The 60,948-nt window shown below is 39.4% G+C and overlaps 3 protein-coding genes and 3 long non-coding RNA genes across 9 annotated transcripts in view; 4 read left to right on the top strand and 2 right to left on the bottom strand.

Moving 5' to 3' along the window:
• Window positions 1-992: 992 nt before the first annotated feature.
• LOC103453463 (casein kinase 1-like protein 10) lies at window positions 993-8,053 on the bottom strand. 2 transcript variants are annotated; one of them, XM_008393008.4, is made up of 14 exons: window positions 7,155-8,053; window positions 6,966-7,006; window positions 6,014-6,083; window positions 5,761-5,909; window positions 5,583-5,678; window positions 4,726-4,796; window positions 3,721-3,782; window positions 3,574-3,637; window positions 3,390-3,474; window positions 2,641-2,767; window positions 2,433-2,506; window positions 2,255-2,315; window positions 1,889-2,019; window positions 993-1,774 (listed from the first exon to the last, which is right to left on the bottom strand). In XM_008393008.4, exons 1-14 carry the CDS (start codon window positions 7,228-7,230, stop codon window positions 1,496-1,498), a joined length of 1,386 nt encoding a protein of 461 aa, XP_008391230.3. In that variant the 5' UTR covers window positions 7,231-8,053; the 3' UTR covers window positions 993-1,495. The 2 variants fall into 2 exon arrangements, with proteins under 2 accessions (XP_008391230.3, XP_008391228.3); XM_008393006.4 differs by having other exon boundaries at window positions 1,889-2,022; window positions 7,155-7,991.
• Window positions 8,054-13,388: 5,335 nt separating this feature from the next.
• LOC139193050 (uncharacterized) lies at window positions 13,389-15,414 on the top strand. The gene is made up of 4 exons (XM_070816007.1): window positions 13,389-13,472; window positions 14,121-14,245; window positions 14,789-15,033; window positions 15,173-15,414. The coding sequence occupies exons 1-4, from the start codon at window positions 13,389-13,391 to the stop codon at window positions 15,412-15,414; spliced, it is 696 nt and encodes a 231-aa protein (XP_070672108.1).
• A 15,155-nt stretch (window positions 15,415-30,569) lies between these two features.
• Window positions 30,570-32,872, top strand: LOC139193218 (RAF-like serine/threonine-protein kinase PRAF). Its single transcript, XM_070816240.1, has one exon. It carries the CDS (start codon window positions 30,789-30,791, stop codon window positions 31,515-31,517), a length of 729 nt encoding a protein of 242 aa, XP_070672341.1. The 5' UTR covers window positions 30,570-30,788; the 3' UTR covers window positions 31,518-32,872.
• A 17,286-nt stretch (window positions 32,873-50,158) lies between these two features.
• LOC139192818 (uncharacterized) lies at window positions 50,159-50,599 on the bottom strand. Its single transcript, XR_011577240.1, has 3 exons — window positions 50,521-50,599; window positions 50,340-50,394; window positions 50,159-50,256 (listed from the first exon to the last, which is right to left on the bottom strand). It is a non-coding gene; the product is annotated as an uncharacterized lncRNA (long non-coding RNA).
• A 951-nt stretch (window positions 50,600-51,550) lies between these two features.
• Window positions 51,551-53,928, top strand: LOC114822894 (uncharacterized). The gene is made up of 4 exons (XR_011576934.1): window positions 51,551-51,852; window positions 52,029-52,166; window positions 52,786-52,843; window positions 53,734-53,928. It is a non-coding gene; the product is annotated as an uncharacterized lncRNA (long non-coding RNA).
• A 4,150-nt stretch (window positions 53,929-58,078) lies between these two features.
• The window catches only part of LOC139192677 (uncharacterized), a 24,703-nt gene continuing 21,833 nt past the window's right edge, over window positions 58,079-60,948 (top strand). Inside the window, exons 1-4 of one of the 3 annotated variants that reach the window (XR_011576935.1) lie at window positions 58,079-58,338; window positions 58,515-58,652; window positions 59,272-59,329; window positions 60,218-60,410. This is a non-coding gene — a long non-coding RNA (uncharacterized lncRNA). Of the gene's footprint in view, window positions 58,339-58,514; window positions 58,653-59,271; window positions 59,443-60,217; window positions 60,411-60,948 lie in introns of those variants that run through there. The other 2 variants (XR_011576937.1, XR_011576936.1) reach the window with 2 other exon arrangements.

Here is a 60,948-nt window from a genome sequence, read left to right as displayed (position 1 = left end):
AACCCATGGAAAACCTTTTGCCTTAGACTTACGGTAATGCATTGATTGGATTAAGGATGAGAAACTATCGAATCATACTCGAAATAGCCTCCAGATTTTAATGTTAGTCTAACATGTTTGAGTTATCTTGCTTGTTAATCCTGTTTATTCTTTCACCTTACCCCATTTTAGGTCAGAGGATTTCAATAATGCAACTTGTAACCAAGAAGGGATTTCCATTTCTTAGTCCAAATTGCTGATTCATCCCTAGTGAATCTTAAACGAAAGTTCGTTAGGGACTTGGTTGCCTGCATGTGGGTCAAAAAAACTTTCTGAATCCTTTTATTAGACCCTATGTGTTGGACTTGAGCTTTTCTGATCGAACTACACTATACTTAGCTGGCTTGGCTAAGGCACTTCCACGTATTGCTATTGGCTTGGCTAAGGCACTTCTATCAATTTTCAATATTAGATGAGAAGTTATGTCAATCTCAATTTCCATTTTAATGAAAAAGTTATTATTGAATCGGAACGCTACTATTGTGGTGAACTGATTCCATGTATATCATTCTTCATTCTTCTTTTTCCTCAACAAAATATAGATTTATACAGAGAAGCCATGAAAACAACCTGTTCTAGTACAATAAAGGAGAAAAGTATTTTTATCAACAACACTGTACTCATTATTAATTCACAGTTAGACAACTAAAGGGTTTTTAATTTTAGTGAATTTTTGCAGGAATAATCTTTCAATGATGGCCCATAAAATAATTTGTTTAGATTATGTGAAATATTGTAGAGTGAGTCTAGACAAATGGTTGGTGCCGTATTAATTTACAAACGGGTTAGCGCTTAAATGCCCCACCCCCACCCCCACCCGCAACCCTATTTTCTTAAATAACTCAAACCGTCTATATTTTAATTCATGAATCATGGATAATCATTGCAAAAAATAGACAAATCTGAAACCGTTCGCACATCAAATAGTAATGAAGATAAAAGACTAACAAAAATTTCAAGATAGACTAGAATCACTGTCATTTAACTCAATGTCATGTAACTTCCGATTTAAGTGATTTTCTGTAAATATGATATTTGAGGGACAAATCGGAAACTAAGAAAGTTGACGATACGAGTGGGAGAACAAACATAGAGCATAATGCACAATAAAGTGTCGGCAGGCGTTTTTGTTTTCTCGGGTAAGAAAGCCGACCAGTATCTCAAATATATATATACATAGACAATCTCCTGAAGTGAGATGGTGAATCTCTTTCTTGGAGAGTCTCCGATCGATGGCGTTGTAACGGCGAGAAACCATGAAGAAGGTAAAAGCGTAGGGGTAGTAGTAGTGTCTAAGGAGAAACTCCATTGAGCTTTTCAACCGTGAAATCAACCCAACAATGGATACACATACAGAGTAAACTGTTGCAAAACCATTTTAGTGCTGAGAGACATCTTTGATAGATAAAGATCACAAGGAATCTCGACACGAGCATTTTACCAGAGGGATCAGACTTCACTTCCTCTTTCCCGTGCCGATTGCAAGGAGTTCAAAGCTCCTTAGTGTATCATCACGGCCGCCTCTTGCGGCGGATGTTCGGGTGAAAGATGTTTTGGACTCGTACCCAGGTTGAACCCTTTGGGTGGTGGACAGGCGGCCACTACTTGAGACCAGCCGGCTTGACCGACTCTCGCTGGGCTCACCAGATGAGCTTGGCCTGCTGCTTGATATAACTGGCCTCTTTGAACTACTCCCATTTCTAGATGAACCCCGAGCCCTTTCAGAGTCAGCTTGCTGCATGAAACATGCAAAGAATGTGCAACTTCATTAGGCTCCATAGTAAGGAAATATTATAAGCATTCAAAATCATTTGAGACTAAATCCAACACAAATGTTAGAAAAACACACGACGTCTTTGGACGACGGGGCATCATCAGTCGCTCTATGTCTGGAGTGATCGCCATAGCCATAACCAGAACTATTCCTTCTAGAAAATGCCTCAACTGCACCCGAGTACTTTTCTCGAAAATCTTGTGCCACTGCTAAAAAATATAAAAATACGTGTTAAACATTAACATATGAAACGAGTAAAATGAACTGTCATATCTTCATTGAATGAAAATGGTTCATCCATAATGTTTGCATAAAAACAAATAAAACATGATAATGAGAACTCAAATACAAAGACAGATAAAGAAAAACTTGTAAGCATCTGTCAGAATATAAGTAGATAAAAATCGATGCATTCAAGCCTTGCCCGAGAAAATAACCAACCTGTAGGCCTTTCTGTTCTTTCTGCAGATGGTCCAGGGTTTAAAGCTGGTTTTGTACTTGGCTGCACAAAAAAAGGCAACCATATGGAGCAAGAATCATTACCCAACACATACAAAAATGAAGAATTTTCCTCTTTACATAGAAAATCCACAATAAATTTGCCTAATTAGGTACTGACTCGTGTTCTAGAACTGGAGCCAATTTGCGGATACTTCAGTATAGTCCAATCAAATACATAGTCAAATTGATACCCTGCACCAGTTACAATCAGCATCCAATAAGATTTTAATAGTTTTTAAGAGCCAATTAGTTTCATCATGATGTTTAAAGAAGAATGCCTCTGAGATATGAACAAAAATTTGGGCTTAAAGCGCCTACAAGCTAACCTTCTCGAATAAAAAGGTCCCGGAAAAGCCTCTTCAGGTATGAATAATCTGGTTTGTCCTCAAAGCGTAATGATCGACAATAATGGAAGTATGACGTGAATTCTGAAGGATATGATTTGCAGAGCACCTGTAGAGAAAAATATCAGTAATTCAAATACATTCGTTAAACAGCGTCAGAAACAGTAACTGGAAAATAGAACAAGATCACAGAAAACCATGATTTATAAACAGTGACTACACTGTTACAACTAAACACCATAACATATAAACGAGTGGAGTGGAAAAGGAAGATAAAGATTGAAAATCTCATTTTAGGTAGATGGAAAGTCACGAGATCCCACCATCTTAATGGTTCCCCCAAATTCAAAGTGTTAAAGGATACAAAGGATTGACTTCTACAAGATGTAGACTTGTAGTTTTACTGTTTTACCCTCGTTAAGCACATTTTGGTTTGACTGCTCATTAAGGTTTAAGTTTTGTAAAGAAATTATAAAAACAGACTTCATACAGTTGTAATCTTTCCATCCCTTCTACTAAGAATGCCAAGCAAGGGCAAGAGATGTCTGCCTTTCCCCTTTTGATGTATACAAAACATTATGGGGAATGCCTCTCAATCCACTCCATTTACTATGCTTCCTACATTATCTATTACTCCTATTTTTCTTCGACCAAATATGGTACAAAATGCCATTAGAGAACATACTGTCTTGTTAGTTGTTAAACACTGCACATAAAGCAAGTCTTGATACCTCAATTGGAGTTAGCATCTTCTTCTCACTGATCTTGTCATATTTTTGCTTTTTTGTACCTGCTTTCAAGCCTTGCCAGGGAAGGCTGAAACAGTAATCATACAACCAAGTTAAATATGTGAAGTTCAAGAAACAAATAAACACAGGATACTGGTGATTTAAGCTTCTCGGACAAAAATGCAACCTCCCCCTCAGAAAATACATGAGCACATAACCAAGAGATTCTAGATCATCCCTTCTGCTTTGCTCTGCAAATAAAATTAATATTACAATTAAATATTTGTAAAATTAATATTAAAATTAATATTCCAATAACTTTAAGTTGACTAACCAACACCAAGGTGAGTGTTAACACTAGCATAGCGGGCAGTTCCTGTCAGATTCTTGTTTTCCCTGTCAGAAATGCCACGATGAGAACTTTTTCTAGAATAGAAAACAAAAAGTAAAGCAGAATGAAAAGGGATAATATTTATATTCTGATAATCATAGGAGGTTACTTAAAAATTCTATCCACAATGATTTGATCAAATCCAAGAAAACACACAAAAGATAAGTTAATACATAAGAGCATTAAATTGCCCATTGTTGAAAAACCTAAGTAAGAATTTAAGGATTGTTATATAATCGTAAGCCATTTTTCTGTTCAGTAAAATTATAGATACGGTCCTTACAAGGACATAACAATTTGGATGTAAGAACATGATAAAAGAATTATCCGATTATGACTATTTTTGTCTCTAAATAATTCAAATATTCCAGCAGACAGCCCACAGGATCAAAATACATATTATTTTGACAAACTATCCTCATAAAAACCCTCCAATGATATTTTAGTTCTCTATTCTAAACATTAAATAAGCAGAAAACAAAACCACAAATGCATTTGCAAGCAGCATTTTTCCCTCCCCCCAACATGATGCAACCAAAGACGAAGAATGTCCATGTCAGTCAAATATCAATAAAATTTCAGGAGCAAAAAAATAAAATCATAAGATGAAAGTCTCAGTAAAAATTTAGCATCCATCAATTGCGGAACAATTAAACATGTGAGTTGAAAACAGTGTGCAGCTGTCACAAATGTGATATGACCTTCAAACCCATCTCTAAGCATCTCTGAGTCATATCTATGAGATGCCAGAAACTGATTCCCCTTGTTGGTCTTGGGGAAACCCAAAATGTGTTGTTCAGCATTTTAAACACTAGACACATGTGTAGCTTTTTACAAAATACAATAAATGGGGAGGGGAAATTTAAACTTCCTCCTCTTTAGACAAGATGTAGTAGAAACTAGGGATGCACGATAAACTAAAATACAAATATTTCTTATATCTGATACCTGTATGGTATGTGCTTGTGCGTTTGAAGATCTCTATACTTTTTTGCAAGGCCATAATCAATGATATATACCTGTGGCAGAAAAAATCCCAGAAAACAATTGTTCAGTGCCTGTTCTGAAGACAAAGTGAGTAGTTGATTTAGTGCTGTGCTTACTTTCATTTGAGCTAGGCAAGATGATTAATCTAGATGAAAGCAATAATAAGATTCAGGTGTTGCAATAATAAGTTTGAACCATCATGAAAAACACTACACTAAACATATAAATGTGATATAACAAAACTAAAAAGGGCAGATACTATGTAAAGGATAGCCAATGGATAAATACATGATATTTGTGTCTCTGTAAGTAAATAATATCCCCCATAATAATCAAAAGTAGTGTAAGGAAAAAAAAAAAAAGCCTTGTCAAAGATACTCCCATGACAAAGGAAAAAACAAAGGCCAGTTCTCCACCACAGAACAATAGATGGGAGGTAATAGTTCTAATTAGATGTCTGGCAACAATTTTAAAGATCAAGTAAAGTTAGAGGTTCTATATCGTTTTTGTGGTATATATTCAAGGGTGAATAGTAGCAGCAGAACTTGCAAATTTATGCATTCATGCAACAATCACCATGAGCAATACCCATGACTCTCTTACAAGGTCTACTTTCGCTTTATTAGGTATTCACATTTGTTCCCCATGAAATTCAGTCTCAAGCATCCAAAATCTCAATGGAAGTGACAAAAAACAATCTTAAGTGGAAAGGAATGATTCACAATGCATTCATATTCATAAGAAAAAATTTCCAAAACATCCATAAAAACACTAAGGATGACCACTACAGACAGAAGCACCCTAAAGACTACAAGTACCTGATTAGCTTTGCGTCCCAGGCCCATTAAAAAGTTGTCAGGCTTTATATCACGGTGAAGAAATCCCCGTGAGTGCATGTACTCAACTCTGTTTATCTACAGAAGATAATGTAGAAGCATAAACATGGCAGCCGTGTTAACAACATAAACCGTCATTCGAAATACTTTGATAACTTACTAATTGATCTGCAAGCATCAAAACTGTCTTCAAAGAGAACTTCCGATTGCAATAGTTGAAGAGGTCTTCAAGGCTGGGACCAAGCAGATCGATAACCATGACATTGTATTCACCCTCAACACCGAACCATTTAAGATGGGGTACACCAGCTAAGTAGATATAAATACAAAAGTTAAGTTAGGCTTTAAAAGTGAACATTCACATGAATGCACAACAAAAGAAAAGAAAAAAGAAACAAAATAGAGTAACCCACTTCCTCCTTGAAGAAGCATGTACAGCTTTGACTCATAATGAAGCTGGGGGTGTTTTGTCTTCACTGATTCCTAAGAGAACAAAAATAAAAAAAGGGTTTAGATGTAAGTACTCTTGTGGTACGTGAATTTTAACTACTATCAAGAACCATCAAAACAAATCTGAATCATAATAAAGGATACACGATAACAATAGAGCACCTGCTCCTTCAATTTTGCATTATGCTTCAAAATTTAATTACCATAGAACAATGTTTTCAAGCCAATCATTTAATGAGGCCCAATTCGATTCTTAACCTCAAGTAATACCACACATCTCAGTAAACTAAAACAAATTCATAAAAGCACTACAACTAGCTCTGTCTATCTTTCCACTATCTCGAACATCTGTCAACTCTGTTCACCAGCATGAATATCCTTCAGTTTTAAAATACTCAATCCCATGCTAAACTACGATCACAAAGTATGAAATGCTATAACAAACCACTCAGAATAAATAACTCTAAAGTCAATGTATAGGGTGGCTACAAGAATGACAAGTAGATGTCAATGCCGAGATTGATAATGAAAAAATTCTAACAAGAATTAGGTACTAGATTTCTAGAACTTAAAATAGCACAAAACGAATACATTTTGCTCTTACATGCATATTAACTCACACGAAATGGCGGTGAGCAAAATACTAATCCAAGTATATGAGCATGCTAACTGTATTCAGATTCTTAAAAACGCAACCAACTCCATATGATCTAACAGTCCTATACCAACTTTCTTTTATGATCAATGACTTTTAGTATATTCACAACCCCATACCAAAGTCAAATTTAACCAATTACATTATCAAAAACTGATCATGTCATTTAATGTGTAAAAGCTCAACACCATCGACGAAAACAATCAAACTTCCCACAACTTTTCATTTAAAACAAAGAACAATTAACGTCCAAGACATACCAGCTTGACAGCTACCTCCTCTCCAGTTTGTACATTAATACCTGAAACAAAGCAAAACCAAACCAATATTATTCTCAAACCAGAAAAACAAAGCCAACATTTCAAAAAAGTGAAACAATCAAGCAATGCCACTAAAACAACAATATTTATTCCCCGAACAATCGAAAATTGGTGACACAAATTGCATACCCAAATAAAGCTCTCCGAACGATCCACTACCGATCTTTCTTCCTAGCTTAAATTTCCCACCAATTACATGCTCCATGATCTGAACAGTCCCAATCAAATACTATACAAGAAAAAGCCCAAACCCCCACTTCACCCCCCCCCCCAAATTTACAACCCAGTCCAACACTAAACTACGAACCCAATCTGCTCCGAAAGCCCATCGGCAATCGGACTCAAACTCCTCCTATTCCACTCAACACTCAATTCCTCGCATGCAATCGCAGATCCATCAAATTCCAGCTCCAACAGAACCCCCAAAAGTCCTTATTCTATATCCAGAAATTCCGAAAAGAATGCTTGAACCTACAGTCCGAAATACACAAAATTGATAAAGACTTGAATATCCAAAAGAAACCCACTAATCAGTCGAGCCAAAAACTGGAGTTTTGGGCATTTTTTCCAGGGAGAAGAATTGCAGCAAGAATGTGAAGAAAGGGTTTCTTCGGCGGATAATTATATTCAATTTCTCAGATGAAATGGGAAAACATTTCAGCGTGAAAACAGAATGGAGCCTGTGAAGGAATCAATCGCCTGCGATTATTGACGGTGGGAAAAGGGAAAAATATGAATTTTTGGAAGAAAGGAAGGATCTTTGGATCTGGGTTGAGGATAAGGGGTTTTGGGTTTTCTGGGAAAGTTAAGATTTTCTCGGGAAAATTTGGACGGTGTGAGAAAAGGGGGGAATATTTGGGATTATAGAGAGGGGATAGGGGAAGGAAGACAAAAGAAAAGGAAGGAAATGGATGAGAAAGTAGATGATTGATAGAATACACATGATTTTTTTTTTTTGATAGATATACATATGATATTATTAAAACTTTTATTTAACTTGCTTACTATGGCTCCCTGCTAAACAAAAAATGAGTTTCGGTTCGATACTCCAAACTGATGGGTCTGCTTGATTATGATCACGAGTAAAGTGGAATTCCTCATAACCTTTTTGGACCTGAAATGGACAGATATTCATGACTTACCATCAATTGTCCCAAATTTTGAAATTCATTGCTTTCTTACATGTAAAGGGAACAAAAATGATAGATGTAACGTGTGTGCACTCTTTTTTCTCCTAATAAATAATGAGTAGCACTTTATGGCAAATTGTTAGCGCATGTACACCTTATCGCGTGATATGACGTATTTAACATTTTTATTTTGAAATTTTGAGAGTACCGTTGTCAATCCTAAAAACACTTCCAAATAATAGTTGACATTTCTTATTTCTTGTAAAGTTTAACTCACTCCTTGCCCTTAAATAATATCATAATATTGTTTGTTAAAAAAAATAAAAAATCATTCAGTCCTCCCTACACTTTGTACATAATTAGAGAAGAGTGATTTGTAACCCTTACAATTACATATTCAAACCTATTCACGCATAAGCATTTTCTAACATTAGAAATAACGCTTTACTATTTTTGCAAATACATTACAAGGATTTGAATCACATTATTGCCTTCGTCGAGAATCAAACGTAAGACCTCTCACTTACAAGTAAAGAGAAATATTACTAAATCATAGTATTAAATGGCTTGAAGGATTGATTGATTGATTCATCAAGAATTACGTGTAATTTGAATTTAGTAATCAAATTTTCTTGATTTGGCATGATTAAGTATTTGCCGTAGATTTGGGAACCAATCGTATCGAGACACTTACAAATCAATCACAATGGCAAAGGGTTGTCCCTTTGTCTCGCTTTACTTTGATTGTTTTTGCCTAACTTGTTGAAAAGTAGACAACTTTGTTAACAAACGTGCTAATTGCTTAAAAATAACTCATTACATGTAATAAATTAGAAAGTGAAATCTGTTGCGGTCATATTTAAAATAGGAATGTGATTATATAAATCTTAGGAATCTAAGAAAGTATCTTATATTCCTATTAAGATTAGCTAACCTATTAAATATTGTAATCCTTAAGAGAAAGGTTTTACTCTTCCTACTACTATAAATAAAGGCACAATGTGTTGAATCAAACACACCTCACAATTAAATCAATCTCTCTTCTCTCTCAATATTGCCGAACCTCTCTCTCTCTCTCTCTCTAAACCCTAGATCGTTCAATCATATAGGCCTACAACACGTTATCAGCAAGCTCTTACCAGAAGCTGAGGAATTGAAGCACTGTTGGAGGAGCCTATCATCCACCAAATTCAAAGGCTTATTCGTTTTTTGCTAATTAGGTACGCTTAAAGTAAAAGAAGATATTTGAAACGTCCACAAAGCATGAAAACATTCCCCATGATGCATGAACCCCTCTATGTTCATATTTTCCTTTCGATATATATTGTATATGTTCATATATTTGTTTCATGCATCACACAATTAATTGTTATGTGGAATTTGTGAGTCAAAATACAAAATTAAATTAGAAGCAAATATGAGTTTCCTAAACCCTAAGGGATTTGAAAAAAAAAAAAAAGTAAATTGGGTATGGTGCAGCACACCCATCGCACCACCACTATACATACTGATACCAAGCCTCGGCCTGGGGTTCAAATGGATCGGCCTGTAGCCTTTCACCCTTGCACCGTGGCCCGTAGCCACGCAACAAACCCAGGCCTGCAGCCTTCATTCAAATCCAGCCCAGTTGGCTGAGTGTTTCCCATGGCATGCACCAGCCTACAAGGCTTGGCTTGGTCCTTGCGGCTCGCTTCTGCAGCCAGCCCTTTTGCGGCTGGGCTCCTCATGACCAAACCCTCAAGGCCAGCCCTTGCTGAGCCTTGACCCATGCAACCCCCTTTGGCCCAAACTGAAACCCAGCTACGGTTGAGGCTTCTCCCTCACCCCCTGTAGCTTGCAGCCCATTCCCGAGGATTTTGGACCTTGCCCTATGCTTAAGGCACCCAAACTCGTGCCATATTACCCATGGCACTAAGCCCAAATTATTTTGGGGCTATATTTTCGATCCAATAATATTATTTAGCTTCTACAATCGACCTGGTATAGCTCGATTTATTGAATTAATTAAAAGTGACCTGCAGTCCATTAATCTAATAATGAATCCAAAATTATTGACCTGAATATCACTTTTGGACATTAACGATTCAATAATTTATTTTTATACTTTGAACCGTCACATACTTTTGTAGTAACGAAACTTTCACACTTGAGCTCCCGAAGAACCTTAAATCCACTATATCCAAATTAGTATATTGCATTATGTGTTTTTTTGCAGGAACCTCTCATTATGAACTAATTATTCATAAAACTAAATTGAACCTGTAGTTTCAAATTTAGTGGCTTTGAAACCCGAAGTTTTCATTCAAAATATACTACATGAAACCCATAGTTTTCATGCATAAATTAAACCACTACATGTATATAAAACCTATATGTTCTACGATATATGTCTATGGCTTACCATATAACAAATCACGTTTTCTCCATCCGTTTTAGGGACATGTCGAATTTGAACAAACTCGATTTCTCCACTCTAGAAGTCTTTGGAAGAAACTATCTGAAGTGGGTTCAAGACGTGAAGCTCCATCTCACTGCAATGGTATTAGAGCCACCATCGAGGCACCTATCGCCGACAAACCTTTTAATGATGCACTATAGTGAAGGCTACTGCAATGATCTTCATCCGAAGACACATTCATGATACACTACATACTGAGTATCTCATTGAGGATGACCTACGCACCATCTGGCTTGCTCTGGCTGACCATTTCGATCACTAGAAAGACATATACTTGCCTGAAGCAAGACACGACTAACAGCATCTTCACTTCTAGGACTTTAAGTCCGTGAATGAATACAACTCTGAAGTTTGTAGAATTCGTTCTCTGTTGAAATTCTATAAAGTGGAACTAATCGAATCAGATATCTTGGAGAAGACTTATTCGACCTTCTATGCCACCAGTATTGTCCTGCAGCAACAATATAGGGCACAAAAATTCACCAAGTTTTCGGATTTGATCTCTGTTTTACTTCTCGCTGAAAAATAGAACCAACTTTTGATGATGAATCATTAAGCTCAACCCACTAGCTTAAACGCCGATCCTGAAGCACATGTGACCTATTCTAGCATCCATAAATGACGAAAAAACCGTCGTGGTCGTGGCAATGGGTGGCAAGCCCAACCACGAGCCCAAGGTCAACAAAATGCCGTACCTAAGGGAAGAAATGTGACCCAGCAACATCCACCACTTGCCCCTAAGCTCCCAAACTTCAAGAACAAGGGAAAAGCTCCCGTTCAGGCTACTTCTACTAAACATGACATGTGTTATCTCTATGGATCAAGGGATCATTGGTCACGCGTATGCCGAGCTTCCCTTGAGGCTATTGCCAAATATCATTCTCGTCGTGAGTCTAACTTTGCACATGTGGATCATCCGGAAGATGCAACTACATCAATGGAGATATCGGATTTCCAGAAGGCGTCATCACCTATGGATGAATAAATTAGACATGTTTTTAGGATGTTTACCCTAGTAGCTGAACCCACTAGGAGTGGCCGGCCCTACCCCCTATTTTGCTAGGTTTATGGTTTAATTTTGAACAATTTTTCTATGTATTTGGAATAATTTGTTTGGTTTTGGTTTGTTTTGAATTATGGATTGTTATTTAAATGGATATTATTTTCTTGAATTGCTTAATTGAATGAATGGGCTTATATTTATACATGTGACCAATTCAATCAATTTATTTCTAGGTATGTCTAGTGGGGAAAGTAGTTGTCTGGCAGATAGTGCAACCATGCATACCATCTTGCGTGAATGACATTATTTTACTAACTTAATACCCAAAAAAGCTCATTTGACAACTCTCTCAAGTCCATCCAACCTGATTGAAGGATACGGAAAGGCACGTATCATGTTGTCTAATGGTACAATTCTGACCATTAAGGAGGCACTTTATTCTCCACGTTTCGAAAGAACGTTGCAGAGTTTTAGAGATATTCGAGATAATAAATATCATCTTGAAACCACTGAAGATCATGGTTCTGAATTTCTTTGTATCACTTCTTATGAATATGGCCAGAAGCATATTCAGGAGAAGTTGGAACGCTTGCCGAATGGGTTGTACATCGCAACCATTCGTGGCATAAAAGCCCATAGTGTGGCCAGCCCTATGCCTGAGTTCCCGGACACTTTGTTGCTTTGGCATGATCGTTTGGGACATCCTGGACATGACATGATGCACCGTATCCTCAAATCTTCACATAGGCATAAGTTACATCCCTATGTTGGACTCCCACCATTCAAAGCGTGTTCTTTAGGGAAGTTGAATACTCAACTCTCATATACAAAGATTATTCACGACCCACTTAAATTTCTTCAGAGGATTCAAGGGGACATTTGTGGACCAATCCAACGAACCTGCAGACCATTTAAATATTTTATGGTGTTGGTTGATGCATCGACAAGATGGTCACATGTTTGTTTGTTGTCCACATGCAACGCCACTTTTGCTAAACTCTTAGGTCAAATCATTAAGCTAAGGGCTCACCACCCTGATTATTCGATCAAGTCGATTCAACTGGATAACGTTGAAGAGTTTACGTCACAGACTTTTGACGATTATTGCATGTCAATAGGAATTAATATGGAACATCCTGTGTCCCATGTTCACACCCAAAATGGCATGACAGAAGCTTTCATAAAGTGCATTCAATTGATAGCTCGGACTTTGGTTATGAGAACCAAATTGCCGGTATTTGCTTGAGGCTATACAATATTGCGCGTAGCTATGTTGGTCCGCTTGAGGCCCATCGCTACCTAACCACATTCACAGTTTCAGTTGGTCATTGGATATAAGCCTAACATCTCACATTTATGGGTGTTTGGGTGTGCCATTTATGTGCCAATAGCGCCGCTGCTACGTACCAAAATGGGTCCTCAGAGAAAAATGGGAATTTATGTCGGTTATGATTCACCATCAATTGTTCGCTACTTAGAACCCTTGATAGGAGATCTTTTTACTGCACGTTTTACGGATTGTCACTTTGATGAGACAATCTTCCCGTCGTTAGGGGGAGATAAACATGCTAACGTTCCTGTAGAATGCCGCGAATTGTCGTGGTATGCTCCCACTATGTCTCATTTAGATCCCCACACTGCCTAGTCTGAAACTGAGGTGCGTCGAATTATAGATCTTCAGAGCATTGCTCAAAGCATGCTGGATGCTTTTAATGATCTAGCAAAGGTGACAAGATCACACATACTCATTACAAACACACCTGCAAGGATAGATGTACCCTGTGTACGTTAACAACCCGTTTGGAAAGGCTGGACCGTCCCCAAAGATGGGAAGGCCGCACCCTCCACGCGGTAAGGTACATTGGCGGCTAGCCAATCATCTGCTCCGACCCTGAAGCCCTTGGTTCAAAGGATTCACAACCCCGGAAGAGGAAAATGGCTCCAACTAATGACCCTAGTTTGAATCCAACCATCACTCACTCATTCGTTCTAACGTATGAGGTTATTCTAGATTACTGTGATGCTTCAAATGAAACATGACGGCTTCCCGATAATCGGGAGATTTCGGTCCACTACATAGATTGGATGAGGTTTGGAATAGGAATAAGATAATCATCGACGATGCATTCGCATACTCAGTAGTTACTGACATCATGCTCAGCGATGGCATTAAACCACGTTCCGTCGATGAATGCCAAGGTAGAACCGATTGGTCAAACTAGAAATAAGCAATCCAGGTCGAACTCGATTCACTTGCGAAACGTAAAGTATTTGGACCTATTGTTCTTACACTACCACGCGTGAAACCCGTTGGCTACAAGTGGGCTTTCATGAGGAAGCGTAATGAGAAGAATGAAATAGTGCGATACAAAGCACGCCTCATAGTGCAAGGTTTCTCTCAGCGCCCAGGGATTGATTACGAGGAGACATATTCCCCCGTAATGGACATTATAACGTTTTGTTACCTAATCAGTTTGGTAATTTCTGAAAAACTGAATATGCAGCTTATGGACATGGTAACCACGTATCTCTATGAGGATATAGATACGAAAATTTATATGAAAGTTCCAAAAGGACTTTCATTGACTGGTTCAAATAGTTCTAAACCACGGAACACTCTCTCAATTAGGTTGAGGATGTCATTCTACGGATTAAAACAATCCGGGTGAATGTGGTATAACCGTCTGAGTGAATATTTGACAAGTCAGGGTTATGTGAACAATGAACTATTCCCATGCGTGTTCATAAAGAAGTCACATTCCAGATTTGCAATCGTTGCAGTTTATGTCGATGACATGAACCTCATTGGGACTCCCGCAGAGCTTGAGGAAATTGCTACACACTTGAAATCGGAATTTGAGATGAAGGATATTGGGAAAACTCGATATTGTCTCGGCCTGGAGATCAAGCATTGTTCAGATGGAATCCTAGTACATCAATCAAACTACACCCAAAAGGTGTTGCAATGTTTTAATGAGGATAAAGCAAAGCCTTCGAGTACACCTATGGTCGTTCGAACTCTAGATGCTAAACAAGATCCCTCCCGTCTAAAGGAGGATGAGGAAGAGATTTTGGAACCCGAAGTTCCTTACCTAAGTGCAATTGGGGCTTTATTATACTTGGCTTAGTGCACTAGACCTGACATCTCTTTCGCTGTGAATCTATTGGCTAGATACAGTAATGCGCTCACACGTAGATACTGGAATGGTGTTAAAGACATTTTCTGCTACCTCAAAGGTACTACAGATTTGGGTTTGTTCTATACCCACGAATCTCTAAGTGTTGCCGCCCTCTATGGACCTCGATTGATTCTCGCCTTGTTGGTTATGCAGATGCTGGATATCTGTCTGATCTACATAGAGCACGTTCTCAAACGGGTTATGTCTTTACCGTTAGAGACATCGTTATATCTTGGAGGTCTACCAAGCAAACACTAGTTGCGACTTCGTCTAACCATACTGAGATTCTCGCCCTACATTAAGCATCGCGTGAGTGCTTTTGGTTGAGAGAAGTGGTCTTACATCAGTCGTTGACCTTTCTATGACGATCTTTGAAGACAATGCAGCATGTATCGAGCAACTGAAGAAGGGATACATCAAGGGAGACAACACCAATCACATAGCGCCAAAGTTCTTTTACTCACACCAACAGCAGCAGCATCAGAACATTGAAGTCAAGCAAATCCGTTCCCAGGACAACTTGGCCGATCTTTTTACCAAGTCATTGTCCAAGTCTACATTTCAGAAGCTCGTCCAAGGAATCGGTATGCGTAAATTATCTGAGTTGAATCGCTTGTAGTTCTCTTATTTAGAAGTTATGTCTAACTCAGGGGGAGTATCTAGAAGCATACTCACATGATCTTAATGTGCTCTTTTTCCTACAATTAGAAGCATTTTTTCCCATTGGGTTTTGCTACCTAAAGAGGATTTAATGGGGCACCCATCCTAGGATGATCATACTCCGTTAAGTTTACTACCTTTGTCCAGTTTGACGTCCGTTTTAGACATTATGCATACTTCTCACTTTTCTCCTTAGTCTATGGGTTTTCCCCATGCCTTGGGTTTTACCATAGCAAGGTTTTGTGAGTTTTACTACAAATACATACTTCACTTAAATTTGAGACTCATGATCACCAGTTGTGCCGATGACTTTATCAATTATTCTACCTTATCTGCTGAAGATCTGATGCGATCATTTGTTGAGTATTTACACACTCAAGGGGGAGTGTTGCAGTCATATTTAGAATATGAATCTGATTGTGTTAATCCTAGGGAATCTGGGAAAGTATCTTATATTCCTATTAGGATTAGATTACCTATTAAATATTGTAATCCTAAAGGGAAAGGTTTGACCCTTCCTACTACTATAAATAAAGGCACAATGGGGTGATCAAACACACCTCACAATTAAATCAATCTCTATTCTCTCTCAATATTGCCGAACCCCTCTCTCTCTCTCTAAACCCTAGATCATTCAATCAAATAGGCCTATAACAAAATCAATATTTACTTGAAAATTTCAGGTGAGTGAGTAATATGCATCTCACTCACTCACATAATTGTATTCAAGGGTGGCTTCCAAATTCCAATCAATATTAGACTATTAGTGTCGAGGTAATGTTATTCAAACGCTTATTTTTACTTCTCACACACCCGTATTAATTTTTTTGAAATTGATCTTTTTCAATTCATTATCCGGCGGCCAAAAACTGAAGGAAAAAAAAACGTGTGAGAAATAAAAATGGATGTGTGAGTAGCGCTACCCTTGGCATAGAAATAGATAAATAGTTGGTGACTAATTTGGCCTTAACAATTGTTTATTCAAGGGATTTGGGGACTCTGGAATTGTAGTTTTGTGGATCAATGGGAGATGGTAGCCAATACCTAAAAGCCACAACTACTTGATGTGAATATTTCAAAGACAAAGACAGTGCTCCAATAATAAAAAAATTAAAGAAAAAAACAAAAACAAAAACTTTAACTACCAAGTCAGCCTTATCGTTAGATCTGTGATTTGTTGAATTTTGGTTCGACCTAATTTGGGATGGGCAACGGTTATGGCAGGCAAGTACCTACAGTCATTTACCCATAACTATTTAAGTACATACCCTCATAATTGTTTACCCATTAGGTAATTGCATAAACGGTTATACTCATACTCATGACTATTTATAAGTGATTAACTGTACCCATTTAACCATAACCGCATACCCATTTAACCATAACCGTATACCCATTTACCCATTTATCCGTTCTTACTCATTTACCCTTTCCATCTACACGTTTTTTACCCCATTTATTGGTATATTTAACATGCATTTCTGTATTTCAATCTTTTAAGTCCCCATACCATTCTAATTGATAACAACACTATGAAAGCTTAACATAGAAGTTATGGAGTTTTAGAGAGAGAAATCGAAGAAAGAAATCAATTGTATTACTTAACTAAATTAATTAGTTACAAAGGGATAGCTCAACAATTATATATAGTTTGTAGGAAACTTAATGATTAAGCAATCTCCTAACTTACTAGACTCACAAGATCATGACACTTGTATAGTTGAGATCATGCCACATGTCTATATGACTTAATACCCCATCCCTCATTTCCTAATCTCACTACGAAACCCCAGTTTGAGATTGGAACAATGTTGTAAGAAGGAAGGACCATGAAGTTCCTTGGTCAATACATCAGCAACATGATCATGTGTCGAGATGTAGGCAACCTGTAAGTCACCCTTTTGTACTCTTTCAAGGACAAAGTGAAAGTCTGTATCCAAATGCTTGATCCTGGTATAGAATATTGGATTAGAGCATAAAGCCAAAGTGGATATATTATCACAATGGAGAACTGGAGGAAAAGGAAGTAGCACTTGTAAGTATTTCAAGATAAACCGAATCCAAGCAACATCTGCTGCAGTATTAGCCAAAGCTTTATACTCAGCTTCAGTAGAACTACGAGAAACGCTACATTTCTTATTAGACTGCCATGACATTGGATTAAATCCCAAGAAAAAAACATAGCCAATAGTGGACACTCGAGTATTAATGTCTGATGCCTAATCTGCATCACTATATGCAGTCAAATCCATAGTTCCAAAAGCTGAATAAGTCAAACCACACTCAATTGTACCTTGGAGATATCTCATTATTCTCTTTACAAGAGCAAAATGTGCATTAGTAGGATGTGTCATGAACTGGCAAGCATAATTGACAGCAAACGCGATATCAGGCCTGATGAATGTAAGGTACTACAATGCACCAACCAAGCTACGAAATTGTGTTGGATCAGATACAGGTTCTCCCCAATCTTTAAGAAGTTAAGTGCAAGGCTTACAAGGTGTTGGAAAATATTTGCATAATTCCATGGAAGCTTTCTTGATAAGATCCTTCAAATACTTAGACTATGAAAAAACAAATCCCCATTTGGTTTATAGGTAATTTGAAGCGCCAAGAAGTAAGCAAGCAACTCATATCTTTCATATCAAAGACAATGTTAAATTATCAATAACCTGTTGAACCAAATTAGAATTTGAACTGGTGATGATTATATCATCAACATAGAGTAACAGAAAACATCATGATCTTGTGTCTTCACAAATAAATTGGTATTTGATTCAGACGTTACATATCCCAAGTTAGGCAAATAAGTGGTAAACTTAAAGTTCCATGATCGAGGAGTTTGTTTAAGTCCATAGAGTGACTTAACAAGCTTACAAACATAATGGGGATTACTGGAATCTTGAAAGCCCTGAGGTTGTTTCATAAACACCTCATTTTGTAAATCATCATGTAGAAATGCATTTTTAACATCCATCTGCCTAAGTGACCACTTGTGTGCTGCAGCAAGAGCAAGAACAACTCGAACTGTGTTCTGTCTTACAACAAGACTGAAAATGTCATCATAGTCTAAATCGTGTTCTTGACTATAACCTTGAGCAACCAAACATGCTTTATATCGAGAAATCTTACCATTTTGATCATTCTTAATTTTGTAAACCCATTTGCTGCCTATAATGTTTCTATTAGTGGGTGAAGGTACCAACTCCCAAGTGCCTTGCTTTTGAAGGGCAGCAAATTCTTCACTCATAGCATCCCTCCAATGAAAATGTTGAATAGCTTGTTTAAAAAAAATTGGTTAGAAGAATCAACAATAGTAAGCATAGCAGTGTATCCCTTAAAAACAACATCATTATATAGTGAAGAATCACCAGTAATAGGAGTAGATGTAGAAACAACAAATGAACTATAATCTTTTCGAGAAATCACACCAGACTTAAGTCTAGTTTGCATGGGATGCACATAAGTAACAAACTGTGAATGATGATCACCAAAGATAGGAGAGGCATTAGAAGAGTCAAGGTTTAGAATTACCTCGGGTTGGTTTGGATTGTGGACAAGTAACAAAGAATCTGAAGAAGTGGACATAGAAGGAGTTTGTTGCTATGGGGTTTGTATTGAAGCACCAATTTCATAATCTGTATAACCTAAATGTCGTGAAGATAACTCATTATAAGTAGGATTCTGTGATGACATTAACTCACTTGATAATTGTATGTCTGAAACTTATGTATTCAAATATGTATTATTCCCACTTGGGACAACAATTACACACATGTTTTTTCACATCTAATGTATATGAAACTTTGGAATGAGACAACATACTATGTAGAATTTCATTACTAAGGTGTCCTAGTCTTTGATGCCATAGAGAAGCTTTCATAACCTTCCCCATAAAAGCTTTAGGTGAATACTCAAGTAGCTTATTGTAGTTGAAAAACAGTGACTTTGGAATGTGATACAAACCCCCCTTACTCATTCATTTCATTAAAATGGTCTTTGTTGCCTTGTCCTGCACCCAGAAACCAAACTCATCAAGGATAACAATTATTATCTCTACAGTGTATAAACAGATAATAAACTAGTAGCTAGATGTGGCACATGTAAAATAGTAAGAAGATGTAGATGTTTAGATGAAGTTTTAATAGAGGTTGAACTAGTATTTTTCACTGGAAGACATTCTCCATTCCCTACTATAATATTTTGATCTCCCTCAAATGGTGTAATCATACTCAAGTCAGCCATATCTCCAGTCATGTGATAGGTTGTCCCAGCTAGGGGTGGGCACTTGGAATCGAAAACCGAAACCGAAACACGAATCGAATCAAACCGCACCAAACAGTTTGGTTTTACGGTTTTGAAACGGTTTCGGTTTCAAAACCGAACCGCGGCACACAAAACGGTTTGGTTTCGGTTTTGGGTTTTCAAAACCGCACCGAAACCGAAACCGCACCATATAATAAATAAATGTTATATAACTTATATTTTAAACTTTTCAACTAGGTTATAACTTATAAGTTTGTATTATGGCAAACTTAACCTTTCAATTGGATTGTAAAGTATTGTGATTGGTGATCAAGTTCAATTTTAATAGATGTGATGCATAAGGATTTAAAGTTTAAATCCTTTGATGCATTGGATGTTGTCTCAATTTTAGTAGTTGTCATTTGTTGCAGTTTTGGTACAAGTTTGGTACAAGTTAGCTGCACTTTTGGTGCAGATTTTTGGTTCTGTTTTGTGCAGTTTTTTGGTGCAGTTTTGGGGCTGTTTTGGTGCAGTTTTGGTGCTGTTTTTTAATGCAGTTTTGCTGCATTATTTTTGGGTGCAGTTTTGTGCAGTTTTGGTGCAGTTTTGTGCAGTTTTTGCTGCTGTTTTTTATGCAGTTTTGCTGCAATTTTACTGCATATTCATTAATTAATATACGAGGAAAATAAGACCGTCTTATGCATAAATAGGTGTATATTTTAAATTGTACATTTTTTTCTCAAAAACCAAACCGAAACCGTTTGAAACCGCACCGCACCGAACCGAACGGTTTGGTTTTATTTTGGTTTTGGCTTCAAAACCGCACCGCAAAATGTTTCGATTTCGGTTGTGGTTTCATTCGAAACCGCACCGCGCCCACCCCTAGTCCCAGCATCCATTATCCAAGCTTGGTTTATATTGAAATCAGAAGAAAAGATGGCAATCATAGCAATGAGATATGGAGGTAGATTTGCACCTTGAAAAGCATAGTTGTTTCTGCGGACGCAATTCAATGCAGTGTGACATTTTTTACCATAGATTTGACACTCTGGAATATTAGAAGTAGATGCAGATGGTTGTTCATTTATGTAATAACAGTTTAGGGCTGTATGACATTTTTTTACCACAAATCTGGCATTCTGGTATGATGGTAGATTTTTGCCTTGAATTCCCACTCTAATTAGTTCCAAGATGAACCTCATTTGAAGTGAAAGTTTCCAGAAGAACTTGAAAAACCTCCATCGTTTATGTTTCCTCCATTAAACCTTGGTCTAGAATTGTACCTAGGACCATTGAAACTGTCATTAAAACCTCCATAATTCCTGTTAGAATTGGACTGATTTCCACCATTGCCTTGGTTAGTATTGTTCCCTCCATTGTTGCCATTGCTTTGATTGAAATTGTTGCCATTAGACCTCTGAAATTGACCTATAAATCCAGTACTACCATTGAACTGCACACCAGTTTGATTGGAAGACTCCTCATGATAAAATTGTCCATTTACTCCAATAGTCGAAGTCTCTCCTTGGTAAAATTGTCTATTGCCCCTTGCATTGGAAGATTCTCCTTAACAATACATGCCAGACATTGGAAATAGAGTAGAACTTTGAGAGTCTTCAACAGTCTTCTCAGCACTGAGCAACTGTGCACAAAATTCCTTTAGAGTGATATGAGATTCTCTTACTACAATCACTGTGTGAATCATGTTATATTCAGCAGGTAGACCAGCTAGTGCAGTAACAATGAGATCATTACTGGAGACAATTTCTCTTGCAGCAAGTAATTGATCTGTTTGTACCATACTTGACTAATCCCGAAACTACCGAGCACCAGTCAATGTCATACCTTCAATGACCCACTGAGGGGTTCATGCTGAGGCACTATTGCCAAAGCACAAGAGTTTCTCTCCAACTAGGAGGCTAATCATAACATGACACATGTCAATGTCATAATAAAGCTCATCGAGTCCTACATTGACCGCGAACAAAAGCTAAAGACTTTCCTCAACTATAAAAGGATACCATTCTCCTACAATTAATCCCTAATGTCATTATTATGCTTAAATCAGTCATTAGAACCCACTAATGATAATTATGCTTAAACCTATGTATTTGTGTAAACCCTTCACTATTAATAAGAACTCATATACTTTGTAAACGTAACCAGACTTAGGGCGAACCACGTACATCTTGTGTTTGCTTCCCTATCTCTACCTCTTTACACATTATCATCACTAGGTGACTGGAGCAACTGAGGGAAGGTCACAAACTTGACACTTTACATTGTTCCAAAGTCTTCACTGATTTTGTGCATCAACATGATCCTTTAAATGTTTGAGCTTAAGAAGATACTTCTCAATAGTGTCTGCTCCTTCTTGATTGTATACAATTCGATCTTTAGATGATTGATCCGAGCTTGAAAGACAGTTACATATCGATCACATAAATTTGTCCAAGCTTCATGAGCTATCTTACTCCCAACAATATACTCAATAAGTTCATCTCCCAAAGTAGCAATCAAGAGACTAATCAAAGCTTTATCAGTTTTGATCCATGCACGATAAGCAACAACAATTTACTTTGTAATCCTATGCTTCAAAGATAACACATAGTTAGGAGGGCACGCATTCGTACCATCAAAGTAGTCAAATAGATCATATCCTTCTAACATAGATTGGAATTGAAATGACTATTTGCCAAAATTATCATCTTGTAAGCGAATAGTAAGCATGTCAAGTAAACCCTCAATCTTGAGTGGTGTAAACGCCATATCAACCAACACAATCAACCATGTTCACAAATATAGAGCTTCGTGCTCACAGAAAAACCTTCAAAAAGCTTTGTGCTAACAAATTCGTTTAATCGTTGAACAGAAATGACAAAGCTTCGTGCCCAAGAATTATCAATTTTAGGATTTTCATAGATTGTAATAAGCTTTGTGCTCAAACTTCATCAATTAACCAAAAATCAACATGAGTAGAGCTTCGTGCTCAGAATTATAACACATCAATATGCTCAATCACACTTCAACAAGAACACAGCTGATGTGAAATTAAACTAGCACTCAAATTAAAACCCTATGATTGTAGTATATGAAAGTAGGGATCATTTTAGGCCGGGGATTAAATGAGCTGCTAATCTACATAAATTAAACTCAAAAACACTTAACTAGGCTTGAAAACACTAAACTAGACTCAAAAACATAAAACTAGACTCTTATGACTCAAAACACACTAAACAGACTCTAAATAGCACAATACTAGCAAACAGACTCAAAACAGACTATAGGGAGTTATTTGGACGAAATTATGACTAGTAAGACTCAAAACACTAAATTGGACAGATTTGAACAGTTTCTAACTAATCTAACACACTTAATTAAAGGGGAGAATGATTTGGACGAAATTAATTAAAATAAACAGATTGCATAAACTAAACAGGTTAGACACGAAATTGGGTGTTTTTAAAGGTGAAAGGCTAGCTAGAAGGTCATTCTCCACACATGATAGATACGCATACGAATCAATTTCCAGTTACTCTTCCTATAAACCATGAATGACAACGCCCCAGATTAACCGTGAACAGCACTAATTAACCCTCAGATTTTCCTAAGTTCATTGAATTGGACATCGCATCGCAACCAAATTATTCTTACCAAGTTCCCTACACGAACAACATGATAGAGATACATATAAAAAATCGTTAAGCTCTATGAAAATCATAAGCATTGACAAGGCATTCGTAACTATGAACAACATAATACTCCTGCCAGGAATTCACTTAACATGATCATGACCAGTGACCTCCATTACTTATAAATATAAGTTCATAACTATTAGGTGAAACTCCCTTATATTTTAGCATCAAATTCATGCATGCAAACTAAGTATGCATCCTTAATCAACACACAAGAACAAGTTCTAAATTAAACAGTTAAGCAAATTGCGTTCACGATTCATGAAATTATAACTGAAAGTAATCAATTCATATGCAATATATGTTCATGGCTTTGAATTCTCCTCTAACTATAATGAAATTAGTTCCTCATGTTCGCAATTAAACAAAGACAATTAAATTTAAACATTGAAAACAAAGATAGAATACACCTAGAAACGCTCCAACAATCCAACGTCTTGAATGGCAAGCACGGCTCCAGGGGTCTCCTCTCCTTTCTCCTTGCAAAGTTGCGGCACTAAAGGGATGTATGTATATGAGTGTGTATGGTGCGAAACTGTGGTGAATGGTGGGTAGAAATATATGGGAGTGGTGTGTCAATTGTGCTGCAGAAAATATGTATATATAAACCTAGGGAACTCGGCATAAAAACTGAGATGAGAAAGATAATTTTTGACACAATTCTTGAAGGAAAAGGACTAGGGTTTGGCAAAAACCAAGGAGGAAAGGGACTAAGAACCTACGGCAAATTCTAGACATTCTAGAAAGGGTCCAGGCGCCAGATTTTTAGGAGAGGAGATAAGGCTTCTAGAATCATATTTTTATGTGTCCAAGTCTGAAAATAATCCCCCCCTTACAACTGGAATTAAGGTATGATAAGATTAGGATATGATAAGATAAGATAAGGTTAGTTTGGATAAGGTTTTGGATAAGATAAGGCAGTTTGGATAATGTCTCCTTTTTTGAGCTGATTCCCTATCTTTAATGTCTTGAATTAATTTCTTTAACTCTTTAGCACATTCCTAGGCTCTCTTGAACTTCAAATCCGTCCATTCCTTGTGCTCCATATGTAAGCTATCCATTCCAGCCCAAAACTGCTCTAAAATGCTCCAAATGCACTTTCTTGCTAACTTTGTCATTTGGACCTACAAACACACGAAAATAGCTTAAATCACTATAATAAACAGAAACTAACTATGAAAATGCAAGAAAACAAGCCAACTAAGTCTCATAAATATGCTCCTATCAAATTCCCTCACACTTAGCTTTTGCTAGTCCTCGAGCAAAACGAAACAAAACATAACCTAGACCTTCCAACATTCACCTCAGAGATTTTCAATGAAACATGACATGTTAAAAATCACTACTCCCACAGATTTTAGTTATCCTTACCCTCGAGCACACACTTAATCACAGTCACAACTCACTAGCTCGCATTCAATCAATTAAAACAATGTTTTGAATGTACTAACATGCCTTATAGAATTCCCTCTCACTGGATATACTCTCTATTTTCACACAGATTTTCTGACTACACTCCCTATACCAGGTATATGTGAGAAGATTGATGTAAACATGTAGACTAACACTCACATATGTTATAATCAAAGAAGGCATTTTCTGGAATTAGTAATGTATGTATAGATATGATCTCATGAACGGAATGCCACTACTCATAAGTAAGAACCAGAGATTCCATATGCTCATACCAATCCCAACCTCCACATTATTGAATACACAACCATCAAGATTGAAATCTAAGGGTTGTAACGGGGCTAGGGGTATTGGCTAACAAAGAAAGGTTAAAGATAAACAAAGGTTTTTAAAGCAATAGTAAGCAAAAATAATGAAATTGACATTTAGAATTCACTTTTGAATGCAGCAACCAACTTTAAACACAAGGGAGATTCACAAAACACTTAGGGCCAAATTCAAACTTTTGGACCCTTCCTTCAACAACCAATACTTGTGAGTTCATTCTCACTTATTTCTCAACTCTTTTCCTTTCTTTTCTCAATGTTTTTCTTATTTTTCTTTTCTTTTTCATGTTTTTTTTCTTTTTTTTCTTTTCTTTCATTGAAAATATCCTTCCCCCACACCTGTTTTGTGAAAAATGTTGATCAAAAGGAATTCCCTCTAAGTCATGCTCCACTATTCTATAAGAACAAGGGTATAGATAGTCATATTCTAGGCTAGGTAAGGATAAAGTGGCTAACAAAGTAACCACAGTAACCACTCACATAGATTTTAGGCATCTTTACTCTTGAGCTTATACTTAACCACAGTAACCACTCACTAGCTCACATTTAATCAATTAAAACAACATTTGAAAGTAGTAACATGCCTTAGAGATTTCACTCAATTCCTCACCGGATTTACTCTCTATTTTCACACAGATTTTCTTACTACACTCCCTATACTAAGTATATGTGAGAAGATTGATGTAAACATATAGACTAGCACTCACATATGTTATAACCAAGAAGGCATTTTCTGGAATTATTAATACAAACATGTATATGATCTCATGAACGGAATGCCACTACTTAGAAGCGAGAACCAGGGATTCCATATGCTCATACCAATTTCAAACTCCACATATTGAATAACATAACAATCAAGATAAAAGTCTAATGTTGTAATAGGGCTGAGGTATTGGCTAACAAAGAAAGGTCAAGGATGAACAAAGGTTCTTAAAGTGATAGTAAGTAAAGTAATGAAATCAACACTTAGAATTCAACTTTTGATTGTAGCATCTAACTTTAAACACAAAGGGGAGATTCGTACAACTTTAGGGTTAGATTCACATTTTTGGACCCTTCTTCAACAACCAACACTTAGGAACTCATTCTCACTTCTTTTCAACCTCTTTTTTTCCCTTTTCTCATTTTTTTCTTCTTCTTTCTTTTCTATTTCTTTTTCAACATTTTTCTCTTTTTTTTTCTTTTTTTTAAACATAAAACATAAGCACTAAACTTCACCGGATTCAAAAGAACAAATCCTTCCCCCACACTTATTTCTCTATAGATCGTACTGTAGACATCGAAATTTCGGTAAATAAATGTTGACCGATAAATCAAAGTTTCAACGCTCATGTATTACATAAATTTTACACGTAGCGTGTGTCTAAACAAAAAATCAAAATAAGTTGGAAAAGTCATCAAACAGGACACGTGTCAACACCTGGCAGAAACGACTTATTTCATCTGGGATATTATATTCAAAATTAGGCCTTGGAAATTTCTATAAATACAAGCCCATTTCATTCATTTATGGGGGGAATTCATATTGAAGGAACCAAAATCATTAGGCAAAATTCTTGAAGCTCTGAAACTCTGAAACTCCAAAGCTCTCAAGTATCCAGGTTCCCGAAGAATCAAGAAAGCTCTCTTCGATCTTCGATCTTCGTTCATCGTTCATCCTAAGATCAACCCCCAACGGCCCTTTGGATCAACAATCATCCACCAATTCAAGATCAAGCCCCGACGGCCCTTGAAGAAAGTGTTCTTCGTTCTTCGTTCATCATTCTTCCAAGATCAAGCCCCGACGGCCCCTTGGATCAACAATCATCCACCTTCAAGATCAAGCCCCGACGGCCCTTGAAGAAAGTGTTCTTCATTCTTCATTCATCGTTCTTCTAAGATCAAGCCCCGACGGCCCCTTGGATCAACAAACATCAACAAATCCACACATCCAACCGTTCTTCAAGATCAAGCCCAAAAGCCCTTGGAGATCCGTTCATCACTGTTCTTCAAAGATCAAGCTCAAAAGCCCCTTGGAAGATCCGCTTAAATCCACCTTCAAGATCAAGTCCACGGCCCTTGAAGAACGTTCATCCTTAGATCAAGCCCAACAGCCCTTTGGATTAATGGCACATCCACAAATACACACCTTACGGAGATTGAATCAGAGGATCAAATTTAAGAGAGATTGTAACCCAAAATCATCAAATACAAATATTTTGTTTGTGCACGTTGTTCTTGTCGTTTTCGTTTCAGGAATTTTCCGTGTTCACAAATTGGCACGCCCAGTGGGACAATCTCTACCTCTCATCTCTTTCTCCGTTCAAGAAATTCGAGCACACTTCCAAAATTAATGGCTTCAAGGAAGACTCAAACTGTTCCCGCAACTGGCGCAAAGAACAAGAGCGTCCTCGTCGTAAAATGTGTCACTTTAGGCATCACGACTCGAAGCAAGGGAAAAGCTACTTCTGCCGCCTCTTTCACCTCTGCATCAACTCTGCCAAGGGAACAAGAGCACCCAAGGCACGAGCCTTTGATCACCTTAGCCTCACCAAAGGCACCAAGGGGCGAAAGTCCAAGGAAATACTTCGAATCCATGCTTTCCGATGCCGATTCGAGCGGCAGTTCAGCCATGCAAGTCATGACCATTGGAGCAACTTCAATCGATGAGTAGCTGGCTCAAATGAATGAAGCAATCGCAAGGCTAACCCGAACTGTGGAAGAAAAAGACTTGCAAATCGCTGCACTCGTCAGCCGACTGGAGCCATAGGACGGCGATAACCCTAACCTAGAAGAGGAGCCTCCAGTGGAGAATATCGATGTGAAGCCGGAGCCAGACCAAGCAGCGGCACTGTTGGGATCTCTTTCTATCCAGCAACTGCTGGAGATGATCGCCAGCACCGTCAAGGCACAGTACGAAGGGAGCTCAAATACATCCGGGTTGTACTCAAAGCCTTATTCAAAGAAGATTGATGCCCTAAAGATGCCGAGGGGATATCAACCACCAAAGTTCATGCAGTTTGATGGAAAAGGAAACCCAAAGCAGCACGTTGCGCATTTCGTCGAAACTTGCAACAATGCGGGGACGGATGGAGACTACCTCGCCAAGCAGTTTGTGCGCTCGCTGAAAGGAAACGCCTTTGAGTGGTACACGGACCTAGAGCCTGAGTCCATTAACAGCTGGGAGCAATTGGAGCGGGAATTCCTCAACCGCTTCTACAGCACTCGCCGCACTATGAGCATGCTAGAGCTAACGAGCACAAAGCAATGGAAAGATGAGCCGGTCATTGACTATATCAACAGATGGCGCACTCTAAGCCTTGATTGTAAAGACAGGCTTTTGGAAACCTCTTCAATCGACATGTGCATCCAAGACATGCAATGGGGTTTGCAATACATCCTTCAAGGCATCAAACCACGGACCTTCGAAGAGCTAGCCACCCGCGCCCATGACATGGAGTTGAGCATCGCCCATCATGGGAAGAAGGAACCGATTGCCAACTACAAGAACGACAAAGTTCTTGAGACAAAAGTGGAGAAGACTGCGTGGAAATCCACCAAGGAAGCAATGACGGTCGACACAGCTCCCGTCAAAATCTCCACACGAGGCAAGGCGATTCAAACCGAAGCTTTTCGTGATCAAGAGATGCGTAGACGCACTTTGAAGGAGCTTGAGGAGAAACTTATCCATTCCCCGACTCTGATGTGGTTGCCATGTTGGACGACCTGTTAGACAAGAAGGTGATCGATTTGCCTGAGTGCAGACGGCCGGAAGAGATAAATCATACCGACAGTCCAAGATACTGTAAATTCCACCGCTTCATCAACCATCCAACGGAAAAGTGCTTCGTACTGAAAGATCTCATCCTGAAGCTAGCACAACAAGGGAAAATCGAGCTTGACCTCGAAGACACGGTTGCGGCACACACTACTACTATTGTGTTTGGATCACTTGATCATGTGCCTCTCCGAAGCATGCATGACCATTCCCGTCAATGTTCAAGTCACAAGACACCTCCTACACAACCATCACCGGGGGCAAGCAACCAAGATGCAGCTACTGGTGATAAGAAAGGGTGGACATCGGCGACCTACAAAAAAATGAGGAAGCCAAGACCACAAGCCACAAGGCCAAAAGAGGAGCCTAAACCCGCCCCTCGAACTTCAGTCTTCGAAAGGTTGAATTATTCAAAACCTAGAATTTCGGCACTTGATGGCATCAGTGGTCGAGACCAAACTTCCGTCTTCAAAAGGCTTGAGACGCCAACATCGCAAAGATCTGTCTTTGAAAGGTTATCAAAACCCAAGAAACAAAGCGTCACTGCTAGATTTCCTCCACAACGATCGGCTTTGGACAGACTTGAAGAAACTAAGAAGCCTTCTAGAAACAGGAAGACAATGTCAAAGGGAGAAAAACTCGACAATCTAGCAAGAAAAGACGATGTTCAAAGCTTGATTCCTTCAAGGATGAAGCGCCAAGCAACTTTGGAAGTCGACACAAAAGGACCACTGAAGGTAAGGAGGCGCACCATCATCTACACTGGCCAACCTTCACGGCAACAAACCCAAGAGGACCGCACTGAAGAGAAGGTCGAAGAAGACAAAGAAGACGAAATCCTGGAAGAAGACATCACTTCCGGCTCTGTCAACTCAAAATCTTCACCTTAATCGCTAGGGGCATGCTCCAAAAACATGCCAGTCAAGCCGAGTGAAGTTGAAGGATGGACTTATGTCACTCCGAAGAAATTGCACAAGAAGCATATGTCTTCTCCACAAGCTCACCAATGGGAAAAGGGGCAAAACAGCTCATGTTCACCTCCAGAACAATGTGAAAGTGTTGGAGATAATGAAACTTTGACACGAAGATCATCCATCCCCATCACGATGCGTGACATCTTCCCAGAAGACTTCTTCAACTACTCAGTCAAGGCTCCTTGCTATGAAGATTACGAGGAACGACTCTCTCAGATCACTTGACGAACCAACAAAGCTCCTTGTCCGCATGAGCCTAAACTGTAGGACACAAGGCTCCTCGCCTGCACGAGCCTAAACTGCATCGCACTAAGCTCCTGGTCTGCACGAGCATAAAAGGCAACACCAACGCTCCTTGCCTACACGAACTGAAACTGCAAACGGCACAAAAAAAGAAAATACCAAAAAAATATATGTATGTATTTGAACTACGTTACGACTTGATCTCTTCTTTGGAGGGGTACGTAGGCAGCTTGAATATTCCCAAAATTTCGAGTTCAGTCACATCAAAATATAAATAAATGTTTTATTAAAGAAAGTCAATTTTATTATAAAAAAAAATGATGAATACATATGTTTATGTATTTACAAAAAAAAAAAAAAAAAAAAAAAAGAGAGAAGAAGAAGAAAAGGAATACACAAGTATTATATATATATATATGTGTGTGTGTATATATGCGTAGCTTGAAAGCCGGGCCCTCGTCAGCAACCCATCCTCATTAGTGTCTCGGCCCAGCAGCAAAAGGGCTCAAGCCACAACGGGCCCAAACTCCAGCTTGTCTTCTTCCTCATTTCTCCTCGGCCCACAGTGCAGCCCAGCAGAGCACACAACTCCAGCCCCATCTTCTAATCACTCTCTCTCCCCGAAGCTATCCTCATCTCCTAGTTAGTAGTCGAATCAAAACCCTAGTATTAAAATCATGGTCGGACCCTCGCTTGACCTCACCATGGTCACCACCATCAAATTCCTCTGCAGCTACGGCGGTAAAATCTTCGCCGTTCCCCGCTCTATTTCTTTTTCTGAGCTGTCGTCCAAGCTGACTGAGTTGTGTGGGCCATCCGTGACGGCAGTTAGTCTCCGCTGTCAACTACCCACCGAAGATCTCGACGCCCTCGTGTCCATCAAGTCCGATGAGGATCTCGTTAATCTCATCGAGGAATACGGCAGAGCAGCCTCTTCCGCTAATATGAAGATCAGAGCATTCCTCTCACTCATCCCCACCGCCAGGACACCCAAAAGCATTTCATCTCCTTCAACTTCGTTGGCCTCCGCCGCCTCAACGACGTCGTCCTCTGGCAACTCCTCGTCGTCAAATAACTACTTCAGTGCTGCTTCCGGGTCCACCCCAAGATTTCCCATGCTGTCCTCCACTCCCGTTGACCGTTGCCTCCGTCAAATGCCGCCCCAGCCATCCCCGTCAACGGTGCCGTTTCAGAGACCCCCGTCCAAGGTTCCTCACTGTGCTAATATTTACCATGCTCGCCAAGGCCACGGAAGCAACAAACCTGCAAGTACTACCGGTAGTCGTCCCTACCTCGTTTACAAACGCTGCAACCGGCAGCATGCCTGTCACGAACGGCTTCAAGTCCTAGTCCATCCTGCAGTGACAACAATTCAGCAAGGCTCCATCCACTTGGCCTTCATCTAATAATTTGGTACTACCACATCCAAGTCCAACTAAGTACACCAAATTAATCTTAATAAACCCTCCTGATCACGCTGATCATTATCAAGCTACATTGTCCAAGAAGAATAGTAGTAATGCACATTACAATTTGGATCTTCAACTGGCAACCACGTCTATTAATATTCCTATCAATGAAGTATCTGTTTCGTCTAAGAAAGGAGAAAACCATTCCACTCAGCTGCAGCTCTCAATTGGTTCATGTGAATTTGGCGGGGGTGATCGTAGTCATCAGAACAAAACTATTGAACAACATTTGAACTCGGCGAATCGGAACCCGGAGACTTCGACGATGCCCCAGAACGGTGGTGCTGTTGCCGCACCCAACGATCAGGATCTGTCCAAGCTCAGCAACGCCGCCACCCCAATTTCACAAGACTCCAAATTAACACAAACCAGTGTGATTAGCACTCTTCTTAGCCACAAAAGTAAGTCATATTCGACAATTAAATACTTCAAATGGGCTGAGAGGGAGCGAGGCCTTGTCAGAGGTGTCGATGCTGTCTGTGTGTTGCTTCACATTTTGATGGGCTCTCCAAATACTCACGAGCATGCTAAGATGTTGCTTAACCAGTACGTTTTCGGTGATTCGGGCCAGGTTCCAGGAGTATTTGTCGATCACTTGGTGGACTGCGCCAAAAGAATTGGTTAGGAGAAATATGATTGGGGAAACACGAGAGGTGTATGATCAAATGACTCTGAGAGGATTTGGAGGTGATCGTGTCACTCTACACGTGATGATGCGTGGTTGTTTGAAGCAGGGGAAGCCGGATGAGGCAGATGAGTACTTTAGAGAGTCGAAGAGCTCGAGAATAATGGTTGCGATGATTGAAGGTTGACGGCGCTCTCTTTAGGCAGAGAGGAAAGACTAGGACGGCGGCGTGGAGCAAGTTTGTCTTTGGGGGAGCCCTGGGAATTAACGAGGTGGGGTCTGTTGGCTGTGCTCGGTGGTTGTGCTCCGTAACTGTGCTCGGTGGCTGTGCTCACTTTCTCTTTCTGCCCATCAGCTTCAGCGGCATGTACAACCCCTCCTCCTCTGTCTCTTGCCTCGCAGCTGCCAACAACTTCAAAGACCGCCGTCAAACGACTAGCCGGTCGTGAAGCTCGAAGCACCACCTTCTCGGCCTCCTTGCTCCGCTCCCTGCAAATTCCCCATCCCGTCATCCAAATTTATACAAAAAAATAATAATAAAAAAATATATGGTGGAACACTGCACCATGATTAAAGAAAAAAATAAAATAAAATAAAACAATAAAATAATAAAAATGCATGGTGCGTCTGGCACCATATGAAAAAAAAAAGGGGAGGGGAGCATCTGGCACCATAATTAAAGGCAAAAAATATATATATATATATAAAAAATAATAATAATAATAATAAATATAAAAATATAAAAAATAAAAATAAAAATAAAAATAAATAAAAAATAAAAAATTTTGATCTTTGGTGCGTCTGGCACCATGTGAAGAAAATGGGTGCACCATGATTAAAGGAAAAAAAAAATTTATATATATATATATATATATACACACAAAATAAATGGATGGTGCATCAGGTACCATCTGCAAAAAAAAAAAAAAAAATAATAATAAAAAATAATAATAAAAATAAAAATAAATAAATAAAAAAATAATAATTAAAATAAAAAATAAAAATTCTTTATGCTTTTGGCACTAAATACACACACACACACACACACAAAGAATGAAATAAGGCTCATCTATTGATTTCTTTGAAAATTTACAAAAAAATGTACATTTTACATTAGTACAAAAAAAAAAAAAAAAAAAAAAAAAAAAAGAGTCAAATCAAATTTATAGGAGGGGATCTTCAAGGATGATCAGGTGGCGCCTTATCACTCGGTGAAACTCCAGGAAGAAGAGGAGCCGAATGTTGATCATCAGGAGCTTCATTACGCGGGACAGCCCCAGAAAAGGAAGGCAAATGCTGCTGGAACAAACCCACAAACCTCTGATGATCAAGTAAAATCTGACCATCAGATTCCTGCATCTGGTTAATCTTCCTCTTCATGTTTGTCACATAGCTATGTGCGAGCTTATGCAACTGTTTATTCTCCTGCTTGAGCCCTCTAATCTCCTGTTTGAGACTCATCACTTCCGCCGCCAATGATTCAACTTGACGGGTTCGAGCAAATAGACGTTGGGCCATATTAGACACAGAACCTGCACACTGCACACTGAGAGCCAGAGAATCCTTAACAGCCAACTCATTAGACCGTTTGGAAAGTAGTCTGTTATCTCTGGGAGTGACAAGGTTCCGGGCCACCACTGCAGCGGTCATATCATTCTTCACCACTGAATCCCCAACGGTAAGAGGACCAGTAGGGGATATGAAGGATGTGTGCCATATGTTGTCTGGAGAAGGCGGGACTACCTCTTCACCAAGATTCAAGTCAAAACGACGGTCGGAGGGTCCAGACATTTTCAAAGTGTTGAAGAAAGAAGAGATCGGACAAATCAAGATCTTAGAAGTGCAAGAAGGGAGTTTTCCATAAGCAAAAAATTCAAGTGTGCTTTGAAACAAACTGCATGCCTCTATAAAATCAGCATTCGACGGGATTTCAGAGATCGAAGAGGCGAGCTCAGAATTCGAAGAGGCCAATTCAAAAAATCGAAGAGGCAAGCTTAGAAATTGGAGAGGTATCTTGCTTTTCCAGACGCGTCAGCACCCGTCACACGCAAACTCAACTTTGCGGAAATCACGGGTAATTTGTCAAAGCGCCGATCCCAGATATCGAAGAGATGCCAGTCTTTTCCAGACACGTCAGCACCCATTGCACGCAAACTCAGCTTTGCGGAAATCACGGGTAATTTGTCGAAGCGCCGATCCCAGTTATCGAAGAGGCGCCAGTCTTTTTCAGCTGCGTCAACACCTGTCACATGCACACTCAGCTTGGCGGAAATTACGGATAATTTGTCGAAGATTTCTGATAAAGAAGAAAGCACGTGAAGCCATACTGATCAATCACGCATTGGTTGCCGACACGAGTGAAAGAATAGTACCTCTACAGGTATCAAAGAACTTCCTATAATGGTCTACCTTCACCTTCCATAGCAAGGCAGACATACAGAGCCTTTCTTCATCTCCAAAAATGCTTTCCTAACGAAGCCTCTCGAGTCATTCAATGTTCCTTATTCCTTGGGGTACCTCTGCAAGCCAATAACTCCAAAGCAAAAGTATCTCATATCACTAGGGTAGAAAGCAAGAGTATCTCATATCATGCGTTCTCCCTGTCCTTTCCTTTGTCCTTGTTCTTACCTACAAAGACAAGGATAAAGAAAACAATATGCCGGAACCCTTCCTTGATTGCCTATCTAGCACTGCTCTCGAGTACTTGTCTTCCACTGCTGCTGTACTTTCAAAGAAGCTGCCACATCTGCCTGGAGAACAGATATGGCAAGTGAAAATGATACCTTGCAGCATGTGGAGACAAGGTGCAGAAGGAACAAGCAGAGAAGAATGCGGTCTGCACAGTCAACTCAACAGAATGAGTCCGAACTGAGGAACTCGAGAAGCTGCCACATCTGCCTGAAGAAACAAGCAGAGAAGAATGCAGCATGCACAGTCAACTCAGCAGAAAGAGTCTGAGATGAAGAACTCGAGAAGATGCCACATCTGCCTGAGGAACAAATAAAGGAAATGAAAATAATTCCTTGAAGCATGTGGAGACAAGTGTAACAAAGCACGTGCTGAGTCATCTGCTACTTCTTTAAAATCAAAAGTATCTCATATCATCAAGGTTGCAATCATTTTGGACAGTGAATTCGTTTTGACCCTCAAAATTCTTGGGTCGGCTTACTAGGCGTTGTGAGCTGCACGTGTCGATTCACCACCCTTGAATCAAATCCTTAAAGATCAAGTCACCAACTGGAAGAAGAGCCCATCAATCTTGAAGATCATACCGTTGACCAAACTGCTCAGGTATGAATTAGAAATATTGAACAAAGCAACAAGTAGCCACGACTTCCCCTCGTGCCTGCTTGCCATGTGTCGAGTCAACCTTCAAGAATCAAGCCTCAACGGCCCTTGAAGAAGTTTCCAGCCAAATTCAAGATCAAGCCTCAACGGCCCTTGAAGAAATCATAAGTCCGATTCAAGATCAAGTGTCTACCACCCTTGAATCAAAACCTAGCTCAAGATCAAAGCTGTGGAAAGTTAACAAGTGCAACAAAATACGTGCCGATTCATCCACTACCAAAGCCAAGGATCATCTACCACATGAAGCTCCTTGTGGTCCAATTTCAACCTTCAAGATCAAGCCCACCGGCCCTTGAAGAAATTTCAAACAAAAAGTTCAAGAACAAGCCTCAACGGCCCTTGAAGAAATCTCCAGCCCAATTCAAGATCAAGCCTCGACGGCCCTTGGATCGACATCTACAATAAGGGACTTCAAAACGTATCTCCTACATGTGACAAGCACATGTATACGACGCGCCTTGAAGTGGGGGCATTTGTAGACATCGAAATTTCGGTAAATAAATGTTGACTGATAAATCAAAGTTTCAACGCTCATGTATTACATAAATTTTACACGTAGCGTGTGTCTAAACAAAAAATCAAAATAAGTTGGAAAAGTCATCAAACAGGACACGTGTCAACACCTGGCAGAAACGACTTATTTCATCTGGGATATTATATTCAAAATTAGGCCTTGGAAATTTCTATAAATACAAGCCCATTTCATTCATTTATGGGGGGAATTCATATTGAAAGAACCAAAATCATTAGGCAAAATTCTTGAAGCTCTGAAACTCTGAAACTCCAAAGCTCTCAAGTATCCAGGTTTCCGAAGAATCAAGAAAGCTCTCTTCAATCTTCGATCTTCGTTCATCGTTCATCCTAAGATCAAGCCCCAACGGCCCTTTGGATCAACAATCATCCACCAATTCAAGATCAAGCCTCGACGGCCCTTGAAGAAAGTGTTCTTCGTTCTTCGTTCATCATTCTTCCAAGATCAAGTCCCGACAGCCCCTTGGATCAACAATCATCCACCTTCAAGATCAAGCCCCGACGGCCCCTTGGATCAATAAACATCAACAAATCCACACGTCCAACCGTTCTTCAAGATCAAGCCCAAAAGCCCTTGGAGATCCGTTCATCACTGTTCTTCAAAGATCAAGCCCAAAAGCCCCTTGGAAGATCCACTCAAATCCACCTTCAAGATCAAGTCCACGGCCCTTGAAGAACGTTCATCCTTAGATCAAGCCCAACGGCCCTTTGGATCAATCGCACATCCACAAATACACACCTTACGGAGATTGAATCAGAGGATCAAATTTAAGAGAGATTGTAACCCAAAATCATCAAATACAAATATTTTGTTTGTGCATGTTGTTCTTGTCGTTTTTGTTTCAGGAATTTTCCGTGTTCACACGTACATCAAAAGGAATTCCTAACAAGTCATGCTTCACTATTCTTTAAGAACAAGGGTGTGGATATTCCTATGCTAGGCTAGGTAGGGATAATGCAGGCTAACAAAGAAAATAGGCCAAATAAGGCTCGAAGGGGTTAAACCTACAATACATATGCAAGGGATAAGGCTTTTTGGCTCTGGTGGTAACTAAGCAACTTCATCTTGTTATATGTTATGCACTCAATTTTAAGCTTTGAATAAAACGGGCATGAGTTCTAGTATTTGGAACTAAAATGATGAAAAAGCATTCCAAGTAGCAACCAAGCAAAGGAATAATGAGATCATGCAACGACTTTAGAAAACAAGAAATCACAGATTAATAACTCTCCAAATAAAGTTTAGGCTCAAGTTTTTCAGGGTTGTAGTGTTAGTTTGAGTTCCTTCCTTCAAGCATGTTACAAAAACTGATTTTTTTTTCCTTTGTGATTACATGTGAATTCGTTAATAACAACTACAACCAAGCATTAACCAAAGAGCATATCAAACTTCCACCCATGTTTGTAATTTTCTTTAACAGTCATGCAATTAAAAACCAAATCCTCATCATTGTGTTGGAAGGTACCCTAAGACACAAACAAACACACAAAACAACTCTAAAAACGACTCTTTTTGGGTTTTTCAAAACTTTTTCTAATTTTCGTATTTTTCTCTCAAAACACATTAAAACACTTCAAAACACACTAAAAACACTTAAAAACAGTGAGAAACAACTCTAGTGGTGCTAGGTGGTAAAATCCCATGAAAATCAATGCAAAACACTTTCTTTACCCCCCCCCACACTTAAACCAAACATTGTCCTCAATGTTTCAAACATAGACTAACACGCAAGCAAGCAAACAACACAACTAACAAACATGACAATTATGGCAAAGTAAAAGCAATAAAGAGTAGGGTTAAAGAATGCAAATCTAGTTGTGGAGCCGGAGATTCCTAGGTCTTCTTTATTTGAACACATGGGTTGCCTCCCAAGAAGCGTTTGCTTTAACGTCTTCCAACCGGACGATACCTCCTCTTAAGTTTTATTGGAACCCACGACATGGAGGGGTATTTCCTCCACAACCTACCCCTCAAAACAATTCATACTTTGGATCTTTGAATGGAAAAGGATAGGGATCCTTCCTAATTGTGGTGTTTTGCTTCCTTAAGTCAACGTGAACTCTCCCATTAGGTACCTGCACCAAAGGAGGTAACAACCTATTATTTGAAATGGGAATTGGAGTTGGCATAGGTGTCTTACCAATGTACTGCGATGTCGGTTCAAAAGTAGCAGCACTATGAACAAATTCACTATAGGTGCTCTCGGTCAGATTGGGTTTCTTGATGGCAGGGACGTATCCCTTGTGCTTTATTCCAATTCCTTCTTCGTTGGTGGTTTGAAATGCATCATTCTTAATTGGTGCTAAACGTTTTTGCCCTACATTTCTAATTACATCAATGGAAAAATAAGAACGAACATCATTAGGATTCTCAATAAATTCAGAAACTGTAAAGTTAATCATATCACCATCAAACTTCATAGTTAAGGCTCCCTTGGCCACGTCAATCTTAGTGTGGGCTGTTTTCATGAAAGGTCGTCCAAGTAAGATTGGCGATAGTAGAGAGTGGCCTAAGTCCTCCATGTCAAGCATGTAGTGTTGGAAATGTGCCCTAAAACCAATCATATGATGATACTTTACGGACATTTCACATGTTAAACTAATCTAGTTTAATGTCAAGGGCATATATTATTATTTTAAGCCGTCTCATATAAATGTTATATGCTTAAACAATGAGTCCAATGAATATGTAATTAGGAGAATGTAATTTAAAGAAGTTAGATTCATGAGACCATTCTCTTTCGTATACATATCCTAAACGTTCCTGATCATAGGATTGCCAATTGGGCATTGACAGTCCGTTAAGATCAGTATGTGCTATGTCTTCTCTTAGTGAGAGTGACTAGTCTCGAGTCATTGGTGTGACTGATACCAAGACAAGTACGTAGGTGCTTAATAAGGAATGAGTTCATTGAAAACGATCAACGAAGAGTTCTCATACTCATGTCACATGAGAACTCATGGTTGGGTTAATGCAAAGTAGTCCTTTGACCTGAGGTATCATAGTTGTCTTATGGTTAGGTCCTTGATCTTTGATTATGTCAAAGTCACTCCATTCGCGGGTGTCCACAGCATAGTTGGGGTTAAGCCACTTAGCCATGGAGGCAAGTGAATGCGCAACAAGGGATCTCTAACCTTCAAACCGTTTGAGGGAGAATACTCTATGATATGATTAAGAATCTCTGGCCAGCGTATGAATGAGATTTAGGAAGTCGTTCCAAATCACATTCAAAGTAATCATATAAGTAAATGAATCACATTGGATAGTAGACATGAATAAATTATCAAACCAAACAATGTGATCAAGATTATTGTATTAGAGAAAGACCGTATTGCATTGTAATCCTAAACTGAATAGGTTCTCCACCTCTTTTGATTAGCTTGGGTAGCCATGACATACTGCTAGGTGTCACTCATGGTTTGTGGTAGCCCTAAAGGCGAGTAATCACTAAAGAGAGAATTGAAAGTAAGTTTCAATTCACAATCGATCGTTAAGAGTAACAATCGCCCACTGCCTCGCTAAAAGGAACCTAATGGATTGTACACCGTGTAAGGTAGAGATTGAAGAAACAACGGAGATGAGTAAGGATAATTAAATGGTTTAATTATTTATTTATGGCTAGGATTAATTAATATGTTAATTAATCAAACGAATAAGTTCGTTATAGACCTAGGGTTAGTTTTGGGCCGCAAGGCCCAATGGGATTTGAATGTTAAGCCCATTAACTCAAGTTGTATGACAACTTGAATAAACAAAGGGCTTGAAAGCCCAATAAACCCTTAAGGCTGGCCATTTAGAGGAGGGTAGTGAACTTGCTTTAATTACAAGTTTGCCACTTCAATGAAGGAAGGTATAAATATGACTTTATAGCCAAAATTCATTTAGGGTTTTCTTTTGGGGAAAGGATGAGAACACAAGCTCTCTTTTCTCTCTAAAGAGACCGGCCACCCTAGAGGAAAATAGCTAGCAATCTTACTTCCTCTAGGTCACTCATTTCTTCTTAAAATCTTACCTTGGTGTGGAGACTTAGAGGTTCTCAAGTTTGAGAACTTGGAGAAACCTATTCTTCCATCCAAATCCATGAATCTAAGAAGCAAGGAATGAAGGCCCTATCTCTTGGGTGATTATCCTTTGCTTTTGCAAAGAGGAATCTACAAAGGTATAAATTTCTCAACTCACTTTCTTTTGAGTTAAGTCTTGGTTCACCTAACTACTAGGCTTTGAATTTCATGGGTAATGTTTTGTTTTGAGTGCATGCAAGCATGATTCCGCCTTTAATTGTTAATTGCATGCTATAGATGTTGCTCAAATGAAAATGTTTTTCACAAATTTTCCCTTCATGTAGAAATTTGCAGGAAAAATCAAGTGGTCTACCTGCACCAAAACATCTTCCAACACTCCTTTCAGGTATGCATTAGATCGATGGGCTAATTGAATAATAACACCATCATTTTTAAGCTCTCCTAGATTCATAGATGCATAAACAGAATATGGCATGACATTAATTGATGCACTTAAATCTAGCATAGCATGTTCAAACCTTGTATTACCAATTACACAAGGGATAGTGAAACTACTTGGATCTTTGCATTTAGGTGGCAGCTTTCTTTGCAACATTACAGAAACATTCTCACTTACGTGTACCACATCTTTCTCCAGAATCCGTTTCCTTGTTGTACAAAGCTTCTTCAAAAACTTAGCATACTTCGGGATTTGCTTTATAGCATCAAGGAGCGGGATATTGACGTGCACTTCCTAAACGTCTCCAGAATGTCTTTTTCATCCTCTTCATTCCTAGCTTGCATAAATCTGCTAGGGAAATGAACATTGGGTGGAATAACGTTAGAATAACTGGATATGGGCTTACCTTGGTTGTTTTAGACGGCATAGATGGCTTAGGAGGTTACGGTAAGGGTTGTTCTACCCTTGCCGTGGGTTTATCCAATGTTTCATCTTCTTGCTACAACTTTTCATCCTCCTCTTGGCTAGATTTTGACATTTTGGGGCTGGTTCCAACCTCTTTACCACTTCTCAATAATATAGCGTTGGCAGTTTCAAATCTTTCCTTCGGATTCACAATGGTTGAACTAGGCAGTTTGCCTTGTTCTCTAAACTGTCCCATGAATTCTGCTATTTGCCCTATTTGATTTTTCATTTCGCGCACCTCTCCATAAATTTGATTTTTCAATTCATCCACCTCTTTGGCTTGATTATGTACACTATGCGTCAAAGAGGTTAGTAATTTAAGAATTGTATCACTATCCATTGATGAACCTGAATTTGTTTGGGCAAATTGTGGTTGAGGTTGTGTTGGTACGAATGGCCTTTGAAATATCCTGAGAGGTGGCAGTTGAAATCCTCCTTGTTGTTGAGGTTGTTGAGGCTCCCTCCACTTCATGTTTAGGTGATCTCTCCCGCCCGGATTGTAAGTGTTGATGTATGGATCATATTTGGGCTAATTTTGGCCTTAGAACCCAATGGCGTTGGCACTTTCCCATCCCTTATTTTCTATCAATTGAGGGCATTTCTTAGAGGGGTGTCCTTGTATAGAGCACACGCCACAAGTTGTATTTCCTTGCATTTTCGATCCTTCAACAAACTGTGACAACATAATAGTGAGATTAGCCATTTGAGATTGAAGTTCAGAAATTGCACTTACCTCATTCACTTGATGTTGCCGTGGGGTGTCTCTCTGTCCAATTCCTTCGTATTGTTGTGCATTCAAGGCTCAATTAGCTATTAAGATCTTGGCTGCAACTAGGGTTTTGTCAACCAAAGCACCACCCGCCAAGGCATCTAGCATTTGTCTCTCAATTGGAAGTAGTCCTTCATAGAAATATTGAATTAAAAGCCCTTCCTTCATTTGATGTTGCGGGTAGGATGCAACTAATGTCTTAAAATGCTCATAATACGCTGGAAAGGATTCTCCTTGGCTTTGTTGAATTCCACTAATTTTCTTCTTCAAAAGAATGACTCTTGAAGTTGGGAAGAATTTCTCAAAGAATGCTCTCTTCATGCTTTCCCAAGAAGTGACGGTTCCAGGTGTTAGTTCATAAAGCCAATCTTTAACCTTGTCCATAAGAGAGAATGAAAAGGCTTTCATCTTCAAAATATTGCCATCCACGTTGATTGGTGTCATACTCGAGCACACCACTTCAAATTCCTTCAAGTGCTTGTTTGGATCTTCTATGGATAGCCCATGGTATTTGGGAATGTGGTGTAGCAAACTAGACTTCAATTCGAACTTATTGATCTTGCCTTGGGCTGCTGTAGGGTATTGAATGCAAAGAGGCACGACATTGTCCAATCTCGAGGCTAAAAGTTCCTTGATTGTTCGATTGTCAACAACCATGACTTGTTCCTATTCGAATTCCTCTTTAATTTCCACTTCAGATTCAGATTCAGATTCAGAACTAGAACTAGGTGGATTGGGTACTGGCTGCTTCATTTTCCTTCTCAACGTTCGTTCAAAATCGTCATCGAACTCCAAGATGTGTGCACGAACAAGTTAAGAACTTCGAGTCATAAACTAGTACCTAAAACAAAGAAAACAAAACAAAACCAAATCAGAAACACAAACTATTCGAAAACAGAAACAAAGGGAAGATTAGCAATTTTGCTAATCCTCAGCAACGGCGTGAAAATTTGATGTGAAATTAAACTAGCACTCAAATTAAAACCTTATGATTGTAGTATGAAAGTAGGGATAGAAGGGCTGCTAATCTACACAAATTAAACTAAAAAACACTTAACTCGGCTTGAAAACACTAAACTAGACTAAAAAACACTAAGCTAAACGCTTATGACTCAAAATACACTAAACAAACTCTAAACTGAAGGAAAATTTTTGTCCTAGCTAAGAACAAGTAAGAACATTTGAATACACATGCAAACTATTAACACATTAAAGTAGGCATGCATTAAAAAACAATTCATAAAACCCATGACTTTCAAAGCCTAGTATATGGTGAACCAAAAGACTCTTTAACAACATTAAAGAGAATTAAGAATTTAGAGATTCTTTACCCTTGAAGCTCATCCTTGTTTACACAAGGGATTCACCCAAGTGGAGGGTCTTCAAGTCACCTCCATGCTCCTTGGATCTTCCTTGTGATTTTCCTCCTTTTAGTGCTCCTTTTCTTCTTTGAGGATTTGAGGATTAGTTCTCCAAAACATCAAAAGCTTGATGTCTCTAAGTCTCCACACCAAGGATGAAGTGTGAAGATGAAAATGGATGACTTAGAGAAGAAAAGATTGCTAGCTAAATCCCCTCTAAGTGGCCAGCCTCTTTAGAGAAAATGAGAGAAAGTGTTTCACCTCATTTCACCAAGAAAAAAACCCTAATAAGAAATAAAGCTATAAAGTTGATTTTATACTTCATTTCAAGTGAGTGGCAAACTTGTAATTAATCCAAATTTGCAACCCTTCACCCTATGGCCGGCCTTACCTTGTTATTGGGCTAATTTGCCCACTTTGTTTTAGTTGTCATACAACTTAAACATAATGGGCCTTGTGGACCAAAACGCTTTTGGGCCCCGAAGCCCAAAACCAACTTAAAAGCCTAATACGAACATTTCGTATAATTAATTAACTAATTAATTAATCTTGACCATTTTTTCAATTAAACAATTTAATTGCATATCCATCTTATTTATTTCTTCACTATCATCCTTACTCGGTGTACGATCCATTAGGTTCCATTCAGCGAGGTAGTGAGCGATTGTTACTCTTAACGATCGATTGTGAATTGAAACCACATTTCAATTCTCCCTTAAAATTAGTGTTTGTTAATCATTAGGGCTTCCACAAACCATGAGTGACACCTAGCAGTATGTCATGGTTACCCAAGCTAAGTAGAATTGGTTGGAGAACCTATCCAGTTACAACTACAATGCAATACGGTCCTTCTCTAATACAATACTCTTAATCACATTGTTTAAGTGATAGTTTGTTTCATGTCTACTATCCAATGTGATACTTCTCTATATGATTCATTTGAACATGATTTGGAACAAACTTCCTAAGTCATATTCATAAGCTTTGGCCAAAGACTCCCGAATCATATCTTAGAGTATTCTCCTTCCACGATGGAAGGTTAAAGATCCCTTGTTGTACATTCATATGCCTACATGACTAGATAGCTTGATCCCAACAATGCCGTGGACACTCCAATGGAATGCCATTTAACATGATCAAAGATCAAGGACCTAACCATTAGACATTATGATGCCTCAGGTCAAATGACTACTTTGCATATTGCAACTATCGAGTTCTTACATAACATGTATGTTTGAACTCTCTTTTGATCGTTGTTCAGTGTACTCGATTACTCTTTCGAGCACCTATGTGTTTGTCTTAGTGTCCAACACTAAATGACTTGAGACTTGGCATACTCGCGCTTGAGTCGACATAACACATACTAACCTTAGCGGATTGTCAATGCTCAATTGGCAATCCTATGGCTAGGAACGTTTTAGGAATGAACATAAGAGAAAGGTCTCGTTAATCTAACTTACTTAAATCACTTATCTCTTAGATCAAATACATTCCTTGGATTCCCTTATTGCTTAAACACAAGATACAATAAATAGTGATTAACAATAAGCTTTGCCCTTCATTAAACATATAAAAGTTTAATACATTAAGTATTCCAAAAGCTATTACATCAAATGAGTGGCTTTGTGGGCATACTTCCAACATAAACAACACAATACTAGCAAACAGACTCAAAATAGACTCTAGGGAGTTATTTGGACGAAATTAAGACTAGCAAGACTCAAAACACTAAATTGGACAGATTTGAACATGTTTCTAACTAATCTAACACACTTAATTAAATGGGAGAATGATTCGGACGAAATTAATTAAACTAAACAGATTGCATAAACTAAACAGGTTAGACACAAAATTGGGTGTTTTTAAGGGTGAAAGGCTAGTTAGAGGGTCCTTCTCCACACATGACACATACACATACGAATCAATTTCCAGTTACTCTTCCTATAAACCATGAATGACAACGCCCCAAATTAACCGTGAACAGCACTAATTAACCCTCAGATTTTCCTAAGTTTATTGAATTGGACATCGCATCGCAACCAAATTATTCTTATCAAGTTCCCTATACAAACAACATGATAGAGATACATATCAAAGATCATTAAGCTTTATGAAAATCATAAGCATTGACAAGGCATTCATAACTATGAACAGCATAATACTCCTGCTAGGAATTTACTTAACACGATCATGACCAGTGACCTCCACTACTTATAAATATAAGTTCATAACTGTTGATGCACAAAATCAGTGAGGACTTTGGTACAACATAAAGTGTTAAGTTTGTGACCTTCACTGGATTGCTCCGGTCACTAGTGTGGATAAGTATGTAAATGGATAGGGATAGGGAAGCAAACACAAGATGTACATGGTTCACCCAGATTGGCTACGTCCACGGAGTAGAGGAGTTCTCATTAATTGTGAAGGGTTTATACAAGTACATAGGTTCAAGCTCTCCTTTAGTGAGTACTAGTGATTGATTTAGTACAAATGACATTAGGAAATATTGTGAGAGAATGATCTCTATTTATAGAAGAGAGTTTCTGGTTTCATTTTGACATTAACACGTGTCGTGTTGTGATTGGCTTCTGATGTTGACACGTGTCGCGCTATGATTGGCTTCTGATGTCGACATGTGTCGCGCTGTGATTGGCCCCCTGGTTGTAGGGAAACTCTTCTGGGTCCTTGACAGTATAACGTTGACCGGTGCTCAGTAGTTTTGGGATTGGTCAAGTATGGTATAAACAGTGCTCCCCTAAGTTCCCGAGTGAGGGAAGCTCCTCGGTTGGGGACTTGCAAGATACAAGCCATTGAGTAATCACGAAACTTCTAAGTACCGAAGTGTGGTATCATTTTCACTTGCCTTATCTATCGCATACGTAGATGTGGCATCTTCTCTGGAAGTACTTTTCCTCCATCTAGGGGTGGTATCTTTAACCGATGAAGATACACAAGGTAATGTATCAATTTCACTTGAAGCTTATTTGTAGTTTCGGGCTTGGTCAAGTGCTATACAAAACCCTATAGTAGAAGTCTCCCAAGTCGCCGAGCTAGGAGATTTGCTGAAAGAGGTAATAGACAAGGTAAGCAATTAGACTTCCAAGCAAGCAACCTGGATCGGAGGTTTGACTTCGGCTTCCGGTTGATTGTTCTTCTTCTCCTTGTGTCGTAAACAACAACAAGGATAAGGAGAAGAAAATGGAGAAGAGATGATATGAGATACTTTTGCTTTTGAAGAAGTAACTTTCCACATGCTTATTCTTGAACTGGGCTAGAGGGTTTTCTGGTTTCCTTCAGAGTATAAGGCTGACTCAAGAATTTGAGGGTCAAAATAAGTCCATTAAATCAAGAGTGCGTTCGACCTTGATGATATGGGATACTTTTGCTGTTGGCGAAGTAATAGATGAATCAGCATGTCTTCTGTTGCACTTGTCTCCACATGCTTCCTTGTATCATTTGTTTGTACCATACTTGACCAATCCCGAAACTACCGAGCACCGGCCAACGCTATACTGTCAAGGACCCAGAAGAGTTCCCCTCCGACCAGGAGGCCAATCACTACTCGACACGTGTCAAGATTAGAAGCCAATCAGAGCGCAACACGTGTCGACATCAAGAACCAATCATAACATGACACATGTCAATGTGACAAAGCTACAAGTTTTTCTATAAATAGGGGTCATTCCCCCACAATATTGCCTAATGCCATTTTGTGTTAAATCATTCACAAGAACTCACTAAATTGAGAGCTTGATCCTTTGTACTTGTGTAAGCCCTTCACTACTAATAAGAACTCCTCTACTCCGTGGACGTAGCCAATCTGGGTGAACCACGTACATCCTGTGTTTGCTTCTCTGTCTCTATTCATTTACGTACTTATCCTCACTAGTGACCGAAGCAACCAAGCGAAGGTCACAAAACCTGACACTTTCTGTTGTACCAAAGTCTTCGCTGATTTTGTGCATCAACATTTGGCGCCGTCTGTGGGAAACGACACTTATTCCTACTCTCTTCAGCTGTGTCAAGCTGGTTTCTATCATTCGTACACTTTCTTTTGATCAGGCATCCCTCTCTAGCATGGGAAGCGAAGGAAGCCACAGCACACAGAATGACACCCCCCTTGCACATAGTGCGAAACAACGAAAGAAGGAAGGAAAACGAGTTCTTCTTCAAGCTAAAGTCGATGAGTTGGAAGCTCAGAACAACAAGATAGCAATGAGGAATGAGGTCCTCCAGGAGCAATATGAGAAGCTCTTCGAGACACTTCACGAAGCTAGGCAAGCTCAGACACGCGAGCTTGTTGCCCCCGTGGAAGTTAACCATCAACTGGGTGCCCTCCAACATGGAGGGTCACATGCATTCGACATAGATATCCCTGATAGGGAACAAATTACCCCTCGATTTGATAATCAACATGAGGCTTCTCTTAACCCAGTTGCTTCGACCCGAACCATAAGAAGCGGAGGGAGACACCTCTTTGCTGAAGGGGCAGAAGGATCGAAAGCCGTCTTTCGCGATTGTCGGGATTTCCTGAAGCAACGTCGAGAGAATTCCATCCATATAAGCTCAAAGATCAATGACCCAAGGATTTCTGAGAGACTCGGTCCCCTGCCACGGCCCGAGCCGGCCACCAACTTGGGGAAGGTGCAACAAGTCCTAGAGAGACATGAGGGTACATGGGACTCAGAGGTGTTCCGACAGACATACCCTGGAAGCCAGTACAGCGAGTCCAGGGAAAAATCACATGCCCTTGATCAAACCTTCCTAATTCCAAGAGGAGATGGAGATTTACGAAAGAAAGCTCCAGTGGCACATAACTCCGCTCAGGACCCCCTTGTCCTACAACTTCTTGAGGAAGTAAACAAGTTGAAGGCTGAACGTCAGGCTGAAATACCTGACTGGAACCAACCCAGGCCTGGCCCTCTTACAAGGAGGATCCTCAACACCCCCCTTCAAGCAAAGACAAAGCAGAAGCTTGGCTTGCAACTTTATACTGGAAAAGAGGACCCGATTGAGCACCTTAACCTCTTTGAGTCCACCATGGCATACCGGATGCACACCGACGAAGAGCGATGTCTTCTCTTCCCCTCCACCCTCTCTGGCGGAGCTCTAAATTGGTATTGTCGTCTTACACCTGAGACGGTAGACTCATTTGAGGAATTGAGGAAACTATTTGTTTCCCAACACATTTTCCAAACCGATCGCTTGCACTCTGCAGATGACCTGTACACTATCCGCCAGAGGCCAGACGAGTCATTACGTATGTATGCTGGCCGCTTCAGCCATGAATACTCCCGGTGTGCCGAGGCAGACGACAAGACTGCCCTCAAAGCCTTCACGGCAGGCCTACGTGATTGTTTCTTTAAATACATGATCAATGCCAATACTTGGAAGACTTACTCTGAGGTGATGGCGCAGGCTTATAACCATGCCTCTGCCGAGGCAAAGACATATCAGGAGAAACCCCCTCACCCAACGCCATGGAGGAAGAACTAGCAATAGCTAAAGTTCGACGGTTGGGAAGATCATCCAATGTTTCTCTAGTACAGGACTCTAACAAAGACCCTGAAGACTCCGACATTGCAGACTCAGACTTAGAGCTAAAGCTAGAAGAGCCCTCATCACTAGAACTTCCAGGCTCTGACATCTACAATAAGAAGAAACAAATTCTATCACTACATGCATGATCAAAACATAAGGAAGTTCCTATATTACCCACAGGAAGATGGTGCAAAGCGATGCCGGAACCCTTCTCAATCAGAAAGCAATCCGTCTTCCACAGTCACTACAAAACAAGCAAATGAAGACCGTGTCAAGCGCCAAAAAAAAAAAAAAAAAAAAAAAAAAAAAAAAAAAAAAACAGCTTCATCCAAAAAGCTTCACCCGAAAAGCTTCACCTCCAAAACTTCACCCAAAAAGCTTCATCCAAAAAGTTTCACCCAAAAAGCTTCACCTAAAAAAGCTTCACCCAAAAAAAACTTCACCTCCAAAAAGCTTCACCCAAACAGCTTCACCTAAAAAAGCTTCACCCACAAAGCTTCACCTAAAAAGCTTCACCCACACAGCTTCACCCAAAAAAAACTTCACCCGAAAAGCTTCACCTACAAAGCTTCACCTAAAAAAGCTTCACCTACAAAGCTTCAACACAAAACCTTGCTCCAAATAAACAAATTTTGTTCACAAAACCCAAGATGCCCTTGAACTTGTACAAAAACACTTGGGTAAACATAAACATTTTTTGTTTTACACCCACAAGGGCCCAAAATTTTCCTTCTTATTTATTCACTTATATATGTTCCCAAACATATTATAATAGATCCAACAACAAGCCAAAGTCCCAAGTTTCATAATGGACAAAAGTACAAGCAATTCATCAATAATGAAGGTGCTACAAAACTTGGAATCTGCCCCAAAATAGAAATCCAACCCAAGAGACTTTTTCTCTCGCTCCCTCTTCCGCCTCCTTTCATCTATCAAATTTCTGCAACCTCTGCTCTTCTCCAATGGAGCTGAATTTTGGACACCCTATAGTTTTTGAGCATATGAACAACTTTCAAGAAGGAACCATTTCTGTTTGAGCGACGGAAATTAAAGTGTTGAAGCTCCAAACATGACAGTCGGATTCTTGCAGATTTCGAAGCTGCTGTGATGTTTCGAAGATCTGGAAATATTTAACCATTAGTTCATTCTGAATTGTTGATATGTTATGAAAGAGACGATGAGGAACAACTTCAATGAAGAAAGCATGCTGATCTGAACAATAGAAAATGGAGTTTCGAAGCTCACAACAAATCTGACGGGTTGACAGAAAAATAATAACCAGTCATTCATCATACCTGAATTTCGTGAGTTATACAGCTCCGAGGGATCTCAAATTTGGATATGTTGTAGTTCACAAGCTGAGGAACAACTTCAATGAAGAAAGCATGCTGATCTGAGCAAGAGAAAATAGAGTTTCAAAGCTCACAACAAATCTGACGGGTTGACAGAAAAATCATAACCAGTCATTCATCATACCTGCATTTCTTGAGTTATACAGCTACGAGGGATCTCAATTTTGGATATGTTGTAGTTCACAAGTTAAGGAACAACTTCGATGAAGAAAGTATGTTGATCTGAGCAAGAGAAAATGGAGTTTCGAAGCTCACAACAAGTCTGACAGGTTGACAGAAAAATGATGAACAGTCACTCATCATACCTGAATTTCTGGATTTGTACTGCTCCGATGGATCTCAAATTTGGATATGTTGTAGCTGACAAGGTGAGGAACAACTTCGATGAAGAAAGTATGTTGAGATGAACAAGAAAAAATGGAGTTTAGAAGCTCACAACAAGTCTGACGGGTTAACAGAAAATTGATGAACAGTTACTCATCATACCTGAATTTCTGGAGTTGTACTACTCCGATGGATCTCAAATTTGGAGATGTTGTAGTTCACAAGATAAGGAACAACTCTCATGAAGACGACTTTGCGATCTGAGCTATAGAGAATGGTGTTATCTTGCATCCACTCAGGCTGATTAGTGGAAACGAAAAGCAATTCCACCAAAGAAAAGATGAAAAAGAGAGAAAAGCTACTAATTGCACTTAATCTTGTCTAGTCAATAGCATGCAGCATCAAACACACAAAAGTTGGAAATATTTTTAGATAAGGCATATGCGAATGTGTGACATCGAAACAAGGATTCGTTACTTTGACAAATTAGTAACAAGCGAGACACCTCATTCGGCAACTCTCTTCGCCTGAAGACTTGTGGTTTCAACAAAAGCAAAAATTCAAAGAACTTTATGAAGAAGGCTTTGGTGTATTTAACACAATATATTGAAATGAAGCAAAGCTTATTTATTAATATTTTCGATAAGCCACAAATATGTACATATACATGAGTCAAAATAAACAAACAAAAGGGAGCCTTCACAAAGGTTGCTTAGGGGAAGTCTCAGCAGTCGGTAGAGCCCCAGAAAGAGAAAGCACCGGAGGGTGGTTGTCCGGAGCCTCAGTACTTGACAAAACCCCAGAAGGAGGAGGCATTGGAGGTTCATCATTTGAAGCTTCATTACCAGGTACAGCCCCAGAGGACGAAGGCAATAAATGTGACAGCCCGTCCCTAATTTTAAGAATTTTTAAAGTTTTAATAAAGGATTTTACAAAAAATGCCCTTCGAGGCACGCACATCATTCGAGGTTAATCGTTGTGTCGTGCCATCTAAGATTTGTTTTCTTGACATATCCTCGTAGTACTCGTCGTTACGGACGTGTGGGCGCAGACGGTTCGTGATTTGGAGTTATATCGAAGAAGTTATTAACGTTTGAAATTTGGAATTTTAAGGAATTATAATTTTAGTAAAATATAGAAATTCTTTTATTAAAATTTGGATGGCCCAGATTAAAGGATTTTGAAATGGATGGCTGGGATGAGAAAAATGAAAGTTTTGTGTGGGTGTGTGCGTGGGAAGAACCAGAAAACAGAAAAGAGGAAGAGAGATTGGGCAAAAACTGCCCAATCGGAGAAGAAGGAGAGAGAGCGAATCAGAGGCAGAGAGGGGAAGAAACTGACCAATCGGAACAGGGAAAGGAGGAAGGGAGAGAGGGTGAGAAGCGGAGGAAAAGAGGAAATGGGTTGGGGAGAACCCGTGGGTCGTTTCGACCCGGCGGTGCCCACGCCCAAATTCGATGGATTTCGTCCAAATTTCCGACGAATTGAGTCAAGGTACCACTCCTAATCATCATCTAGGCCTTCCCTCTTTACGTTTCACCCCAAGAATCATTGAATTTCGTTGTGATTTCGCGAAGAACACCCCTACGGGTGCCGCGACCCTTTTGTTTAAATTCTCCAAATTTTGAAATGTTTTCTTTCAATTACTAACACCTTTAGCATTCCTTTAGGACCTAGAACAAAGCCCAAGAGGTAATTGAGGCGTTGGAACAAGTTTGAAGGTCGAATTGGAAACACCCAAATTCTAGGGTTCTTCACGGTTTTGGTGAAATTGAAGCACTTCCAGGCCAAATTGGCCTTGGTCTCAGGTATGAAAGTTGTTCTACTCATTGAGATCTTCAAATCTGAAAATTTTGGTAATTTTTGGAAATAGTTGAATTTTCCGGCGAGCCGGGGGCGGCCAACCGCCACCCGCGGCGGCCCGCGCGGCGGCGCGTGGCCAATGGCCCGCCAATGTCATTATTAGCTTGTGATTAAGGTTCTAGGTTCTGTTTTGATAATTGATGGACGTAAATTGAATAATTGAACCTAAGTTGGTTACGATTCGTGGTTAGATGAAAATGTGAATTGACGATCCGACCGTTGGATCGTCATCAAACTTTGATACGTTGTAATACGTAATATTTGAGGATTATAGGAACTTACGGATTGGGAATCCGATTTACGGATCTTCTGGAATTGAAGTTGTAAGTTCATAAAATAGAATGTTAACCGTCACTTAGTTTTGGAAATTGACGAAGATCCGACCGTTGGATGGTAATGAAATTTTAGGATGTTGTCCTAGAGGTATATTGTGGACCTCTGGAAGTTACGGATTTGAAATCTGAATTGCAGATCATCCGGATCGAACTACGTAGTGACGTGTCTTATATAAGTTATGTATTCTATCGGCAGAATTTCTGAGGTTGGATTTGATTGTTGTTCTAGGCGCTAATCGTCATGACGCCTTGATGTACGGTGCTAGGGAGTTGTGGGCGAACTCCAGGTGAGTGGGCAGTTTTGTTTTCGTATTACCTATATACTATTGTTTTTCCCAGAAAAAATGCTTTTATGCGAAATTATGTTTTGAAAATGCCATGCATAGAATTATTTGGAAAATGTGAATTTCATATGAGTTATATGATTGATATATGATGCATACATGTTGCATGGTGCTGTGGAGGCACAGGTAAGTCAGGTGAGTTCGTTTATTCATTGAATTGTTGTTGTTGAGATGTTTGAGCTCATAATCTGCACCCTAGGTGTTAGTGCTTATATTATTCACCACACCGCACGCTCGCCTTGGATCCAAGTAGGTGGATGTCGTACAGACCATGTGAGGGTTCCGACATGCCAGTCGTACAGACCATTAGAGGGGTTCCGACTGGTGGGTGACCTTAGATATGCGCGCTGATGATATGATGAGAGAAGCACTAGAGCGTATTTTACACCTTTCATCGTATAGACTACCTTACGTAGTTCCGAGTGATGTGCAGAGTAGGGCCGTATAGGTCACTGTGGTGACTCCGGCTTAGTGAGATATTGAGCTATTGAATTAATCGTATAGGACCAACTGCAGGGTCTCCGATTGATTCCTTATTTCACCTGATTTATATTTTGATTTATGGCATGGCATGTTTTTCTTGAAAAATGTTAAAGATTTGGGATTCAAGCTTTGAGATTTCATATGGTTATATATCTATATATATATATATATTTCTGAAAAGTGTTAAAGGTTTGAGATTTGAGCTTTTTGCTTATATATATGTTATATATATGCTATTTTCTGGGAAAGTATACAGGTTTTACGGTGAGGGGTTATAAATGTTTTAAATGAAAAGTCTTCGAAAAACTTTGTTTTACTGACCCACTCAATTTTGTTTTGCGCCCCTCCAGGTTCAAGTTAGCAGAGCTTTGGTGGCCACGAGGAATCCAACGGTGTTCTGACAGAATTCACAAAAGTAGGACTCACCCTCGGGTGTGTTATCTTAGTAATTGGAATTTTTTTTTAAAGCTTCCGAACTGTGTAAATGGTTACGTCACTCTCACGTGACGGCCAGCACGCCCTCCTTCGGGACGGGGTGTGTCAGTTGGTATCAGAGCCTAGGTTGCAATTCTGGACATCTTGATAATTTCCTAGTGTCTTCTGTCAGAACTATACCGCCTCGTAGCGAGCCACGTAGTTCGGATGAGCCTAATTTCCCTGATATAGTAGTTTGGGGGGAAACTATTGCCATTGTGATTCAGTCTATTATCTAAAGGGACCTTTTGAGACTGGTTATAAGTTAAATTTGAATCCCTTAGGGATATGAAGGACCTAAGGGAGCAGATTGATGGCTTAATCAATTGGGAAAAGGCGTTTCAGATTATGCAAGGTTAAGGGAATTTTCCTCCCGATAGGTAGGTCGAGATGATTACCTAGTTTTTGAGTGATGAATCTGCATTTTGATGGAGATAGGAATGTTATCCGACAATATCGGAAGGACAACTGTTTGGAAGTTGTTTAAAGAATTGTTTAAGAAAAGTTCATTCCCCCGGCATATTGTGATGGTAGTAAACAAGAAATTGCAAATGTGAGACGAGGAAAATGACGACGGATGAATATTATAGAAAGCTTACAGACTTGCCTTATTTCCATTCTGATGATGTTGTTAATTCGGTCGAGGTGTTATGTCGTTTTTGGCTGGATGATAAGAAGAAGTTGCGTTCTTTGGCGATCACTATCCATTGTACTTTTTACCAAGAGTTTACGGGATGCTGTTGGGCTTTGAAGACTTTGAGAATATGATCATCGAGAGTAAAGAGGAATAAGAAAGGAATGAGAATCAGAATAAGACGATAAAGTTAAAGATTCGTCATATCAAAGACCTCGGAGGACTCAGAGCTTCAAAGGAAGTGAAATTAGAGCTAATTTTCCCAGCTTAAGTTTTACTGCCACTGGTCAGAGGCGAAGTGATAGATTTACTAGTGATCCCAGATTTCTGAGACAAGATGACTCTGGTAGAGGAAATGTATAATTGTGTCAAGCTAGATTGCTATGGGGAATCAGTTAATTTTTGTTGACCTGGATGACCAGAGGTTACTTTTGGGGGTAAGTAAAGTGGAGTGAGTTATGCCATTATTCCTGTTGAGAGAGCAAAGAAGATTGTTATCAAAAGGCTGCCAAGATATTGAGTTCATATGGTGCTAAATGATGTTGATCCTAATAGTATGGAAGATGTAAAGATGGTTAGACATTTTCTTGGTGTATTCCCAGATGCCTTACCTAGATTGCCGCCAGGCAGAGATGTGGGTTTTATTATTGAATTGTTTTTAGGTACAAATCCTATGTTAGAGATTGGTTCAGGTTGAGTTAAAAGTTCCATTCAACTTATTATATCACATTGGAAAAGCTCCGGGTTATTTGTGAGGAAGAAAATGGACATTAAGGCTAGGCATTGATATTATGTAATTGAATCGGGTAACGATTGAGAGCTGTTATCCATTGTTGTGTATTGATGATTATTTGATCAGCTCTGAGGCGCCTGGGTACTTTCTGAGATTGACTTGAGGTCTGAATGATATTAGTTGAAGATTAACAGTGGGGATGTTCATAAGACTGAATCCAGGACTCGTTATGGTCATTTCAAGTTGGGAGGCCATACGGAGTGACGAATGCACCTGCTACTTTTATGAGTTTGCTGAAGGAAGTATTCCAGTGATATCTGGACCGGGTTGTTATTGTTTGCCATTGACGAGATTGATAAGATTAGAGCAGTGCATGCTAGATATTTAAAGTTGGTGTTGCAAAGATTGAGGGAACGTTGATGTATGCTAAGTTTAGCAAATGCTAATGTTGGATAAATTAATTATATCTACTTAAGGTATTCAAATGGATTCTTAAAAGAGTAGCAACGATTGAGAATTTGGAACAATTGCGAACTGTGACTGAGGTTCAGAGTTTTCTCGGATTAGCAGGATATTATCGATAGTTCGTCCAAGATTTTAATTATTGCTTCGCCCTTGGCGAGATTGATGAGAAAAGAGGTTAAGTTTGAGTGGGATAAAAAAAAAAAAAATTGTGAGTAGAGCTTCAGCAAGTAAAGTATTCCCTCACTCATGCATCTGTTTTCGCACTCCCAGACGATAGTGGTAATTATGTGGTCTATAATAATACTTCTTTGAATGTACTTGGATGCGTGTTGATGCAACATGGTAGGATGATTGCCTATGCTTCATGGCCATTGGGATCTCATAAGATGAATTACCCTAATTATAATTTGGAATTAGCAGCTATCATCTTTGCTTTGAGAATTTGGAGACATTGTCTTTATGGGAAGAAAAGTGCATGATTGTTACAAATCAAAAGAGTACCCAATATCTGTTTATTCAGAGGTATCTTAATCTTAGGCAACAAAGGTGGAATGAGTTGCTTAGTGATTATGATTGTGTGACGAGGGTGGTCAAGCTAATGTTGTGGCTGATGCATTTAGTAGGAAGACCCCAGTGAGAATTAATGCTTGGTACGCTTGCTATGTTCATCTTCTTGTGGATTTGAAATCTACTGGAGTAAAGTTGAGTATCAAAAATCGAGAAGAAGCCTTACTTGCTAATTTCTAAGTTGGACCCATTTGGTAGATCGTACTCGATACTCGAGCGTTTGACGAAGAAATTCAAGAATTTATTTAAAGCAAGGAATAACGGGAAAAAGAAGGACCTTAGAGTTAGAGAATCAGATGGCAAGCCTATGCAAAAGAACAAGTGTTTATGCCTAATGGTGTGGAATTAAAGAAAGCAATTTTGACGATGTACATTATTCCACTTCTACAATGCATCCCAAAAGTACTAAGATTTATCATACCATTCGTTCATGTACTATTGACGGGTATGAAAAGAGGAATGGCGAAGTATGTTAGTAGGCGTATCATCAGTCATCAGGTTAAAGCAGAAAGAAATAAGTCTTTTGGAATAATGTAGTCATTTCCCATTCCACGGTGGAAATGGGAGAATATTACTATGGATTTCGTGGACAAGCTTCCTCGTATACAAAATAGTTAGGTTGGAATTTGAATAATAATTGATCGGCTGGTGACGTCAACGTATGTTACTTCAGTATGAGAACACCAACCTTTCCAGACAAGCGCAACATTTATTTGTTTGTTTTATGGAAAAAGAGATTTGGGATCTGTTAAACTTCTTGGGTATGTTGGTCCCTTCAGTTTGTTCCCTAGAGTAACGCCATAAGGCCGTGTAAAGCTATGTCTTGTGTTTCGAAATTGTTAGAATTGGGGACGGATAGTATTCAAGGCCCTGAGTTAGTGGATGAGACTATTCGGAATATTCAAGTAATTAAGTCTAACCTGGAAGTGGGCCAGGATCGGCTGAAGAGCTTAGCAGACAAACATGCCACTGACCGGATGTATATGTAGGTGATCGAATGATTTTGAAATTATCACCTTGGAAAAGTATGATTCGTTTTAAAAAAGAAAAACAAGTAAGTCCTAGATACGTCAGACCATCTGTGATCATTGAACGAGTCAGTGAAGTTACGTACGGGCTGAGTTGCCTCCAGAGCCGATGAAAAGGCATGATATGTTTTATGTTTCGATACTTCGACATTAAACCTCATATCCTTCACGAGTGATACCTTCTCAACCTTTGGAAGTCAATATGGATTTGACGTATGATGAGGAGCCAGTGCCTATCTTGTATTAGAAAGATGATGTACTGAGAAATAAGACTATGAGTTTGGTGAAAGTTTATGGAGGAATCTTTCAGTGGAAGAAGCTACTTAGAAATCAAAGAATCGAATGAGAGAGATGTGTTTCGGGCTGTTTCATGGATATTGATGGATTGTAAAGATTGTGTAAATTTCGAGGACGAAATTTCTGTAAGGTGGGTAGATTGTGACAGCCCGTCCCTAATTTTAAGAATTTTTAAAGTTTTAATAAAGGATTTTACAAAAAATGCCCTTCGAGGCACGCACATCATTCGAGGTTAATCGTTGTGTCGTGCCATCTAAGATTTGTTTTCTTGACATATCCTCGTAGTACTCGTCGTTACGGACGTGTGGGCGCAGACGGTTCGTGATTTGGAGTTATATCGAAGAAGTTATTAACGTTTGAAATTTGGAATTTTAAGGAATTATAATTTTAGTAAAATATAGAAATTCTTTTATTAAAATTTGGATGGCCCAGATTAAAGGATTTTGAAATGGATGGCTGGGATGAGAAAAATGAAAGTTTTGTGTGGGTGTGTGCGTGGGAAGAACCAGAAAACAGAAAAGAGGAAGAGAGATTGGGCAAAAACTGCCCAATCGGAGAAGAAGGAGAGAGAGCGAATCAGAGGCAGAGAGGGGAAGAAACTGACCAATCGGAACAGGGAAAGGAGGAAGGGAGAGAGGGTGAGAAGCGGAGGAAAAGAGGAAATGGGTTGGGGAGAACCCGTGGGTCGTTTCGACCCGGCGGTGCCCACGCCCAAATTCGATGGATTTCGTCCAAATTTCCGACGAATTGAGTCAAGGTACCACTCCTAATCATCATCTAGGCCTTCCCTCTTTACGTTTCACCCCAAGAATCATTGAATTTCGTTGTGATTTCGCGAAGAACACCCCTACGGGTGCCGCGACCCTTTTGTTTAAATTCTCCAAATTTTGAAATGTTTTCTTTCAATTACTAACACCTTTAGCATTCCTTTAGGACCTAGAACAAAGCCCAAGAGGTAATTGAGGCGTTGGAACAAGTTTGAAGGTCGAATTGGAAACACCCAAATTCTAGGGTTCTTCACGGTTTTGGTGAAATTGAAGCACTTCCAGGCCAAATTGGCCTTGGTCTCAGGTATGAAAGTTGTTCTACTCATTGAGATCTTCAAATCTGCAAATTTTGGTAATTTTTGGAAATAGTTGAATTTTCCGGCGAGCCGGGGGCGGCCAACCGCCACCCGCGGCGGCCCGCGCGGCGGCGCGTGGCCAATGGCCCGCCAATGTCATTATTAGCTTGTGATTAAGGTTCTAGGTTCTGTTTTGATAATTGATGGACGTAAATTGAATAATTGAACCTAAGTTGGTTACGATTCGTGGTTAGATGAAAATGTGAATTGACGATCCGACCGTTGGATCGTCATCAAACTTTGATACGTTGTAATACGTAATATTTGAGGATTATAGGAACTTACGGATTGGGAAGCCGATTTACGGATCTTCTGGAATTGAAGTTGTAAGTTCATAAAATAGAATGTTAACCGTCACTTAGTTTTGGAAATTGACGAAGATCCGACCGTTGGATGGTAATGAAATTTTAGGATGTTGTCCTAGAGGTATATTGTGGACCTCTGGAAGTTACGGATTTGAAATCTGAATTGCAGATCATCCGGATCGAACTACGTAGTGACGTGTCTTATATAAGTTATGTATTCTATCGGCAGAATTTCTGAGGTTGGATTTGATTGTTGTTCTAGGCGCTAATCGTCATGACGCCTTGATGTACGGTGCTAGGGAGTTGTGGGCGAACTCCAGGTGAGTGGGCAGTTTTGTTTTCGTATTACCTATATACTATTGTTTTTCCCAGAAAAAATGCTTTTATGCGAAATTATGTTTTGAAAATGCCATGCATAGAATTATTTGGAAAATGTGAATTTCATATGAGTTATATGATTGATATATGATGCATACATGTTGCATGGTGCTGTGGAGGCACAGGTAAGTCAGGTGAGTTCGTTTATTCATTGAATTGTTGTTGTTGAGATGTTTGAGCTCATAATCTGCACCCTAGGTGTTAGTGCGTATATTATTCACCACACCGCACGCTCGCCTTGGATCCAAGTAGGTGGATGTCGTACAGACCATGTGAGGGTTCCGACATGCCAGTCGTACAGACCATTAGAGGGGTTCCGACTGGTGGGTGACCTTAGATATGCGCGCTGATGATATGATGAGAGAAGCACTAGAGCGTATTTTACACCTTTCATCGTATAGACTACCTTACGTAGTTCCGAGTGATGTGCAGAGTAGGGCCGTATAGGTCACTGTGGTGACTCCGGCTTAGTGAGATATTGAGCTATTGAATTAATCGTATAGGACCAACTGCAGGGTCTCCGATTGATTCCTTATTTCACCTGATTTATATTTTGATTTATGGCATGGCATGTTTTTCTTGAAAAATGTTAAAGATTTGGGATTCAAGCTTTGAGATTTCATATGGTTATATATCTATATATATATATATTTCTGAAAAGTGTTAAAGGTTTGAGATTTGAGCTTTTTGCTTATATATATGTTATATATATGCTATTTTCTGGGAAAGTATACAGGTTTTACGGTGAGGGGTTATAAATGTTTTAAATGAAAAGTCTTCGAAAAACTTTGTTTTACTGACCCACTCAATTTTGTTTTGCGCCCCTCCAGGTTCAAGTTAGCAGAGCTTTGGTGGCCACGAGGAATCCAACGGTGTTCTGACAGAATTCACAAAAGTAGGACTCACCCTCGGGTGTGTTATCTTAGTAATTGGAATTTTTTTTTAAAGCTTCCGAACTGTGTAAATGGTTACGTCACTCTCACGTGACGGCCAGCACGCCCTCCTTCGGGACGGGGTGTGTCAATAAATGCCTTTGGAACAAACCCACAAACCGCTGATGATCAAGTAAAACCTTACCATCAGATTCCTTCATCTGGTCAAGCTTCCTCTTCATGTTTGTAGCATAGTCATGGGCGAGCCGGTGCAACTGCTTATTCTCATGCTTGAGCCCTCTAATCTCCTGTTTGAGACTCATCACTTCAGCAGCCAATGATTCAACTTGGCGGGTTCTAGCAAATAGGCGTTGGGCCATATTAGACACAGAACCTGCACACTGAACACTAAGAGCCAGAGAGTCCTTAACAGCCAACTCATCAGACCGTTTGGAAAGTAGTCTGTTATCTTTGGGAGTGAGAAGGTTCCTGGCCACCACTGCAGCGGTCATATCATTCTTCATCACAGAATCCCCAACGGTAAGAGGACCAGTAGGGGATATGAAGGATGGGCGCCATATGTTGTCTGGAGAAGGCGTGGCTGTCTCTTCTCCAAGGTTCAAGTCAAAACGACGGTCGGAGGGTCCAGACATTTTCAAATGTGTTGAAGAGGGAAGAGGTCAGACAAA

Source organism: Malus domestica, chromosome 16 (genome assembly GCF_042453785.1).
Source record: "Malus domestica chromosome 16, GDT2T_hap1".
Classification (NCBI taxonomy): Eukaryota; Viridiplantae; Streptophyta; class Magnoliopsida; order Rosales; family Rosaceae; genus Malus; species Malus domestica.
The sequence above is the reverse complement of the archived record's forward strand: the minus strand, read 5'-3'. Positions and strand labels throughout refer to the sequence as shown.

Coding starts and splice junctions, on each gene's coding strand:
- LOC139193050 (XM_070816007.1), top strand. CDS start 13,389: ATGTACCCTGTGTACGTTAACAACCCGTTTGGAAAGGCTGGACCGTCC. Junction 13,473..14,120: donor CGCACCCTCCACGCGGTAAG/GTACATTGGCGG, acceptor CTGAATATGCAG/CTTATGGACATGGTAACCAC. Junction 14,246..14,788: donor CGGAACACTCTCTCAATTAG/GTTGAGGATGTC, acceptor TCTATTGGCTAG/ATACAGTAATGCGCTCACAC.
- LOC139193218 (XM_070816240.1), top strand. CDS start 30,789: ATGGTCGGACCCTCGCTTGACCTCACCATGGTCACCACCATCAAATTC.
- LOC103453463 (XM_008393006.4), bottom strand. CDS start 7,230: ATGGAGCATGTAATTGGTGGGAAATTTAAGCTAGGAAGAAAGATCGGT. Junction 5,910..6,013: donor CATGCTTCTTCAAGGAGGAA/GTGGGTTACTCT, acceptor ATATCTACTTAG/CTGGTGTACCCCATCTTAAA. Junction 3,475..3,573: donor ATGTATTTTCTGAGGGGGAG/GTTGCATTTTTG, acceptor TTACTGTTTCAG/CCTTCCCTGGCAAGGCTTGA.